Source organism: Salmo salar, chromosome ssa24 (genome assembly GCF_905237065.1).
Source record: "Salmo salar chromosome ssa24, Ssal_v3.1, whole genome shotgun sequence".
NCBI lineage: Eukaryota > Metazoa > Chordata > Actinopteri > Salmoniformes > Salmonidae > Salmo > Salmo salar.
In genome coordinates this window covers 1312518-1384606 of record NC_059465.1, presented here as the reverse complement: position 1 = coordinate 1384606, position 72089 = coordinate 1312518, and the positions used below count along the sequence as shown (strand labels likewise).

General features: G+C 42.2%; 2 protein-coding genes and 1 pseudogene across 2 annotated transcripts in view; 1 reads left to right on the top strand and 2 right to left on the bottom strand.

The window, feature by feature from the left end:
* Positions 1–817: 817 nt before the first annotated feature.
* LOC106584878 (nuclear factor 7, brain-like) lies at positions 818–3753 on the bottom strand (annotated as a pseudogene).
* A 26043-nt stretch (positions 3754–29796) lies between these two features.
* On the top strand, positions 29797–52112 carry hs3st1l2 (heparan sulfate (glucosamine) 3-O-sulfotransferase 1-like 2). Its single transcript, XM_014170527.2, has 5 exons — positions 29797–30115; positions 47047–47447; positions 47667–47931; positions 48211–48385; positions 50515–52112. The coding sequence occupies exons 2-5, from the start codon at positions 47211–47213 to the stop codon at positions 50741–50743; spliced, it is 906 nt and encodes a 301-aa protein (XP_014026002.1). The 5' UTR covers positions 29797–30115; positions 47047–47210; the 3' UTR covers positions 50744–52112.
* Positions 52113–68683: 16571 nt separating this feature from the next.
* The window catches only part of LOC106584895 (histone H2A.V), a 15204-nt gene continuing 11798 nt past the window's right edge, over positions 68684–72089 (bottom strand). Inside the window, exons 3-5 of the mRNA XM_014170525.2 lie at positions 70597–70710; positions 70291–70420; positions 68684–70113 (exon numbers count right to left, since the gene is read on the bottom strand). Of these exons, the coding sequence (XP_014026000.1) occupies positions 70052–70113; positions 70291–70420; positions 70597–70710 (306 nt within the window). The 3' untranslated portion in view covers positions 68684–70051. The remainder of the gene's footprint in view (positions 70114–70290; positions 70421–70596; positions 70711–72089) is intronic.

The following is a 72089-nucleotide window of genomic DNA, read 5'->3' as shown; positions in this document are numbered from 1 at the left end:
TAGGAAAGGGTTATTTAAAGAACCATAAAGCTTCCATTTAGAACATTATGAACATTTCTTTATAGAACCATGAAAAAAAGCTTCTTTCTATATAGCACCGAAAAGGGATCTGCTATGGTTACAAGGCAAATAACTCTTATTTGGCACTATATACTGTAGAAGATAATGTTTTTTTTGGTGTGTGTGTCGGCCTACATGTGTTTCTCTAACTTAAGGAAATATGGTTAGGTGTTATCAATAAAATTTGAATTTAAATAAAAATAGATTTATTGATCAAAGACATGCTTCCTGTGTTTTTATTGACTAGAAGAAATGTTTTATTCAAATCAGAACAGTTCACATCTGTTATAGAGATTAGTAAATAATATATTACCATTTAATATTTACACTTTTTTTAAATGTCACAAGTATAACAACTTTTACTTTATAATTGTACATAGATGATTCATGTCGAAAAATGTCAGAAATATTATTCAAATAAGATTTGATACAGAGTGATTAGCAAAGCATATACAGATAAGGCATAAGACTACCCATTTATTGATTCAATATTTTAAAAAAAATCTTAACATTAACAGTTTGTGCAGTAGGATCATAGTTTGAGAGCATCATTTTAAAAAAATGCCTTCAACATGAAGGTAATGGGAGAAAATCCTATTCACAGATCAGACCTGTGTAGAGAGAGCTTGTATAAACAAAGTACTATTTCAGCTCCTCTCTCAGATATTACATCATCTGTTGAAGAAATGTTTCTCTCTCTCTCTCTCTCACTCTCACTCTCACACTCTCACACTCTCACACTCTCACCTTATCGGGACTACATCACTGTCAGAGAGACCTCTGATTGGCGGATATGTATATCAGGATGGTCAGCATCACCAAACTTCCATTAGAAAAGTATGGGTACATTCTCTCAGTAAACACTGTATTTGTAGATGTGTGTCATGTCTTTCAGGTCATAGAAAGACACCTCCCTCTTGTCATAGTCCAGCTGCACTTTGGTCCTCTGGGGTCTCCTCTTCAGCGTGAGACTATTATCTCCTGCACTATATTTACCTCTCCTCAAATTTATGGCCCACTATCTATACACTGCAGTTGCAAATATTTCCTTCTTCCTGTTGATTTACTCCTTGGCCACACCTATATACCAGTGAGAGTGGTCCCCTACCTCCACCTCCCAGCTGTCTTTTCCTGAGCTGAACCCTTCAGAGCCCAGAACAATGGCGTAAATTTTGTTCCTCTCTGGGTTGTCAGGGAGCTGCTGCCTTTTCTCTAAATGTCTCACAGTGGTCAGATCATCAGACGGAGAGAGCCTACATTCAGCAGTATTGGGGTCCAGAATCACAGGAGTGTACTTGACAATCCCTTGTATCTTCTTCCAGACTCTGAACTGCAGATTTCCCAGGTGTTTGACCACATCTACCAGTGCTCCTGAGACCAGCTGTGGTTCTGGCAGTGTGAACTGGGCTCTGGAGCTTGTCTGGGTGTGTTTGTAGCTCTTGAGAAATGACACATTCTGTTTCTGCAGGTTCTGTTTCACAGCAGGGATGATTTCTGTAAGAGAGGTGATCTGGTCCTGGATGTTCTTTCTCTCTGGCGATCATCTTACCCTTCTCCTTCTCTTCCTCCCTCCGTGCAGTCAGTCTGGCCTCCTCTTCCTCTCTCAGCAACTGGTGAAGCTTCTCAAGCTCCCCCCTGATCTGCCTCTCTGTCGCTCCCAGCTGCTTCCTGGAGCATTGCATGTCTCCTCTAAGTCTTCACATTTGGTCTACTTGTCCTGCAGTGACTAAAACAGATGTTCGTTTTTCCTTCATGTCTTGCACTGCCTGCTGTAAGGGTATGAATGTGTGTCCATGGTCATCAGGAGATTCACATTTGTGACCCACAGCTCTCTGCTTCACCTTACATAACCACGTTGGTTCATATGTATGTTTACTACAAATGATCTCTCTGTCATCCTTTGGATAACTATCATTCCTCCCTTCCCTGGACCCTCCTGCTTTCAATATCCCTGCATATTTGTCAGCCAGCTCCTTTAATGAAAAATGAATTGCAGCATCCTTAGAAGATTTCCTCTTGTGTAACTCTACATTGTTGTTGTTGCACTGCTTTGCTTTATCTTGGCCAGGTCGCAGTTGTAAATGAGAACTTGTTCTCAACTGGCCTACCTGGTTAAATAAAGGTGAAATAAAATAAAATAAATATGACCAAAATAAAGTAAGAAAATAAGTATGTGTCCGTGGTCAGACGCCTCACAAGTCCTCAACTGGCAGCTTCATTAACTTCTTTGGAATAGGGGGCAGTATTTTCACGTCCGGATGAAAAGTGTGCCCAAATTAAACTGCCTGTTTCTCAGGCCCAGAAGCTAGGATATTCATATAATTGGTAGATTTGGATAGAAAACACTCTGATGTTTCTATAACTGTTTGAATGATGTCTGTGAGTATAACAGAACTTATTTGGCAGGCGAAACCCCGAGGACAAACCAACCAGGATTTTATTTTGAGGTCACTCTCTTTTCAATGGGGTTTCTTTGGGAACCTAGATTTCTAAGGCAGTTGCTTGCCGTTCCTATCGCTTCCACTGGATGTCAACAGTCTTTAGAAATTGGTTGATGTTTTTCCTTTGTGTAATGAAGAAGTAAGGCTGTTCAGAACGAGGCTCGAGGGAAGTGTACTGTTTGATAGAGGCACGTGACCAGAAAGCACGCTCCACATTGTTTTCCTCCGGTATTGAACGCTGTTTATCCCATCTTAAATTTTATCGATTATTTACGTTAAAAAATACCTAAAGTTGTTTTAGGAAAGTAGTTTGAAATGTTTGGACAAAGATTACAGGTAATTTATGAGATATTTTGTAGTCATGTGGCGCGAGTTGGAACTGGTGTTTTTTTGGATCAAACGCGCCAAATAAATTGACATTTTGGATATATAACGATGGAATTAATCGAACAAAAGGACCATTTGTGATGGTTATGGGACATATTGGAGTGCCAACAGAAGAAGATCTTCAAAGGATGCTAGCGTCCCACATATCCCAGAGAAGTTAAATAGTACCCACAAAACACCAGTCTCAATGTCAAAAGTGAAGAGGTGACTCCAGGATGCTGGCATTCTAGAAAGAGTTGCAAAGAAAAAGACATATCTCAGACTGGCCAATAAAAATAAAAGATTAACATGGGCAAAAGAACACAGACACTGGACAGAGGAACTCTGCCTAGAAGGCCAGCATCTCGGAGTCACCTCTTCACTGTTGACGTTGAGACTGGTGTTTTGCATGTGCTATTTAATGAAGCTGCCAGTTCAAGACTTGTGAGGCGTCTGTTTTTCAAACTAGACTTTCTAATGTATTTGTCCTCTTACTCAGTTGTGCACTGGGGCCTCCCACTCATCCTTCTATTCTGGTTAGAGCTAGTTTTCTCTGTTCTGTGAAGGGAGTAGTACACAGCGTTGTACGAGATCTTCAGTTTCTTGGCAATTTCTCACATGGAATAGCCTTCATTTCTCAGAACAAGAATAGACTGATGAGTTTCAGAAGAAAGTCTGTTTCTGGCCATTTTGAGCCTGTAATCGAACCCAGAATTGCTGATGCTCCAGATACTCAAAAGGCAGTTGATAGCTTCTGTATGCTGGCTTTGACTCAGGTCTCACGGTAGAATTGGTTAAGGACCATAATGAACACAATTTTCACAATTTTCAGCCAGTTAGAGGGGGTGTTGAAGTTCACACTGTTCTCTGCCGAATTATCTTCCATGCATCTAGACACCATCTGTGGTCACCTTCGCCATAACCTGGAGGACAGACCAGAACAAAAGTTTAGTTTAGGGCATTTTCTAATTCAAGAAATCCAGACTTCTAAGACAAATGTCTTAGAGAATAACAACACACTGTTGAATTTTCTTTTGTTATTATTTTAAAAATGTAATTGGCTTATACTCCCCTATCATCTTGGCAATCTCACAGCAGAGTTACATGCCAGGGAGTCAGAGGGCTAATCCTTAGGAATAAATCCTGACCATCCAGCAGACCCAATCTGGTGAGATTTGTTATTAAAGCAAGACAAAAACAATGAAAACAAAACAACAACGGCAATACACATATCACTGGAGGTGGGGAAAACCTCAAATCATTTGGAGTAACTGTCAACCATTACCAACATCTCTTTTTTCCTTTTACAGGCAGGCATGTGAATAAAACAATTTGCATATTTATCAAAGGGCCCCAGGGGATCAGTAATTCCCCTTTTGGACACATGACTCACATTGTGATTCATACGTCCGACAATAACAACAACACTGCTTGCTAAATAAAAAATAAACTAATCAGAAGAAAAAAATGAATTCTCTCTTGATAACCGTAAGGAAATAATAATGATAGCCGTAAGGAAATAATTGTATCCCATAAGGTAATGGTCAAATAGACTAGAGACAGCTCTCTCTCTCTCTCTGTCCTTCTTGTGGTCCAAATTACACATAGGACTATTGATAAATTATAAACTTCCTAATTTTTTGTTTTTGCACAGCCCATAAAAAACAAAACAATGTCTGCTGTCTTTCTAGTGAGGGTGATCAGGCCTCACCAGGAAGTCAGAACAGAAGCCAGAGGTCAGTCAGCCCTATTAAGTGAGTGTTTGTTTTCCTGTACCCCAGACATTATTTAAAGATATTTCAAACATTTTGTGTATCAGGTTTACATTGGGTTTTTCAGTACATTTCTTCTAATCAAGAGAATTTACATGTGTGCAACCATAACTCTGATAATAGAAACTTTAATTTGTGTACAGCATCCTTTCTAACCTGTGAAGAACCCACTAAAACAAAATAAAAGACCCCACACTTCTAAATCAAACAGAATATTAACCACTAACAAATATTAATTAATAGGTGGGTTGTGTGTGGGTGCTGATGTGTGTGTAGCAAAAATCGTAGGGTAAACACAAACAGAATGGCAAGGCCTTGCTTAATTTGGGAGTTTCCTTAACTGCTGAACTCCGGGCACTTTTAACTGCTCTCCTAAGCCACCTGCCTCAGGAAGCCTTTCAAAGGGAGAGATATAGAATAATTGATAAACATTTTAAAAAACTTGGTAGCAGACATTCCATCAGCCCTGGAAGAAAGAAAATAAACATGTACTTACTTTTCACTACGCTACATTTTAATCAGTCCTACAAATTCTTAATCATTAATCACGTTTACTGCATCTTGGGCAGGAAGTCTCAATCCCATGCATATACAGAATTATACTTCAGACACATTTATACTTCAGACACATCAGATCATAGAGTGTCCCATAAAGCTGAATTGGGCACCTTTTAAGGTAAACAACTTTGTTGTAATCATAATCTTTTTTACCTGTTGCATTGACATGTAATTCTGTACAAACTGCCCCTAATTTCTCCACTGTGTCGGTCACAGCCTGTTTGAGTTCAGTGTGAACTGGCGACTATCTATTGTTCCACAGGAAGGTTATCTCTTACCCAAACAACAGATGACTTAACTTGTTATGGATAGGGGGCTGGATTTTCACGGCCGGATAAAAAACGTAGCCGATTTAATATTTGTATTACTCCTGCCCAGAAACTAGAATATATAATTATTAGCTTTGGATAGAAAACACTCAAAAGTTTCTAAAACTGTTTGAATGGTGTCTGTGAGTATAACAGAACTCAAATGGCAGGCCAAAACCTGAGAAGATTCTGTACAGGAAGTACCCTGTCTGACCATTTCTTGGCCTTCTTTGCCATCTCTATCCAAAACAGGGGATCTCTGCTGTAACGTGACATTTTCTACGCTCCCATAGGCTCTCAGAAGGCACCAGAACGTTGAATGATGACTTTGCAGGCCATGGCTGAAAAACAGTAGCGCATTTGGTAAGTGGTCAATCTGAGAACAATGAGACTGGTGCGCACGTGCACGAGACGACTCCATGTTTACATTTTCAGTCTTTGAACGAAAACAACGACTCCCGGACGGAATATTATCGCTTTTTTACGAGAAAAATCTCATAAAAAATGATTTTAAACAGCGTTTGACATGCTTCGAAGTACGGTAATGGAATATTTTTAATTTTTTTGTCACGATACGCACCGGGCGCGTCACCCTTCGTTACCCTTCGGATAGTGTCTTGAACGCACGAACAAAACGCCGCTATTTGGATATAACTATGGATTATTTTGAACCAAAACAACATTGGGTGATGAAGTAGAAGTCCTGGGAGTGCATTCTGATGAAGAACAGCAAAGGTAATCCAATTTTTCTTATAGTAAATCTGAGTTTGGTGAGAACCAAACTTGGTGGGTGTCAAAATAGCTACCCATGATGGCCGGGCTATCTACTCAGAATATTGCAAAATGTGCTTTCACCAAAAAGCTATTTTAAAATCGGACATCGCGATTACATAAAGGAGTTCTGTATCTATAATTCTTAAAATAATTGTTATGTTTTTTGTGAACGTTTATCGTGAGTAATTTAGTAAATTCACCGGAAGTGTTCAGTCGGAATGCTAGTTCTGAACGTCACATGCTAATGTAAAAAGCTGGTTTTTGATATAAATATGAACTTGATTGAACAAAACATGCATGTATTGTATAACATAATGTCCTAGGAGTGTCATCTGATGAAGATCATCAAAGGTTAGTGCTGCATTTAGCTGTGGTTTTGTTTTTTGTGACATTATATGCTTGCTTTGAAAAATGGGTGTCTGATTATTTCTGGCTGGGTACTCTGCTGACATAATCTAATGTTTTGCTTTCGCTGTAAAGCCTTTTTGAAATCGGACAGTGTGGTTAGATTAACGAGAGTCTTATCTTTAAATGGCTGTAAAATAGTCATATGTTTGAGAAATTGAAGTAATAGGATTTTTAAGGTTTTGAAAATCGCGCCACAGAATAGCAGTGGCTGTTACGTAGGTGGGACGAATTCGTCCCGCCTAGCCTAGAGAGGTTAGTAAATTGTTAGCAAATTCCCCGGAAGTTTGCGGGGGGTATGCTAGTTCTGAACATCACATGCTAATGTAAAAAGCTGTTTTTTTATATAAATATGAACTTGATTGAACAAAACATGCATGTATTGTATAACATAATGTCCTAGGTGTGTCATCTGATGAAGATCATCAGGTTAGTGCTGCATTTAGCTGTCTTCTGGGTTTTGTGACATTATATGCTAGCTTGAAAAATGGGTGTCTGATTATTTCTGGCTTGGTACTCTGCTGACAATCTAATGTTTTGCTTTCGCTGTAAAGCCTTTTTGAAATCGGACAGTGTGGTTAGATAAAGGAGAGTCTTGTCTTTAAAATACTGTGAAATGGTCATATGTTTGAAAAATTGAAGTTTTTGTATTTTTGAGGAATTTGTAATTCGCGCCACGCCTATCATTGGATATTGGAGCAGGTGTTCCGCTAGCGGAACGTCTAGATGTAAGAGGTTAATTAACTTGTTGGGGATAGGGGGCAGTATTTTCACGGCCGGATAAAAAACGTACCTGATTTAAACTGGTTACCTCTCTTACCCAGAAATGAGAATATGCATATAATTAGTAGATTTGGATAGAAAACACTCTGAAGATTCTAAAACTGTTTGAATGGTGTCTGTGAGTATAACAGAACTCATATGGCAGTCAAAACCCTGAGACAAATCCTAACAGGAAGTGGAAATCTGATTCGTGGAATCACTTTCAACCCTTTCTTTGCCTATGAAACACACCGTGAGTTAGGATTAATTTAACACTTCCTAAGGCTTCCACTAGATGTCAACAGTCTTTACAAAGTGGTTTGAGTCTTCTCCGGTAAAAACTAACCGAACGAGAGGCCTGGAAAGTTTGTCATAGAGGGAGGGCCATTACTACTATGATGCGCTTGCCCGTGGGTACTCTTTCATTCCGAAACGTTTAGTAAGACAATGCAATCGTCCGCCTTGAATACTATTGAAATTCTGATTGAAAAAGGCCCTAAAGATTTATGTTATACAACGTTTGACATGTTTGAATGAACGTAAATACATTTTTTTTGCACATTCGAGAGGACAAGTCCCGCATTATGAGTAGCCTTCGGAACGCACTAACAAGAAGGAGCTTTTGGGACATAAATTATTAACTTTTTCGAACAAAACTACATTTGTTGTGGACCTGGGATACCTGGAAGTGCCTTCTGGTGAAGATAATCAGAGGTAAGTGAATATTTACAATAGTATATTTGATTTTAGATGAGTCCAAGATGGCGCTAACATGTATTGCCTAGCCTATTTTTCTGAGCATAGCACCTCGTTTATTGCAAAGTGTAATTTCCCAGTAAAGTTATTTTTAAATCTGGCAATGCGGTTGCATTCATGAGATGTTAATCTATAATTCTTTGAACGACAATATTATATTTTACCAATGTTTTCGAATAGTAATTTTGTAAATTGTAGCGCTGATTCACCGGAAGCATTTGAGGGAAAATATTTTCTGAACGTCACGCGCCGATGTAAAATGCTGTTTTTATATATAAATATGAACTTTATCGAACAAAAAATGCATGTATTGTGTAACATGATGTCCTAGGGGTGTCATCTGATGAATATTGTGAAAGGTTAGTGCTGCATTTAGCTGTGTTTTGGGTATTTGTGATGCATGCTAGTTGTTTGAAAATGGCAGTGTGATTAATTGTGGCAAGGTACTCTCCTGACATAATCTAATGTTTTGCTTTTGCTGTAAAGCCTTTTTGAAATCGGACAACGTGGTTCTATTCAGGAGAGGTGTATCTATAAAATGGTGTAAAATAGTCATATGTTTGAGAAATTGAAGTTATAGCATTTATCCTCTTACATCTAGATGTTCCGCTAGCGGAACACCTGCTCCAATATCCAATGATAGGCGTGGCGTGAATTACAAATTCCTCAAAAATACAAAAACTTCCATTTTTCAAACATATGACTATTTTACAGCATTTTAAAGACAAGACTCTGCTTTATCTAACCACACTGTCCGATTTCAAAAAGGCTTTACAGGGAAAGCAAAACATTAGATTATGTCAGCAGAGTACCCAACCAGAAATAATCAGACACCCATTTTTCAAGCTAGCATATAATGTCACAAAAAACAAAACCACAGCTAAATGCAGCACTAACCTTTGATGATCTTCATCAGATGACACACCTAGGACATTATGTTATACAATACATGCATGTTTAATCAAGTTCATATTTATATCAAAAACCAGCTTTTTACATTAGCATGTGACTTCAGAACTAGCATACCCCCCGCAAACCTCCGGTGAATTTACTAAATTACTCATGATAAACGTTCACAAAAAACATAACAATTATTTTAAGAATTATAGATACAGAACTCCTTTGTGCAATCGAGGTGTCCAATTTTAAAATAGCTTTTCGGTGAAAGCACATTTTGCAATATTCTGAGTAGATAGCCCAGCCATCACGGCTAGCTATTTAGACACCCACCAAGTTTAGCCCTGACCAAACTCCGATTTACTATTAGAAAAGTTTGATTACCTTTGGTGTTCTTCGTCAGAATGCACTCCCAGGACTGCTACTTCAATAACAAATCTTGGTTTGGTTCAAAATAATCCATTGTTATATCCAAATAGCGGCATTTTGTTCGTGCGTTCAAGACACTATCCGAAGTGTAAATAAGGGTCACGAGCACGGCGCATTTCGTGACAAAAGATTTCTAAATATTCCATTACCGTACTTCGAAGCATGTCAACCGCTGTTTAAAATCAATTTTTATGCAATTTTTCTCGTAAAAAAGCGATAATATTCCGACCGGGAAAGCGTGTATACGTACAAAGAGAGAGAAAATAAAAGCATGGGATCCCCTTGTGCACGAGCCTGAGTTTCATAGTACTGTGACCAGCCACTATCCAAACGCGCTACTTTTTTTCAGCCAGAGCCTGCAAAGCCACGATTCAGCTTTTTGCCGCCTTCTGAGAGCCCATGGGAGCCGTAGGAAGTGTCACGTAACAGCAGAGATCCCCTGTATTGGATAGAGATAATCAAGAAGGGCAAGAAATTGTCAGACAGGGCACTTCCTGCATGGAATCTTCTCAGGTTTTGGCCTGCCAAATGAGTTCTGTTATACTCACAGACACCATTCAAACAGTTTTAGAAACTTTGGAGTGTTTTCTATCCAAAGCTAATAATTATATGCATATTCTAGTTTCTGGGCAGGAGTAATAATCAGATTAAATCGGGTACGTTTTTTATCCGGCCGTGAAAATACTGCCCCCTAGCCATAACAGGTTAAGAGGTATTTGTATTTCGCGTGACGCGATTCCACTGGCTGTTGAGTAGGGTGGGACGCAAACGTCCCACGTTTCCCAGGCAGGTAAATGTTTTTACAGTTTTGTCACACAATACAATGCAGCAGATGTCTCATGTTGAGGGAGTGTGCAATTGGATGTTAATCTCTCTACCATAAGCCGCCTCCAACGTCCTTTTAGAGAATTTGGCAGTACGTCCAACCAGCCTCACAACTGCAGACAATGTGTATGGCATTGTGCGGATGAGAGGTTTGATGATGTCAACCTTGTGAACAGAGTGCCCCATGATGGCGGTGGGGTTATGGTAATAGCAGTCATAAGCTACGGACAATTGCATTTTATTGATGGCAATTTGAATGTACAGAGATACCGTGATGAGAACCTGAGGCCCATTGTTGTGCCATTCATCTGCTGCCATCACCTCATGTTTCAGCATGATAATGCACGGCCCCATGTCGCAAGGATCTGTACACAATTCATTTAAGCTGAAAATGTCCCAGTTCTTCCATGGCCTGCATAATCACCAGACATGTCCCCCATTGAGCAAGTTTGGGATGCTCTGGATTGACATGTACGACAGCGTGTTCCAGTTCCTTCCAATATCCAGAAACTTTGCACAGCCATTGAAGAGGAGTGGGACAACATTCCACAGGCCACAATCAGTAGCTCTATGCGAAGGAGATGTGTCGCGCTGCATGAGGCAAATCATGGTCACACCAGATACTGACTGGTTTCCTGGTCCACACCCCTAGCTTATTTTTAAAGATAGCTGTGACCAACAGATGCCTGTCTATATTCTCAGTTGTGAAATCCATAGATTACGGCCTAATTTATTTATTTCAATTGACTGATTTCCTTATATGAACTAACTCAGTAAAATCTTTGAAATTGTTGCCTGTTGCATTTATATTTTTGTTCAGTATAGTTAGTTGTTGAACCTCAACCTCTTATTATTATGAACGTCTTCTTCATCACTAGCTAGGTTTCTATGATCATGCTTTTTTATATGTTCTATTTATATCTGTAAATCAACCAATGAAATCAAGCCACACCCAGCCATGATTACGGACACCTGTGTGTCCTTTCAAACAATTTAAATTAGTCACCCGAAGTAATGTCATTATACCCTGATGAAGACAGCTTGTCTGTCGAAACGTTGGTTATAAAATTATTGCGTTTGAGCTCCTAGAGTGTGAGGATCTCCTTTTCTTTTTCAAGTGTTCTGCTCCGCTAGCTAGCACCTCGCCTAAACAGGTGTGCGTTTCTTTCGCATCCAGACTTTCCATCCAATTGGTGACATATTTTCAAGCGAATATTCTAAAATCAGCATAAATAAATACTAGTGAAGATGCACTCCCACTAACACTAATGTATTACCGCATGGAAGCTAAGAGAACAAAGCATCTAACACCTCATGAAATGCTTACGGGTCGACCCATGCTTGTACCTGTGCTGAGGGGACCAAATGACGGACCCACATTAGAACAGCTAGAACTGGAGTTCAGAGAATACATCCAGCAATTAACCATTGTAAACTCAGCAAAAAAAGAAACGTCCTCTCACTGTCAACTGCGTTTATTTTCAGCAAACTTAACATGTGTAAATATTTGTATGAACATAAGATTCAACAACTGAGACATAAACTGAACAAGTTCCACAGACATGTGACTAACAGAAATGGAATAATGTGTCCCTGAACAAAGGGGTGATGGTCGGTAGGTATCTGGTGTGGCCACCAGCTGCATTAAGTACTGCAGTGCATCTCCTCCTCATGGACTGCACCAGATTTGCCAGTACTTGCTGTGAGATGTTACCCCACTCTTCCACCAAGGCACCTGCAACTTCCCGGACAGTTCTGGGGGCGAATGGCCTTGGCCCTAACTCTCACCCTCCGATCCAACAGGTCCCAGACGTGCTCAATGGGATTGAGATCCGGGCTCGTCGCTGGCCATGGCAGAACAATGACATTCCTGTCTTGCAGGTAATCACACACAGAACGAGCATTATGGCTGGTGGCATTGTCATGCTGAAGGGTCATGTCAGGATGAGCCTGCAGGAAGGGTACCACATGAGAAAGGAGGATGTCTTCCCTGTAACGCACAGTGTTGAGATTGCATGCAATGACAACAAGCTCAGTCCGATGATGCTGTGACACACTGCCCCAGACCATGACGGACCCTCCACCTCCAAATCGATCCCGCTCCAGAGTACAGGCCTCGGTGTAACGCTCATTCCTTCGACGATAAACACAAATCCGACCATCACCCCTGGTGTGAGAGAACCGTGACTCGTCAGTGAAGAGTACTTTTTGCCAGTCCTGTCTGGTCCAGCGATGGTGGGTTTGTGCCCATAGGCGACGTTGCTGCCGGTGATGTCTGGTGAGGACCTGCCTTACAACAGGCCTACAAGCCCTCAGTCCAGCCTCTCTCAGCCTATTGCGGACAGTCTGAGCACTGTTTGAGGGATTGTGTGTTCCTGGTGTAACTCGGGCAGTTGCTGTTGCCATCCTGTACCTGTCCCGCAGGTGTGATGTTCGAATGTACCGATCCTGTGCAGGTGTTGTTACATGTGGTCTGCCACTGCGAGGACGATCAGCTGACCATCCTGTCTCCCTGTAGCGCTGTCTTAGGCGTCTCACAGTACGGACATTGCAATTTATTGCCCTGGCCACATCTGCAGTCCACATGCCTCCTTGTAGCATGCCTAAGGCATGTTCATGCAGATGAGCAGGGACCCTGGGCATCTTTTTTTTTGTGTTTTTCAGAGTCAGTAGAAAGGCCTCTGTAGTGTCCTAAGTTTTCATAACTGTGACCTTAATTGCCTACCGTCTGTAAGCTGTTAGTGTCTTAATGACTCTTCCACAGGTGCATGTTCATTAATTGATTATGGTTCATTAAAATCTGACACCGCGATTGCATAAAGGAGTTCTGTATCTATAATTCTTAAAGTAATTGTTATGTATTTTGTGAACGTTAATCATGAGTAATTAAGTAAATTCACCGGAAGTTTGCGGTGTGTATGCTAGTTGCTAGTTCTGAACATCACATGCTAATGTAAAAAGCTGGTTTTTGATATAAATATGAACTTGATTGAACAAAACATGCATGTATTGTATAACATAATGTCCTAGGAGTGTCATCTGATGAAGATCATCAAAGGTTAGTGCTGCATTTAGCTGTGTTTTTGGTTTTTGTAACATATATGCTAGCTTGAAAAATGGCTGTGTGGTTATTTCTGACTATGTACTCTCCTAACATAATCTAATGTTTTGCTTTCGCTGTAAAGCCGTTTTGAAATCGGACAGTGTGGTTAGATTAACGAGAGTCTTATCTTTCAAATGGTGTAAAATAGTCCTATGTTTCAGAACTTTGAATTATGACATTTTGTGGTTTTAAATTTGGCACTCTGATGTGTCACTGGCTGTTGAATAGTACCTAGCCGTGTCCTCAGAGCATGCGCAGACCAGCTGGCTGGTGTGCTCACGGTCATATTCAATCTCTCCCTATCCCAGTCTGCTGTCCCCACATGCTTCAAGATGGCCAACATCTTGGTAATGGAAGTAAATGACTATCGCCCCGTAGCACTCACTTCTGTCATCATGAAGTGATTTGAGAGACTAGTCAAGGATCATATCGTCTCCACCTTACCTGTCACCCTAGACCCACTTCAATTTGCTTACCGCCCCAATGGGTCCACAAACAATGCAATCGCCATCACACTGCACACTGCCCTATCCCATCTGTGTGTGTAAGAATGATGCTCATTGATTATAGCTCAGCATTCAACACCATAGTACCCTCCAAGCTCATCATTAAGCTCGAGGCCCTGGGTTTGAACCCCGCCCTCTGCAATTGGGTCCTGGACTTTCTGACGGGCCGCCCCCAGGTGGTGAAGGTCGGAAACAACACCTCCAGTTTGCTGATCCTCAACACTGGGGCCCCACAAGGGTGCATGCTCAGCCCCCTCCTGTACTCCCTGTTCACCTATGACTGCGTGGCCAAGCACGCCTACAACTCAATCATCAAGGTTGCAGACGACACAACAGTAGTAGGCTTGATTACCAACAACGATGAGACAGCCTACAGGGAGGAAGTGAGGGCTCTGGGAGTGTGGTGCCAGGAAAATAACCTCTCACTCAATGTCAACAAAACAAAGGAGATGATTGTGGACTTCAGGAGACAGCAGAGGGAGAACTCCCCTATCCACGTCGACTGGACAGCAGTGGAGAAAGTGGAACGTTTTAAGTTCCTCGGCGTACACGTCACTAACAAACTGAAATGGTCCACCCACACAGATAGTGTGGTGAAGAAGGCGCAACAGCGCCTCATCAACCTCAGGCGGCTGAAGAAATGTGGCTTGTCACCTAAAACTCTCACAAACCTTTACAGATGCGCAATTGAGAGCATCCTGTCCGGCTGTTTCACCGCCTTGTATGGCAACTGCACCACCCACAACCGCAGGGCTCTCCAGAGGGTGGTACGGTCTGCACAATGCATCACCGGGGGCAAACTACCTGCCCTCCAGGACACCTACAGCACCTGATGTCACAGGAAGGCCAAAAAGATCATCAAGGACAGCTGCCTGTTCACCCCGCTATCATTCAGAAGGCGAGGTCAGTACAAGTACATCAAAGCTGGGACCGAGAGACTGAAAGACAGCTTCTATCTCATGGCCATCAGACTGTTAAATAGCCATCACTAGCACAGAGAGGATGCTGCCTATATACACATATGAAATCATTGGCCACTTTAATAATGTCATTGTAATAATGTTTACATATCTTGCATTATTCATCTCATATGTATATACTGTATTCTATACTATTCTACTGTATCTTAGTCTATACTGCTCTGACATTGCTCATCCATATATTTATATATTCTTAATTCCATTCCTTAGATGTGTGTATGTTGTGAAATTGTTAGATATTACTTGATAGATTTTGCTGCACTGTCAGAACTAGAAGCACAAGCAATAACATTTGCTAAACATGTGTATGTGTCCAATAAAATTTGATTTGTATGTTGCATACATTTTATAAATGTTGTAGATGCAAATGTGAATGGCCTGGCAACACCACTACTAATTGCATCACAAGAGGGGCATGAGTGCTATGTGGTGGTACCCCTGAGGCATGGTGTCAACCCAAACCTGCCCTGTGACATCAGCTGGCCACAGCTTTCTATCCACGCATTCTATCCGGCCATAGCAGGTATACACACAACACAAGTTCGAATGCTTTCCACATTGAAATATATCATAGAAGGACCATAATCCAGAGGTTAAATGTACAATGTAAGGCTTAGAAATATGTGTATCTGTCTGTAGTGTCCTGGCTAGGCTGATTGCTGTGACGGACCATGTGTGTGACCGTGGAGATATGGGGTGAGTCCGCTGTACTCAGCTGTAGAGAGTGATAGCCAGTATGTGGAGCTGCTGTTGATAGAGGGCTTTAGGCCAGATGCCCAGGACTGCAGCTCCATCTTTAAACAATGGGACCCCACATCATCGCTCACCTACACCCTCTAAATCGGGACCCCCTAATCTTGAGGTAGCCTGCATACTCACATACACACACACACACACACACACAAACAAACAACTATGCATTGCCCCTAACCCTTAGTCAGCCCTGCACATACTCACACACACTCACCGTTATGCATTGCCACACAGCCTGGCCTAATTTCTTCTCTCAGTGATTCAGCCCGGTTGTTGGTAGTTGCACGGCAACTTTTATGGAGGGGATATGGTCCTATATTCTGGCCAACTGTGCAATAGAGGTGCTGAAGTACATCCTCCAACACAGGGGCATACCTTGACTAGAGCAGCCGAACAGGAGCATCTCCAGCCCAGAGCAGCCGAATAAGAGCACACTAACTCGAGAGGAGTTGCGTGAACTGTTGTGTGAGGCACTCAGTAGGGTGATCTGCGCCTCCTACTGGCTACCCCCACTACTCCAGGCAGGACTGGAGCCCTCCCTACTTCTGCATCCCACATCTAACATGTAAGACACACACAGACAGACTCTCATTAAGGTGCTGCTGTTTTTTGATAATGCTTAAATACATGTATTGTGTATGAATAGCATTTAGGCACTCACCTGCAGGACCACTCAATATTGTTTATGCTCCAGGCTGGTGGAGGCAAACAGTCTGCTAATACTGATTGTTCTGTTGTGTGTGTGACTGTTCCGTTCTGTGTTACGTTGTGTGTGTGGTTGGTACGTTCTGTATTCTGTAGTGTGTGATTGGTCCGTTCTGTGTTCTGTTCTGTTGTGTGTGGGTGTGTGTGATACGTTCTGTTGTGTGTGATTGGTTCCAGGCTGGCTAACGTAGACAGCCATGTGCTGAATTACTTGGAGTTTGTGAATTGGTTGACTCCGTCCCGCCCTCATAAGAACGTACTAGAACAGCGAAAGAAGCAGAATTATTTGAGACCACACGTACACCTTGGTAAGAGTTAGACACACACTGTGACAAACACACACGCAATCACACATTTTTTCCATTTATTATTCATGTCACGTGTGCTCCCTCTCCGGCCTCTAGGTCACCAGGCTGCTCGTTATGACGCACACCTGTCACCATCGTTACGCGCACCTGCGTGTCATCAGACTCACCTGGACTCCATCACTTCCCTGATTACCTCCCCTATATATGTCACTCCCTTTGGTTCCTTCCCCAGGCGTTATTGTTTCTGTTTCAGTTTCCTGTTTGTGTGTTGTTCGTGTTTCTTGGTTTGTTTATTCAATTATGCACTCCCTGAACTTGCTTCCCAACTCCCAGCGCACTCGTTACAGTTCATAACGAAAAAGACATTACAGACAAAAGACTTTACAATTTACATACCTTTGAAAACAGGTTTGCTGTTCACTTGCGTTATATAAGATGGAAGGGAGTTCCATGCACTCATGGCTCTATATAATACTGTACTTTTCCTTGAATTTGTTCTCGAACCGGGGACTGTGAAAAGACCCCTGGTGGCATGTCTGGTGGGGTAAGTGTATGTCAGTGCTGTGTGTAAGTTGACACATTGTTTCTTATAAAAGCAAGAAGTGACTCAGTCTTTCCTCAACTCTTAGGCAAGAGAGACTGGTATGCATAGTATTAATATTAGCCCTCTGATTACAATGAAGAGAAAGATGTGCCGCTCTGTTCTGGGCCAGCTGTTCTAGGTTTTTCTTTGCAGCATTTGACCATTTGACTGGACAATAATCAAGATAGGATAAAACTAGATCTGCAGGACTTACTTTACATTTCATTCAGCAGATGCTGTTGTTCAGAGTGACCTACAATAAGTGTATTCTAAGTAATAAATCAATGTATACCGCTAAGTAAAAAGACGTAGCGGTATTGAAGGACCAAAAATTGGACAGAATCTTAATGTGGCCGTGGCCTAATGCTCTTTTGTTGATATTATGTGAATAATTTGGCTCTGTTTAGTACAGTCAGATGTCACTGAAAATACATATACTTTTTTGTATAATTGCTGTTTTGTTTGCATTTGATGCTTGTAAAAGTTCCAGTGCAGCCGTTTTTATCGCAATATCAAATAATTTCTGGGTAACAATTAAATACATTACTGTGATAATTGTTTACAATTTTAAATTAAAACAAACAAAAATAGCTTCGTAGCAAAGGGCAATATCTCAAGCATGAATTTTGCTAGGACTTTCTGTGAGTGGTCTGAGTGGGGAGGGGAAAACAGAAAATTAGATTTGGAACTCTTAACTAATTTACCGCATGGAGATGTCGACATGGAAGGCCAAAACTCCATCCCACCAAAACAGGCTGACATTTCAGGCAGACTTTCCTAACAGCTCTTACATTTAAAAGGGCATTATAATTTTCACAGTATTATTCCAACCTCATAGTGTGGACATATGTGTGTATATATATATATATATATATATATATATATATATCACGTAAAAATCATATTTTTGACTGCACTGGGCCTTTATTTTATTTCCTCCTGAATGACAACACACTTTCTATCTGAACATTCTGTAACGTTGCAAGCCTTCTGAACAGACCCCATATTACAGCTTCAGTGACTTTTGACGGGTCAGCATCGGTCAAGGTTTATGGGATGAGCAGGGAATGACCAGCTGCTGTTGACCCCAACATTGTTTTATATTATAGGATAGTTGACACACATGGCATTTGATACTGGAGTGCCAGTTTGAAGCCAATGTTTGGGCGTCAAACTGGTGGCAGTTGTGAAAAAAGTCAACCAACTATTGCAGAGTTAATTCAAAATAAGGCCATTGTTGATTAGATGCTTTCTTTCCTTATTAGGCTATTTTCTATTTAACTATGGTCTATCTACTAGAAACTCATGGACAATAAGGTCAGAGATATAATAAATGAATACTATATATGAATAAAAAAATAGACAGTTATTAAAGTATTAATTATCAAAGTTATGATAGATTGCTATAGATTTTCTGTTAATTACCAAAATTACTGAAGATTCTGGTAACTTTGGTAAATTACCGGTAGCTTTGCAACCCTATATATACATATAGCTCTGATACTGTATATCCAAGGACATACATGAAACATAATAAACACAATAAGTTGTCTCACTCTCTCCCTCCTTCAGTTCTTTTGAATGACTTTCTCTCCTGGAAGAGAGATGAAGAGAACATGCAGGGAAGAGGAGGGAGCGAGAGAGTGGTTGGATAGAGAGAGAAGGAGAGAGGTGGATAGGTGGAAAGCAGTGGAGACTCCTCCTCAGAGGAGGAAGAGGAGGACCATCATCCTCAGTGAATTTCATAACATTTTTAATTGTAAAACATTTAAAAAATGTGTCATTTTTAGATAAAATTATACTGAATTTCATCACGTCACCAAATAATTGATTAAAACACTTTTTTGCAAAAAAGGTCTACAGTAGCCTCAACAGCACCATGGTAGGGTAGCACCATGGTGTAGCTGGAGGACAGCTAGCTTCTGTCCTCCTCTGGGTACATTGACTTTAATACAAAACCTAGGAGGCTCATGGTTCTCACCCCCTTCCATAGACTTATACAGTAATTATGACAACTTCCAGAGGACGTCCTCCAGCCTATCAGTCCACCCAATCAAAGGATCGGAGAATTAATCTAGTACTGAAAGCATAAACTACAGCTAGCTAGCACTACAGTGTATAAAATGTGGTGAGTAATTGACTCAGAGAAAGACAATAGTTGAACAGTTTTGAACAAATTAATTTCTTCCAAAATGAAGGAGAAGTAAGAGAGAAAGAGAGAGAGAGAAAGATTGTCATTTTTTTTTTGTTCCACTTACGTAGCTAGGAAATGCAGCTAGCTAGTTTAGCCTACAGAAACACCTTGCTCAAACAGAGGGTTGCTATGTTAACTAGCTGGTTATGACTTTTCTACACAACACTGGAATTCTTCCTGGTCAAGGTAAGCTTTTGGTATTACTAATTTATTGCCACCCGGGCCAGCATGGGTTTGACTGCTTGCTGACAGTACACTGTAACATTACCGCATGATTGTAGCGAGTTTACTAGCCTGTTAGTTCTATTAGCTATGCTGACTATGACATTACTTTAGCTAACAATGACAACGATGTAGGCTGTGTGTAGCGGTGTGGCTCGGAAAGGATTTTCGCCTGGTCACATACAGCTGATGTGTTGTGAATTGAAGTCCACAAGCGAAGGGAAGATGTGAGAGGAGGAGAGCACATAGATGTGACAAGGAATACAATGTGGCTGCTATGAAAGTGATCTGTGTTTACACGTGATCAGGGGTGTATTCATTTAGCCAATTCTGTTGAAAAACGTTTCTTACACGGAAACAAAAGGGGATAAACATACCTGAATTTGTCCAATAGAAACTCTCGTTTGCAACTGTTGGACTAATGATTACACCCTATATCAGCTAGGCAAGAGTGTGCAAAGCGGTATTGAATGTCATTGTCTGTCCATGTGTCACTGCCTGTTACCTCAAATTTGTCTCTCGACCTGTGTGCACCTACGTTGTAAACTTTTATTCATAGGCTAGGTTGTAGCAACCTCATGATGGGTATAGGGAAAATTTCAGTATCATGTAGTAGCCTAAACCTATACCTGTTACATTGATCTGGTTGAATGGAATATGAATGAGAGTCATCCAATATGCTGTAAGAGAAATAACGGCATGGTCATGAAAAACAAATCGTCCTCCCTCATCTTAAACGGCACTGACCGCCATTGGTGGAGAGGCATTTTGAGTCAGTTCCCGGAGGGGGGCCAGTGAAAGCCAGGTCATGTTCATGGAAGATTATGGCTCTTTTTAAACATGGCTGAATTATGCCCTGGCTGTTACTGGAGACGCATTTTAAAGGAGCATTGGGAGGCTTAAACCAAGGCCAACGACAATAAAAAAAGGTTAAATAAAAAAATAAGGGCTCTATGGTTTTGAGGTAACTCCACACACACACACACACACACACACACAGATATACACATCGAGATACAAAAGCCTACACCCATAGACACAGTCTGAATGTTGTTTTGCCTCTTGTTGACCGTAGTAGAATAAATAACATTTATTAATAACATTTTTCTAAACCACACGAAACCAACATAATCATTTCAGAAAACTTCAGTCATAAATGCAACAACAACAAAAATCTGAAAACTGAGCAAGAGTTATTGGAATGTTAATAGAATGCCATAGAAAAAGGCTTTAACTACAACCATGCATGTTTGGGTGGTGGAGTCATTGCTATCCAGACAGCAGGCATAGCGTGTGGTTTGTGGTACAGTATGCTCTGTTACTGTAGGCTATGGCAGATGCCTGAATCAAACAACAATCTCCTCCGGCCACAGGGGAATAAAAAATCACTGGAAAGAGGAGAGGAGGGACCTACCTGGCAACGCTCTGATCCGGAAAACACACCTTGTGCCTACACACACACACACACACACACACACACACACACACACACACACACACACACACACACACACACACACGCACACTTGCACAAACACACTCCCACACACACACACAAGACACGCACACTTGCACAAACACACTCCCACACACACTCTATAGGGGTCCCTCAAGGAAAAAGCTAATTTGTTCGCCATGGCGACAGAGGAAGTGGAAAAGGACATTTGACCTGTATGTATAAGACAATACACACACATACACACAGGTGTAATTTTCTCTGAAACATTGTGTCCCCCGTATACGTTGTGACCTCATCTGTACCTAAACTGATACTGTTAGTGAAACACCCAGTCCTCTTCACATATCAACTTCTTTAAAATCTGTGTTTATGAAGAATAAGCTTGTAAATAAATTGGAAAAAGCTACAATTATTGGGAAATTGGTATGTCCAGACTCCCCACTGAGTTCAGTGCTTGACAACAACTCTGGACACACACACACACACACACACCCTAGAGGACAGTCGGTAATGGGGCGCGATCTTAACATCATCCTTTCATCATCATTACTGCCGAAAGAGACCAAGAGAAGATCTGCAGTCCCAGCTGACTCCTCACACACACACTCATGCACGCATACACACTTTCTCCCTCTCTCCATCTCTCTTTTCTTTCTCACCCTCTCCATCTCTCTTTTCTTTCTCACTCTCTTTCAGGGAGTCTGTCTGGGATGGATCAGTACCAGTCTTGTGACCAGCTGTCTATTATCATTATCAGGCCAAGCTTCAACCTCATACTCAGCTGTCGGCCAGTCTGGCTGGCTGATTGGACTGTGGATCATTAGGTGCCATTTCATCTTGGCCCATTGGTTAGTTAATGATTCCAGAACCATCCTCAGGGAAATACAAGCCACTTGGTTGGGTGTCTGTCAGCAACTCTGTCTGTGTACACACATGGATAGTGACATCAGCAACTACTGTGTACACACTGTGGATTTAGCTCATTTTAATTAATGAACATAAAACTTAAAGCCTCACTCTGCGATAGGCTACTTACAGCCGTTTTCAAACCAAGCGGTAGGACTGTCGTTTTGTTGTTTTTCGAATCCTGAATTGTCTCTTTAAAGGGATATTTTACCCAGATTTTGAATGTCGCCAGTCGTTAATCTGACTACTTAGCTTGGATGTGGTCTGTACAGCAGGACACTGATCACTTCCTTCAGGAAGGTGGAGTAGAGGGGATGATAGCCATTACTGCATTAAGAGAAGAATTAAGTCTGAGCTGCTAACCTCAATATACTAATAATGAATGTGGAAGAGGGAGGATATCCATGTCATTTACTCAAGCCTCTTACTGCTGCTGAGGTAAACGACAACAAAAGCTGCATCCTGTGTTTGAACTCAAATCTGCAACCATCAGAGTAGGTTTAAAGATCGGAAACACACACACACACACACACACGCAGTCTCACACTCATACTCGCACAGTGTCACACACACACACACACACAGTTTTTCCTTACCAGCAAAGGTTTGCATTTTAAAGACACGCTTTTATCTTGAAAAGGACACTGGATGGAAAAGTGGCCTCAACCCCAGTGGCACATCATAAATGCTTTCCAGCTTAAGTAAGGCTGTGTAAGGTAACGTAAAATATAAAAACAACCACAAGGAACAAATCGGTAGTTGACCCCTTTGTTGTTCAAGATTTTTCATTAAGTGTATGCTATTATTCTAGGTGACTTGTTGTGTTGTTCTACAACAGAATACAATTAATGTGAGATCTCTCCTTTTCTCCACCTTGCTCTACTGGCTCTTATGAGCATCACAGTGGTGCTCTCACAGGCCTGGGGCTCCAGCCACAACACACCAGATAGACCGAGAGAGAGAGAGAGAGAGAGAGAGAGAGAGAGAGAGAGAGAGAGAGAGAGAAAGGGAGTGTGTGTGTGTGTGTGTGTGTGTGTGTGTGTGTGTGTGTGTGTGTGTGTGTGTGTGTGTGTGTGTGTGTGTGTGTACGGTACATTGAGACCTCGGGTTCTGTCTGTGTGATTGTGCATGTGTAATTGTTACCCACCCTGACAAACTCAGACCTTGTGAAAATACTTTTCCTGCCAACAATTGCTTTTCCTCTCCTGAGTCACATGGCAGGTAATTAGTTTGACTCCCAATCCACACAGACATCCGCAAACACATACACACACCTTCTTACATCACCTGGCTGGCCACATGCAGTACACACACACCAGAGGAGGCTGGTGGGAGGAGCTATGGGAGTACAGGTTCATTGTAATGGCTGGAATGGAATCAATGGAACGGAGTCAAAAGTGGTTTCCATATGTTTGATGTGCTTGATATTGTTCCATGTACAGTGGGAAGAAAAGGTATGTGAACCCTTTAGAATTACCTGGATTTCTGCATAAATTGGTCATAAAATGTTATCTGTCACAACAATAGACAAACACACTCTGCTTAAACTAATAACACACAACAATTATACGTTTTCATGTCTTTATTGTACACACCGTGTAAACTTTCACAGTGCAGGCTGGGAAAAGTATGTGAACCCTTGGATTTAATAACTGGTTGACCCTCCTTTGGCAGCAATAATCTCAACCAAACGTTTTCTGTAGTTGCGGATCAGGCCTGCACAATGGTCAGGAGGAATTTTGGACCATTCCTCTTTACAAAACTGTTTCAGTTCAGCAATATCCTTGGGATGTTTGGTGTGAACTGCTAACTTGAGGTCATACCACAGCATCTCAATCGGGTTGAGGTCAGGACTCTGACTGGGCCATTTTCTTCTGTTGAAGCCATTCTGTTGTTGATTTACTTCTGTGTTTTGGGTCGTTGTCCTGTTGCATCACCCAACTTCTGTTGAGCTTCAATTGGCGGACAGATAGCCTTACATTCTCCTGCAAAATATCTTGATAAACTTGGGAATTCATTCTTCCGTTGATGATAGCAAGCTGTCCAGGCCCCGAGGCAGCAAAGCAGCTCCAAACCATGATGCTCCATTCACCATACTTTACAGTTGGGATGAGGTTTTGATGTTGGTGTGCTGTGCCTTTTTTCTCCACACAGTGTTGTGTGTTCCTTCCAAACAACTCATCTTCAGTTTCATTTGTCCACATAATATTTTGCCAGTAGCGCTGTGGAACATCCAGATGCTCTTTTGCAAACTTCAGATGTGCAGAAGTGTTTTTTTTGGACAGCAGTGGCTCCTTCCGTGGTGTCCTCTAAACAATTCTTGTTTAGTGTTTTACGTATCGTAGACTCGTCAACAGAGATGTTAGCATGTTCCAGAGATTTCTGTAAGTCTTTAGCTGACACTCTAGGATTCTTCTTAACCTAATTGAGCATTCTGCTCTGTGCTCTTGCAGTCATCTTTGCAGAACGGCCACGCCTAGTGAGAGTAGCAACAGGTTACAGGTGAATAAAAATTGTAATTGTTGTATACCCCAACTCTGGCTGGATTCCAATAGGAATTACACATCACTTTGCAAGCCATCATAATGTGACTTGCAGGCCTGAAAACCTTGTACTAGAGTAGAACTAGGGCTTTAAAATAATTGTTGTATTCTGTTAAATAATTACAATTTAATTATATATTAGCTTAGGATCTTACTTGGTGAAGGCCACAGGAATGAAAATGGATGAATGCAACATTCATATCTCTGACACTGTAACACTGAAAAATGCTATAGACACTGGACCAGTGTCCAATTTAACACTGTCAGTAGCTAGGTTTCCATCCAATATGCAACAGATTTTCATGCAAATATTCTAAAATATGCATAGAACAATATGCACATTTTCCCACCAAAGATGTTTCCATCAAACTGACTTTTTACGAATAAAATATTGTGCGTGATGACGTAGTGCACAGAAAAATAACTTTTGCCGTTAAATTCCCATGTAACAAATGCAAAATACAAGTTAAATGGGTTTCCATCTCATTTTCAACTCTACTGATGGTTTTGTCACAAAAACAGTTGCATTATATAGCAAATGTGCCCACTCTGGCAAATGTGCTTTAGCCAACAGGTCGCAGATACAGTGCGGGTAGGTTACCTACACTATGACATTATTATGGATAAGAGCGATATTATTTGCATTTGTCAAACAGCAGCCAAGCATCAAATCATCATTTCACCAGAATAAGACCCTTGATATTTATTGGAAAGGAGCATCAAGCTCCTTGCACATTTACCACCCTGTGAGGTTCATCATAATTTATTTAATCTGTAGCCTAATAAACTGTATGGTTTCCAAAGTCGTAGTGGGAGGACCACACAACATATCATCGCGTGACTCCAAGTTTACTTCGATATGATGGTTATTATATCAATATTTGTGCATAAAGGGGTTTTCACTGACATTTCTTGCGTAACTCATTTTAAAGACATAAAAAGAAAACACCATGTCGAATGAAGAAATTGTCTGTCGACATTTATAAAATTGTACCGGCATTCCATGTTTCCATCAGCCTGGTCGTGACTTCTTTCATGTGTCAGGTAATTCATCCACATGAAATGGTTGGATGGGAACGTGGTTAGTGTTGAGTTAACACTGGAGAATTTGCTGTGCACCACCAACCCTTTTTTCCAGCAACCCTTCACATATGGTTTCCTCCCAGCTCATTACCTCCATTGGAACATACTCAAAGACAAAGGTCCAAACAAGTGCTTTGGCTTGAAGTTCAAACAACTAACTTGATGCAATCACACAGGCCTTAGCCCCATAGGAACCCATCTCCATGGTGACAGGTGGGTCCTCACTTACTTCCTGGGCACATTCACAAACAGGGAGACACAAAAACACCACGGCCTGTGTTCATAAAGCGGCTCAGAGGAGTAGGAGTGCTGATCTAGGATCAGGTCCTCCATGACCATATCATCTTATTCATTATTATCTGAAAGGCAAAACTGATCCTAGATCAACCCTCCTACTCTGAGATGCTTTATGAACACAGGCCATTGAGGGAAAGCAGGAGTTCACCCACCCCATCTGGCAGTGGTTACCTAATTACACAGAAATATATTTACTAGAACAGACATTCCCATTTAAGTCAATGTTCTGTAATTCTGTTTCTATGCCTAATTAGGGACTCTTTTTTAGTTTGGCTCAGCGGCCGCGACTACACAACGCATCAATAGCTAATGAACTTACTTTGGTCACCTTTGAATTCTAAAAAGAACCATAGATGATTCTAAAGAGAACCATATGCCATAGAACTAAGAGACTCCCAACTAGGAGCGGTGCTGCTGTAAGACTGGGCCAAACTCTCTTTGACCAAATGTTCCCAGAGTGGGTTTTGTCTTGTGTTTTTGACTGTTGAATGATCTCATTTCTGATTGAAGAAGAGAAAAAGATCATTAGTGCATTCATACTCTGAGGAGAGAAAATGCTAAGAGTGTAAAGAGAGAAAAAGAGTCCAGGGGCCGTATTCATAAAGGGTCTCAGAGTAGGAGTGCTGATCTAGGTTCAGGCACTGAATGAAACAATGAGTGCTTTTAAAATTACTTCTAAATAGTTGCTGAATGGTTGCTTTTCCCTCTCTCCACATCTACTTATTTCTTGTCTACTCTAGTCGTAAAACATACCAGCCAAAGTCAACAAAACAATCTTCATAATTTGCACATCCAACTTCTCATCATTGGTTAACAGCAGCTGGGTGCTGCTACATGGATGGTGGACGAGGTAAATGGCAATGTAAAGCACTTTGGGACCCAGTGAAAAGGCGCTATATAAATTCACGCCATAACAGCCAAATGCAGCCCATAATTAAATTAGGTCTACATTTCATAGTTATGAAGGTTATTTTTATTGGAGGAGGCAATAGAGAAACCGAGTGAAGCGAGACTTCAGGGTGGAGAAGCAACTTAACAACTATAGCACCTATTCTACTGTCTGACAGTGTGCCATCACTACAGATGTTTTTATAGCACGCACACACACGCACAGACGCATGTACGCACACACACACACCTACACACAAACAGCAGGTTGTAAATTAGAGCGCTTCTTGTAGTGGTTGTGTGTCGTGCTTTGTTGTTGTTGAGGGGTTTGCTTCCTGTCTTGCATTATTCATTCCTGATGTTCACAGTTGACTTGTCTTTCACATTATTTTGGTAGACCATCTTTAGATGCTCTACAGGCTATCAGTAACATTTCAACTAACTATCTAACCCTAACCTTAACCTTTATTCTAACCCTAAACTTAACCCTAACCTTAACCCTTATTCTAAACCTTACCCTAAACGTAGCCTTAGCAAGCAGTTGCATATCAACAGACAGTTTGTTGATAGTATGACCATCTGTAGAGCATCTACAGATGGAAAATCCAGGCTATCCAAATAAAGTGTTACCAAAAATAAAGAGGTGTGCATGTGAAAAAGTGTTTATCATGAAGAAGATAAAAAAAGAAGGGAGGAGGAGGGGGGAGGAGGAGAGGGAGGGCCGCGGGGAGAGAGGAAGGAGATAAGCTAAGAAGTGTCTGGGAAGAGAGAGGTAGACTTCAGACCCAGATACAGTCTGATAAGGAGACAAAGAGGAAGAGAAAAGTTGGGGGCCTTCGTGGAAACTGGGCTCAGAGCTCTAGGTAGCTGGAGCATCGGAAGGAGATGAAGAGAGGCGGATGAGATGATGAACTAACAAGGAAAGAAGGGAGGGAGGAGTGGGTGATGAGACAAATGAGGGAGAGAGGGAAAGGGGAAGAGAACGAGGGGTGAGAGGGAGGAGTAGAGGGGTGGGGAGTGAATCCCAGGGGTCTAGAAGAAGAGAAGGAGCAGGGTTGCTCGGTGAAGTGCACCCCCCAAGGAGAACCTCGACAGTAGTGCAGCTTCTCATTTTTGAAAAAAAATCCAGCATAAAATCCCTCCCTCTACATACCCGCCCACCCCACCAAAAAAACACAGCAGAGAGAGAGAGCGCAGAGACACAAATAGAGATTAATATAACTGTTGAAAAGGGCATATGCAGCAAATAAAGGGTGTGTGTGTATGTGGGGGTTGGGGGAGGTGTGTGTGGGGGGAGATTTTCTGAGATCTCTTTTGTTCGAGGCATGGTTCACATTAGGCAATGCTTCTTGTGAGTAGCAAACTAATTTTGTGAGTGTTTTTTATAGGACAAGGCAGCTCTAACCAACATCTCCAATCTCGTCTCATTGATTGGACTCCAGGTTAGCTGAGTCCAGTCATTAGCCTAGGGGTTCACATACTTTTTCCAACCTACACTGTGAATGTTTAAATGATGTATTCAATATAGACAAAAAAACTATAATTTGTGTGTTATTAGTTTAAGCACACTATGTGTTTGTCTATTGTTGTGACGTAGATGAAGATCAGATCAAATTTGATGACCAATTTATGCAGAAATCCAGGTAATTCCAAAGGGTTCACATACTTTTTCTTGCCACTGTATTAGAAGAACAGATTATGGGGCTAAAGCTGAAGAGTGTAATCGGTCCAATGGAATGAGATCAAGAGATCCCTCCAATACACCTGTCTGGGAGTCTTATCCCAAAGGTCACTTGAGGATCTTAGTCTTATTCAATCGTCTTTCAGCCATGCATGTACTTTTAGATATTACTATGGTAATTTAACAAAGGCTTTCAGGCTTACAGTCAACATACAGTTTGTACAGTTTGTATGTTACCCAAATCAAACCCACAATTCTGTTGATAAAAGCACCATGCTCTAACCTGCAACCAAATCTGAACAATATTAGCGATGTTCACCTAGATTGTATGAATCCAATAAACTCATTCAGAACACTCATTCCTGACTAAAAGTTATAATCGATGCATTGATTGTCTGTGGAACTTTGAGCATTTTGAGAAGTACATTGGTGATGATGTCTCGATCATTGGAAACTATTCTACAATAATTACTACTGCTAATACATTCCTTACAAAATCAAGGAAATTACACAAAGGCTAAGATGTGCTTGCCTTTCCCAAAGCCTTTATGATCTTGATTGAGGAAAGAAAAAACCTTCAGAGCTTATTCATAAGTGCTACTAATTCCACTTTATGTCAAGTGATACGCACAGTCTCTCAGCAATAAACTGAAAAGGTCAAAGATTTTTACTCAAAGTCTCATTCTCAAATAACTGTCTATATTGAATGGTATGAGAAATGTGAAGGTTGAAAAACCCACTAACATTTGTTTTCAAGTAAAATCAAACGCTGTTATATACTCAGCCTTCACCTTCAGATGTCTGGATACATCTTGAATGAGACACAAAGTTGAGGCTTTAAAGACACGTCATCAATTCCCAAGACATATCTTCACAGTAAGATGTCTCAAGATGTCTTCACAAATATGTCTAAGGACGTCTTAAGGCATGGTCATGGCTGGAAAGAAATCATCAAAATATGCATAGTGACAAAAAGGAGGGAAAGATTCAAATGTTAAGTCTTATGCCCATTCAAAGTGTTGGGGTGAAAGATTGACAGAGAAAGTATGTGAAAGATAAATAAATCAGAGAGAAGAATGGGAGAGAGGGGTTGATGGAGAGAGAGAGCAGGGGGCAGGTGGAAGAGGGAGGCGGGAGTAGGGATTTCCCTAAGGGGTCGATGTGTTTGCTCGCTTTGCTCTCTCTCCCTCTCTCTCTCTCTCTCTCTCTCTCTCTCTCTCTCTCTCTGTCAGTCGCTCTGACAATCAGCGGAATCACACTCAACACCACACTCTCACTCACTCACTCTTTTTGAAACAGAGGCAGAGACACACACACATCTCCTCAGTGTAACGCGGGGCAAGCACACCACAAACAGCAGAGAATAGGAAAGAGGAAGAAAAGGAAGGAAATAAAGGAGGAGAAAGGGAAAACATTGAATGGAGTTATCTAACACTTAGATTTTCTCAGAGGCTTTGAAAGGAGAACAGACACAGAGGAGTTGAGAGAAAAGGAAAAGAGGAGGAAGACAGAGGCAACCCTAGACACAGGTCCAGTGTCACAGTGACTCAGGTAAGACCTCTCTCTCTCTCTTATTTACACTCTGAATTTTTCACACACTTTTAATATTAAGATCCTTTGAAGTATAAAATAAGATATATACAATACCGTTCAAATGTTTGGGGTCACTTAGAAATGTACTTGTTTTTGAAAGAAAAGCAAATTTTTTGTCCATTAAAATAACATCAAATTGATCAGAAATAATGTTGTAATTGACTATTGTAGCTGGAAATGGCAGATTTTTTTTATGGAATATCTACATAGGCGTACAGAGGCCCATTATCAGCAACCATCACTCCTGTGTTCCAATGGCACATTGTGTTAGCTAATCCAAGTTTATAATTTTAAAAGGCTAATTGATAATTAAAAAAACCTTTTGCAATTATGTTAGCACAGCTGAAAACTGTTGTCCTGATTAAAGAAGCAATAAAACTGGCATTCTTTAGACTAGTGGAATATCTGGAGCATCAGCATTTGTGGGTTCAATTACAGGCTCAAAATTGCCAGAAACAAAGCACTTTTTTCTGAAACTCGTCAGTCTATTCTTGTTCTGAGAAATTAAGGCTATTCCATGCGAGAAATTGGCAAGAAACTGAAGATCTCGTACAACGCTGTGTACTACTCCCTTCACAGAACAGCACAAACTGGCTCTAATCAGAATAGAAGGAGTAGTGGGAGGCCCCGGTGCACAACTGAGCAAGAGGACAAGTACATTAGAGTATCTAGTTTGAGAAGCAGACGCCTCACAAGTCCTCAACTGGCAGCTTCATTAAAATAGTACCCGCAAAACACCAGTCTCAACGTCAACAGTGAAGAGGCGACTCCAGGATGCTGGCCTTCTAGGCAAACTTGAATTAGCTAACACAACGTGCCATTGGAACACAGGAGGGATGGTTGCTGATAATGGGCCTCTGTACGCCTATGTAGATATTCCATAAAAAATCTGCCGTTTCTAGCTACAATAGTCATTTACAACATTAACAATGTCTACACTTTATTTCTGATCAATTTGATGTTATTTTAATGGACAAAAAATGTGGTTCTCTTTCAAATAACAAGGACATTTCTAAGTGACCTCAAACTTTTGAAAGGTAATGTATATACATATTTGATGTTTAATTTGGCCTTAATTGGCTATTCGTTTTATTTGGACTTATTTGGCTATTAGTCCATACAAACGCATTGAATAACAGATTCACTACATGGAACCATAGATAGTCCCCAAAAAGTTTGTTCTGAAGTGTCTGTTTAATACCAAAAATAAGTGGTTAAATACATGTAAAAAAAAAAAAAAAAAAAATATATATATATATATATATAAAAAATGTTTGCTGATCTTTATTATATCTCTCAGATATAGGAAAGATCAGGAAACATTTACAAATTATACATGTATTTAACCCCTTATTTTTGGCACTAAACAGTTTCCATGTAGTTTATAGTTCCATAAAATGTTTCAACTGGCATGTACGTGTTTGTGAGAGTCTCACCTTTCCACAGAGGGGTCATTTTAGTGTGTAGCCCAAACTGTTCGGACGCTACAGACAGAAGTTGGCAGATTGGCTGTATTGTCTTAAGACGAGTCCCAAGACGCTTGTGGCGGTCGTAGAGCAAAACGGAGAACACCATCGTGTTCGTGAGAGTCTCATCTTTTCATAGAAGGGTCATTAACCTTTTGGACGCTACATACGATTTTGTGAGAAAACCGGTTTCTGGGATGTCTCATGGTCTGACAAACACCGCTTTAGCTCTGTCACCACAGATGCATAAGTGCGACATCGGCGGATGCGGTGGATTGAGATGCATCCAATACAAAAAACCTGATATCAGTAGCTAAAACGGACAGATTGTTAGGTGGATTTTTTTATTATGCTAATTACATTACTGAAGGGGTCCGGACATCGACTCTAGGGGTTAGCCTAAATTCAATGACATGGTGACATTAATTGAAGTCGGTGGCCAGTGGGAGTGGTCTGTGAATGTCACTTTGGTGTGTGTGTGTGTGTGTGTGTGTGCGTGTGTGTGTGTGTGCGCGCGCGCGTGTGTGTGTGAGTGTGTGCGAGATATAGATGCTGGTAGAGAGAGGAAGAGGAAGAGAGAGAGAGAGTGAGAGAGGGGGGACAGATAGATGCTCACAGAGAGACAGAGATTTATGATATGGTCTTTTAAGAAACAGCTAGTGGAGGACTTGTGGTATATGGATAAACAGGTAGTGGTGGACACACAGCATGTGTTGTGGGCTGCATATATTACACACCCATAGTGAATCACAACTCCAGCGTAGTATAAACCACAACTGCCTCGGACTCTGAACATCATATTCATGATAGTCATATCCGTCATGTTGTAAGCCAACCTCTCTAACTAATCTGGCATGTGTGACAGTCACTGTACTAGTGGTAGTTCACAACTCCAGGGTAGTGAAAACCAACCACAACAGTCTGATTCAGTATGTGAATATTATGTTCTTGATCCTGTCATATCAATCATGTTGTGAGTAAGCCGACCAACCTCTCGAACTCATTCAAGATTCATTGTAAACCAATTGCCAAAGTAGGGGGTTTTGTCATTCTCTTTTATGCTAATTTCAAATGAGCTCACAAAATGTATATTTTCAGAATTCCCCTTCCCATTTCCAGCAAGCTTGAGGAAACCACCAGCCACAGGAGTAAAAGTAAAACTAACCAAATAATGTTTGACCTTTGTAATGTTTGGAAAGTGTAGATGTGGTCAGAGAGATATGGAGGGAGCGATAAAGGGGGGGAGCAACGGGGAGGGGGAGTGATAGGGAGGGGGCGAGATAGAGAGGGTGAGAGACACGGTGAGAGACAGTGAATAGAGCCTCTGTCTGAATCAGTCACTAACCGGGACAACAGCACCATGTGATGTGAGGAGTTGTGGCTTTATCTTTATCAAGACATCCTGGCTCATCAAAACGAAATCCTCATATGGCCAGGTCAAGAGTGCATTAGGACCGATTCAGGGTTAAACTTTTTACTATGCCATTACTTTGTTTTAGCTGTCTTAGAAAGTCATGTAAAAAAAAGCACTGTACTTTGAAAATAGTTATTTTTGTCATACAGAATGTTCCCTGGTGTACTGTACATTAAAACCTCTCTTCATTCAGACTGCACTCACCTCCTAAGCAGAGTCACAAAGGCACTGTTACATATTGATGAGGTTTACTCTGTCGTAATACCGTACTCTGGCTTTGTCACACTGTGTCCTCAAGCTAACTGAGTCAATGCTCAGTCAGAAACTATGATGCATGTGTGGGAAAATTGATTGAACCCATATTGATAAAGCTGCCGTTGACATAGAGATATGGAAGCTATAGAGAGGGCGTCAGGTAGCCTAGCGTTTAAGATCATTGAAGAATCCCCTAATTGATCCTGTAAATCGCTCTGGATAAGAGCATCTGCTAAATGACAAAAATGTTTGAGAGGGACAATGAAGAGATAGGTGATGAGGGGGAGAGGTATAGAGATAAAGAAACAGAGAGAGAGTGAGAGAGATAAACATAAACAAGAGAGAGAGAGAGAGAGAGAGAGAGAGAGATCATACTTACAGTATGCTTCAGTGGTTATAATTACATACATGACAGAGTCACCCAGCCTCCCTGTGCACTGGCCTGCGCTGTATAAGGGGTCTCTGTCCGTCACTGTGTCACCTGGCACTGTGAGTGTGTGAGTGCAGGCCAGGGCCAGGCTGTGTGGAAACTGTGTGTTTGGGCACATTAGGAGGCATTAGCAGGGGGAGCTTGCGAAGCAGCTGTGAATAATACATGGACATTATTTATGAGCAGAGAGCATGTCCTCTGGAGGGCAATGAGGCGCATGCTACAGCTACACACTCCAAAAGTTACAGTGGGAGGGGGGACAGGAAGTGTTTGTTTACTTTACATTCTAAATCGATAGAATCGACAATACCTTTCCCAGTCTATTTTCTCACCAGAAATAGCCAACTGTTGATAATGTTGAGGTCATCGAGCGGAGTGTTATTTAACTAAGTGAGTGTGTATTTAGCTGAGTGCTAACAGTGTGTGGGAAAGTTCATTATCTGGCAGTCATCCACCATGTCAGTCAGAGTTGGGGCAAAGATCCTCTCTCCTTACAGTACAGGTGGCACAAGTGCACAATGACCTCAGCTCATCATAGAAACGCACGCACGCACGCACACACACACACACACACACATCTTTGTGGAGACAGAGTCGGTGTTTGCTTGACCATCACACTCCAGTTGGTTTAAGGAGAGGTGACAGGACCACCCACTGACCACCAGATGGAGGGAGCAGGAGAGGTCCCACATTACACAGACACCAACAGACAGACGGACGGATGCACACACAGACTGTGTTTCTGGGGTTGGGCTAGGTCTGGCTCTTTGGGTCTGGGGTTAGCTCTTTGGGGTTGCTGGGCAGTGGTTAAGATCAAGTGGGATAAAGTGGGGCAGTCAGGACCTCAGGGAGCTCTGGGTTGGCTGTTTGGGTGGGCCTAGTCTGTGTGGTCATGAAGCCCCTGGGTAGGATTAGGGTCAGGGGAGTAGGGTAGTAGGGTGGAAGGGTGGAGGGTAAAGGGCATCGGAGAGGAAATGCCAATACAGGACTGGACTCTAAAGATCAAGTCCTTTAACACACCCACTGACTGAAAGAGCTTCCATGCTTTTGTGTCAATCAATCAAATCCAATCAATCCAATTTGTATCCTATTTATCAGTTTGTACAACTGTAAACTGTCTGTCCCCAAAAAACAAACCAAGGACACCAGACATTGACATTGGCAAATCTCTGTTGGGAAATACCGTACTACTGTAAATGGCATTGGTTTGACCTTGATGGTGAAAACACCACAGGAGGGGTTTAAGCTGAAAGCCCAAGGTGGGAGTGAGGGATGAGGAGGGGGTGAGGGGGGGTTATCCATCGCTGTCTACACTCATTAATTTCCAGTCACAAAGAGAGCCTGAGGACTTGGGGTATGGGGAGAGGAAGGGCGGAGAGGTAGGGTGAGAGGGTGGTGAGCAAGAGGGTGAGGAGGGCGATGAAGTCATTTAATAGTCTTAAGTGCTTGGTCAATCAAAACCCCCCTGCTAAAACCCTGATGTTCTAATGTTTCCACCTCCGCCCCCCTCGTCTCAGTGTGTGTGTGTGTGTGTGTGTGTGTGTGTGTGTGTGTGTGTGTGTGTGTGTGTGTGTGTGTGTGTGTGTGTGTGTGTGTGTGTGTGTGTGTGTGTGTGTGTGTGTCAGTCAGTCTGGAGAAGCACGGAGGCACACAGGCTATTAGATATGTCACAGAGAACCACTATGAGAATATGAGGGACAGAGAGAGAAGGACAGTGAGAGAGAAGGGCAGAGAGAGAGAGAGAGAGAGAGAGAGAGAGAGAGAGAACGAAAGAAAGAGCCACCTTCTTCCGTTTCGTCTCACCTGCTGAATCAACTAGCCCTGAAAATGTATGGCGCTGGAGCGTTGGGCCCATACCCGGCCGGGTATATTACTTCTACCAATCCTCTTTCTTTGTCTTTATCGGTTCTTCTCTCTCCCCCTCTCTTTCTTTCTCTCCATTTTAGTCTCATGGCCCCAGGTGAGAGGGTTACAAAGAATGATTTTAGGTCTCTCCTCATTCCTCTCCTTTTGCTCTCCAACCTACAGTACATTTTTTTACTTTATTTAACCAGGCAAGTCAGTAAGAACAAATTCCTATTTACAATAACAGCCTACAGGGGAACAGTGGGTTAACTGCCTCGTTCAAAGGCAGAACGACAGATTTTTACTTTGTCAGCTCAAGGATTTGATCCAGCAACCTTTCGATAACTGGCCCAACGTTCTAACCACTAGGCTACCTGCCGCCCTATCATCTTCTTTACTCTTTCTTTTTCTTTATTTCTCTCCCTCTCTCCTCCTGTCTTCATCTCTTCCGTATCCTCTTCTCATATTAAATTTAGATAGGCAGAGTTCAGGACCCACATTGGTGGAAAAAGTACCCAATTGTCATACTTGAGTAAAAGTAAAGATACCTTAATAGAAAGTGAAAGTCACCCAGTAAAATACTACTTGAGTAAAAGTATTTGGTTTAAATATACTTAAGTATCAAAAGTAAATGTTATTGATAAAATATACTTAAGTATCAAAAGGACAAATTAAAGTATAAATAATTTCACATTCCTTATATTATGCAAACCATTTTTTTTTTATTTACAGATAGCCAGGGGCACACTCCAACACTCATAATTTACAAGTGAAGCCTTTGTGTTTAGTGGGTCGGCCAGATCAGCGGCAGTAGTGGTGACCAGAGATGTTCTCTTGATAAGTGTGTGAATTGGAGCATTTTCCTGTCCTGCTAAGCATTCGAAATGTAACGAGTACTTCTTTTGGAATGTAGTGAAGTAAAAGTAAAAGTTGCAAAAACTATAAATAGTAAAGTAAAGTACAGATACCCCAAAAAACTACTTAAGTAGTACCTCCCACACATGTCAACGTGCCCCCATTCCAAACACCCATATGCACATCCTCCAAACCACATACACACACCCTTGCTCATATAAAGTACAGTACACGCATACACACACACCCTGCCCACACACACAGATCCTAATTGACTCTGTCACAGACTCTCGGTGGACACAGACTCTCGGTGGACCCACACACACACACACACAGACAGACAGACAGACAGACAGACAGACAGACAGACAGACAGACAGACAGACAGACAGACAGACAGACAGACAGACAGACAGACAGACAGACAGACAGACAGACAGACAGACAGACAGACAGATCAGAATTGACTTTCTCTTGACAACAAACAGCCATTGAAATGAGTGACTGTATTTTGGTACCAGGAGCTACACAAGCACGCAAGATCCATCACGGCTTAATGAGAAAGAGGAGTAAAAGAGGAAGTGAGACAAATAGAGAAATAGAGAAGAGAGTAGCCCCCGTGTCCTGCTTTCACTCCATCAGTGATCCACGTGTCAAACCTGGTTGTTTATATCCACTGTGATGTAATGTGCCAGATAGTGACAGCAGGCTGTCAGAGCTACAGTACGTTACTGTGTGAAAACCAACATATGTGCTACATTGGACTGTGAGCATGTAAACAAGGGTGTGTGTGTGAGGGGAGGTTGTGTGTTTGAGTGTGTGCTCGCACACATGTGTGTGTATTGGTTGGCTGATATGTGAGTGAAGGGAGGTGCCTGTATGCATCTGTGTGCTCTACCTCTGTGCATTTGTTTCAAGCCTGCATCTGTGCATGTAACTGTGTGTATGATTCAGCATCAGGAGTTAGCGCTCCACACTACACTAGACTGTACCCAGGGACCTTCTGGTCCAGCTAAACAGACTGACAACCAGCCTGTTCTCTTTCTCTTTCTGACTGTTTTAACCTCTCCAAATTTAAATGGCACAGGCTGCCATGTTAACACACACGCACACACACATGCACACACACACGCATGCACTACCCTGTGCCAGACTGCCATGAACAGTAAACTCACACTCCAGACATTAGCATGGGGTGTATGCCAACGCCTGCGCCCAGACACACTTGCATGCCAAAGGCATCTTTAATTAGATCCCAAACACACACACAAACACGCACACACTTTCCCGCTCTCTTTTACAAACACATACACACTCCCCTGAAACACCCTGTTTTTAACCCAGACACCCCCTGCTCATCTCTCTGACACACACACACACACACACACACACACACACACACACACACACACACACACACACACATCACCATCCATTATCAATGCGCCATACACACACAGACTATAGAGAGCTCTTTTGAGTGTTTGATACGATTGACCCAGATCTTAAAGCGCGGATGGCTGGGGAGGGGGAGAAAATGGTGTCTGGGGTGGCGTGTGTGTGTGTGAGGGGGGAGAGTGTTGGGCGGCTGGTGTGGAGTTTTTGTAAAGAGTCTCATTTGAAACCCAGTCGGGGGTCAGTGGGCAGATTTCTGCAGTCAGTGTCTTTGCTGGAGAGAAGGAGAGAGAGACAGAAAGAGCAAGAGGGAGCGAGGAAGAGAGGGGGTCAGGAAATAGAGACTTTTTGGACCCCGATAACAGGGGTTATCTCCAGAACTTCTCTCTCCCTTTCCCCGTCCCTCTCTTTTCTACCCTCATTCTTCTGAAGAAAGAGATCTGATGTTCAAACTTAAGCCTGTTCATGTAAAGGAGGACTACACTCCGAGGGGCTTCTTAAGGCTTTAGGAGTGCCTCTTTGGCACACAAACACACACAGATACTTTAACAAATTCAGATGCTGCATGGGCTAAAGAAGACATTAGTCTTACTCCTTCAAGGTTGTGACCAGTCTGTCAATGAAACAAACATTGTCATTTCGGCACATTTCCCGCCGCGTTCTGAAAAGTCGCACACACAGTTCTTTCCCAGAAAGGGTAGCTTGCCTGTGACAGGAGTTGTTCCTGACCATGTGAAGTGAACAGGAAAAACGAATGTTTAATTAGTCAGGTCATACAATTAGAAAGTATTCCAGATCCTACATTTGACTACAGCTTAAAATGTTCTGTCTTTGTTGCGAAAGCTAGCTTTGTTGTGGTAGCTAGTTTATCGAATAGCAAGAAAATGTTTGAAGTAGTCCCAAACTCATGCAATGAGTATGACAGATTTGTCTCTCTCATGTCCTTGTTGAATTTGTTTATAGATCCCCCTTGGATGATTTTTGTCTATCCACACATGGAATGAAAATATAATGAGACTATATGAAGCCTTCATTAGATTTTCTTTGTCATTTGTGTGTGCAAATACATTATATTGAATGATATGGTTTTGGTTTGTTGCGACAGTTGTCTGAAAGAATGATAACACATTCACAGTAGTAATGTGAATATATGCCATTTGGCTGACGGTTTTATCCGAAGCGACTTGCATGCATTTTTCATAAGGTTGGCCCCAGCGGGAATTGAACCCGCGACCCTGGTGTTGCAAACGCCACTCTCTGAGAGAGAAAGGAGGAGACCGAGAGAGAGGAAGGAGGAGACCGGGAGAGAGAAAGGAGGAGACAGAGAGAGCAACAGAGAAACAAATGGAAAGAAGGAGACAGTAACAAATAGAGAGAAAGAAACATACATAAACAGAGAAAAACATAGAGAGACTTTATCTACCGTCCAACAGCCTTGGTGATATGGCTAGGCTGGCAATCTACTGGATTTCACCATGCCACCCCCTACTAGGGCCAATCTCTCTGCCTGTGTTACACACACACTCCCGCTGAGAACACACACACACACACACACACACACACACACACACACACACACACACACACACACACACACACACACACACACACACACACACACACACACACACACACACACACACAGACTACATCTGTCCCCTCCATCCCGACCCACCTACCCTCCATCCCTCCCTCTGTCCCTCTGTGCAGGATAATCCCCGACACTCCCAACCACAAATACCAGCACCCACCAAAAGAGAGTTCTAAGGCACAGGACGGCAAACAGAGACGTGTGTTCATACACACACACACACACACACACACACACACACACACACACACACACACACACACACACAAAGAGTGCAAACACATTCAGATTTAGATACAAAGTAAGAAGCATCTCACCAAACCATGCAATACTCAAACTAACAAAATCCACACACCCATAAACTAGCCAAGAAAGAGCAAGAGGAGAAAGAGAAAACAGAATAAGCACTGCTATATTATATAGTATATTATCAGGTTTCAGGTATGACCCAGATGCAGACAGTGTCAAAGAAACAAAAGTATATTTATAGTACAGGGGCAGGCAAACGACGGGTCAAAGGCAGGCAGAGGTCAGTAATCCAGAGAGGGTGCAAAAGGTCCGGAACGGCAGGCAGTCTCAGGGTAGGCAGGGGTTAATAATCCAGTGAGGTGGGGTAAGGTACAGAACGGCAGGCAGGCTCAGGGTCAGGGCAGGCAGAAAGGTCAAAACCGGGAAGGACTAGAAAACAGGAGCAAGGGAACAAATGCTGGTAGGTTTCACGAAACAGAACGAACTGGCAACAGACAAACAGAGAACAAATGTATAAATAAACAGGGGATAATGGGGAAGTTGGGCGACACCTGGAGGAGGGTGGAGACAAGCACAAAGACAGGTGAAACAGATCAGGGTGTGACAGTTTATTATATCTATATTTCAAAAATAATTAGATTAATTCAAGTTTCCTCTCTCAGCCTAGCAATACTGTTAGTCCATATGGAGCTCTCACAGCCCCACACACCATGGACAATCCAAGCCTTGTTGTTGTGGTTTTTGCATGGTGCCAAATTGGAGTCACAAGGAGTAGCCTGCTGTCTGCTAGAGGGAGAGAAGCTCTCCTATTGAACAGAGCTGAACTAAAAGCTAGCTAGAGCAACAAGACCTCACAAAATTGTGAAATTGACTTCAGAATTCAACGTTTGTCCACGGGAGGTTAAACATTGGTTTTTGAAGGTTAAGTTGAGGCAGTCATTCTGGTTAAGGGTTAAGGTTTGGGATAAACAAATAAAAAAACATGTGCCTAGCACTGGGATCTGCCTGGGCTAGAGGCCCTCCTCTCACTCTATAATGAAACACCAATCCCTTCCCATTCACTCATTACTGTAAGGTCCACTATTAATATGATAGGTGTCCTTTTTTCATGACTTTACCCTTCCTACCAAGTATCTAAAAGTAACTGGATGTGCATACACATACTACTTCTGAACTCCTTTCATATCAGCCGTCTCTGTCAGTGTTGTGCTAAGACAACATTCATGATGTACTGTATTTCTGACTGCTTCCAAAGCAGGTTTCTGCCACTCTATTCTTACCGAAATAGTTTTGAAAAAGTTGTGAGATTAGAACATTTCAGGGAACTGAGTGTGATGCAATGTGGGATTGTAGAATGATGAATTGATGAGTAGATAAGAGGTTTCTGCGTTACCATAGGCTTTAGGGTAATTCCTCAGCTATCATATATTATATTCATGTCTGTATCTTCATGTGAGAGATATATAGGGATATAGGACAAAAAGGAGAGAGGAGAGAGAAAATGTTGAAAGAGAAGAGGAAAATATAGAGAAATGGGGAACGAGAACAATAATAATTTATAAAATGGCTTTTGTAAAGAGAGAGCGAGAGAGAGGGTTCATTCAATGATCCAAGGCCAGCTCAGTTAATCCCTACCATTGTGACAATGAGTCATCATAATGCTGCATCAAATGTACATGATCCTAGGGGCATTGGCAAACACAATGTAAGTAACTTTATTTATGTGCCCCTAATTGCACCGAATACTTATGTTTATCCTACAGCTAGTGTATGCAGTAATCATGAGCCTATGAACCAGAGTTACACTGTTAGCACTGAGGCGGTGTGCCCTAGTAGGAAGACCACTTTGTGCAGCACACCCTGCACTATTAGCTCCAATATAAATAACATGAGTAAGTCTATTTCTGATAAGCTCCCAGTAAAGCATTAAAAACAATCAAGCATCCCAGAAAAGTGATAAATAGCCCATATATGCAGCCTGAAAAACAAGGTCCATGAAGTCAATAACTTGCTTGTAACAGATGACATCTCTGAAACTCTCTGAATATCTTTGATGATACAGTGGTAGCAATACATGGTTATAACATCTACCGAAAATACAGAAATGCCAACGGGGGCAGTGTTCCGGTCTATATTCAGAACCACATTCCTGTAAAGCTTAGAGACTGTTGAAGTAATATGGCTACAGGTTAATCTGTCTCACCTAAAGCCCATTCTTGTGGGAAGCTGCTATAGACCACCAGGTGCTAACAGTCAGTATCTGGATAATATGTGTGAAATGCTTGATAATGTATGTAATATCAACAGATAAGTATATTTTCTGGGTGATTTAAATATTGACTTGCTATGATCAAGCTGCCCAAACAAGAAAAAACTTCAAACTGTAACCAGTGCCTGCAACCTGGTTCAGGTTGTCAGTCAACCTACCAGGGTAGTTACAAACAGCACAGGAATTAAATCATCAACATGTATTGATCACATCTTTACTAATGCTGCAGAAATTTGCTTTAAAGCAGTATCCAAATCCATATGATGTAGCGATCACAATATTATAGCCATATCTAGGAAAACCAAAGTTCCATAGTGTATACGAGGTCAAACAATACATTTTGTTGTGATTCATATGTTGATGATGCACAGAATATTTGCTGGTCTATGGTGTGTAATGAGGAGCAACCAGACGCTGCACTTGACACATTTATGAAATTGCTTATTCCAGTTACTAATAAGCATGCACCCATTAAGAAAATGACTGTAAAAACGGTTAAATCCCCTTGGATTGATGAGGAATTGAAAAATTGTATGGTTAAGAGGGATGAGGAAAAATGTATGGAAAAAACGTCTGGTGTAACGGGTGTCGTAATGATTGGACCAAGGTGCAGCGGGAACGTGTATACTCATCTTCTTTAATTGGTGAAAAGAAGGAAAAACCAAACAAAACACGTATACAAACACAACGAACGACACTGTGCTAGACACTAAACAAGGAGACAACTACCCACAAATCCCATGACAAAAACACCCCTCTTAAATAAGACCCTCAATTAGAAGCATTGAAGAGCAGCTGCTTCCAATTGAAGGTCAACCCCATCAACTAAACATAGAAATAGAAAGACTAGAACATAGAAATATACTCACATAGAACATTAACCAAAACCCCGGAACACTCTAAACAAACACCCCTCTACATAAACACATAGCCCAACAAACCCCGAACCACATAAAACAAACACCCCCTGCCACGTCCTGACCAAACTACAATAACAAATAACCCCTTTACTGGTCTGGACGTGACATCTGGCAGCCCAACTGATTGGCAAACGTACTGCAAATTAAGAAATCATGTGACTAAACTAAATAAAAATAAACTATACTATGAAACAAAGATAAATTATATAAAGAATGATAGTAAAAAGCTTTGGGGCACCTTAAATTACATTTTGGGGGAAAAAAGCCCTCTCGGCTCCATCATTCATTGAATCAGATGGCTCATTCATCACAAAGCCCACTGATATTTCCAACTCCTTTAATTACTTTTTCATTGGCAAGATAAGCAAACTTAGAGATAACATGCCAGCAACAAACGCTGACACTACACATCCAAGTATATCTGACCAAATTATGAAAAACAATAATTGTCAGTGTGTCAGTGTGGAAGAGTCAGTGTGGAAGAGGTGAAACAATTATTGTTGTCTATCAACAATGACAAGCCACCGGTGTCTGACAATCTGGATGGAAAAAAACGGAGGATAATAGCAGACGATATTGCCACTCCTATTTTCCACATCTTCAATAGCCTACTAGAAAGTGTGTGCCCTCAGAACTGGAAGGAAGCTAAAGTAATTCCGCTACCAAAGAATAGTAAAGCCCCCTTTACTGGCTCAAATAGCCGACCAATCAGCCTGTTACCAACCCGTAGTAAACTTCTGGAAGAAATTGTGTTTGACCAGATACAATGCTATTTGACAGGAAATAAATTAACAACAGACTTCAGCATGCTTATAAGGAAGGGCACTCAACAAGCACAGCACTTACGCAAATGACAGGCTAGGAGAAATTGATGATAAAATGATTGTGGGTGCTGTCTTGTTAGACATCAGTGCAGCTTTTGACATTATCGATCATAGTCTGCTGCTGGAAAAACGTATGTGTTTCGGCTTTACACCCCCTGCTATAATGTGGATAAAGAGTTACTTGTCTAACAGAATACAGAGGGTGTTCTTTAATGGAAGCCTCTCAAACATAATCCAGGTACAATCAGGAATTCCCCAGGGTAGCTGTTTAGGCCCCTTGCTTTTTTCAATTTTTACCAACGACCTGACACTGACTTTGAGTAAAGCCAGAGTGCCTATGTATGCGGTTGACTCAACACTATACACGTCAGCTACTACAGCAACTGAAATGACTGCAACACTTAACAAAGAGTTGCAGTTAGTTTCAGAGTGGGTGGCAAGGAATAAGTTTGCCCTAAATATTTCTAAAACTAAAAGCATTGTACTTGGGACAAAACATTCACTAAACCCTAATCCTCAACTAAATGTTGTAATAAATAACGTGGAAATTGAGCAAGTTAAGATGACTAAACTGCTTGGAGTAACACTACATTGTAAACTGTCATGATCAAAACATATTGATACAATAGTAGCAAAGATTGGGAGAAGTATGTCCATAATAAAGAACTGCTCTGCCTTCTTAACAACACTGTCAACAAGGCAGGTCCTACAGGTCCTAGTTTTGTCGCACCTTGACTACTGTTCAGTCGTGTGGTCAGGTGCCACAAAAAAGGCAGCACGGCTGGCCCTTGGATGTACACAGAGAGCTAATATTAAAAATATGCATGTCAATGTCTCCTGGCTCAAAGTGGAGGAGAGATTGACTTCATCACTACTTTATGAGACATATTGACATGTTGAATGCACCGAGCTGTCTGTCTAAACTACTGGCACACAGCTCTGACACCCATGCATACCCCACAAGACATGTCACTCTTCACAATGGTTGAATCAATGTTATTTCCACATCATTTCAATATATACTGAACAAAAATATAAAAGCAACATGCACAAGATCGCTGAAATAAAAAGATCCCCGAAATGTACAGCATTCTAGATGATTCTGTGCTTCCAACTTTGTGGCAACATTGTACAAGATGGCCTTTTTACATGATTTGTCAACTCTGCTTGAAATTGATCAGCTTACAGTGTATCAATGAAATGTAGATCATGAGTGGAATATATTGTTATATACAACCCAGGTAGCCCATTTCAGCAGTGCATTGTACACTACACTATAATTTCTAATGGTAGCACATACTGATTCTTCCCACTTTGTCCTATTGAAGCACACTGGCTGATGGAGAATCATGTAGTATTTACAGCTTTATCCATATATGATTTCCAACATATATTGATGTCAAATTGCTACATTTATGAGGTAAACAATATTACAGTGTTCAGCAGTTATCAAACTATAGGGGTAACTAGGCACTACATGCTTTTGGTTTAGTAGTTATCAGTTTTGAGCAGTTTGTTTAAGTAATAGTTAATTATATTGTTAACAAATGACAAGAAAATAATATCAAAAGTGAATATTGTGTTTTGGAAAGCAGATACTTAGATTGAATATGTATCCAAATCCAAAGAGTGATTTGATGCAGTGAAAAAATGACTTTGTGAATGTGTTCGTTTTGAAACGTGAGCTATTTTGATTATCTGTTTTGATTTGCGCTTATAGTTGTGAAAATGTACCACATACTTGTGAAATTTCACCAACGTGATTGAAAAAAACTGTAATATCATACATTATAGAAAAATACTAGCCAGTAGCCACCACTTTCAGAGTAAATTCTTCAAAGACAAACTAAACGAAACACCAGGACAAACCCTTCAGCCTTGATAGCTGACTTGATGAAGGTAATGATGACAAAAGAGACACCGAGCAGGGAGACTAGACGAACTCTCGGGGCGGCTGGAGCAACAACATTCCCCTAAGGTGCAATTAAAAAGGAACACAGGAACCGAACACTGACGAGGTTCTTCTCCAGGACCACACAACACCCACACACACACACGACAAGTGAATAAATAACTGGCCTGAACACAATAACAACAATAGAAACAGAGAGACAATGTCAGAGGAAGGATCATGTTACATGTACTGACACCGCTGTGCAGTGATGTTAAGGCCTGGTGAACACAGACACAGCAACAACATGTCAACATGGTGCCTTGACTTTGCAATCGCTCTCTACAAGTCCTCCTTCTGTGACTGGTTGCCTGTCTGTTGAGGACAAGTGACAGACAGAACCACCCACGCCAGGACTGAGAGATACCCTACTTATTCCACCTAATTAATAAGATGGAGAATTATCATCTAAATTGTGTGGAACTGTTCATTCTCTAATGTTAGTCCATATCCACATAGTTCAGTGTCCATCACTTCCATGTGGTTATTAAAAGAGAAATTGAACTTGAACATTAGCCTACTTTTACCATTTGACATTGCACCAAATACTTTGTTTTTTTCTTTCAATTAATGATTTAATTAACAATATTGCTCCCCAGAGGGGAAACTGAGTTTGACACATGCAGGGACAATACGCACTAGGGTTGGTATCTTTCAAGGATTTTAGTGGCCCTTTTGGGTACTTCAGATTATCACAGGTGTCTGTAATCATCTCTGGCCCTCTGTGTGGCCTTATCACATCGGCTGATGTAAAAAGGGCTTTATAAATACATTTGATTGATTGACTGATCACATGTCAAATATATGAAATAATTAAAGAAAATCATTTTTAAATAAAAAATAGAATTACAAAACTGCAAAACATTATCCTAAACATAAACCATCAACTAAGTGAATCCCATTGGTGTTTAATATGAGGGTTTCAGCATTAAATATCCTTTACATATTTTTTTACTATGTCAATATGTATTGGTTGTCGATGTTTTGACGTCACACTCCTGGCAGTTGTGAACAGTCAATAGCTGGAAGAGTTTCAGGGTTAATTCGAAATAATGCCATTGTTGACTAGAATCGTTTTACATGAATTGGGCTATTTTGTATTTAAAAATATGATCTATATACTAGAAACTAATGGACAACATGGACACAGATATAATACATTTATAATATATGAATACAGTTATTAAAATATAAAGGATCAAAGTTACGATAGATTGACATAGATTTTCTGTTAATTGACAAAATTACTGAAAATTCCAGTGACTTTCTAAATTACTGGTAGCTTTGAAACCCTAATACAGACAAGAAGTTCCAGTCTTCATGAGTTCTCTACCCTAAATGTAGCTAATTTATATGACCTAAAATGACCTAAACTCAGATATTTAAAACTGCTTTTGACAGTGGAAAATAACTCTTCATTTGCAGGCTCTTCACTGAAGACCCCTGGATCCTGAACCCATTTCACCTAGGAGCCCCTACCCCCACCCTCCTCCTCGCCCGAGCCCCACAGCCTGTGGGTATCTTTCTGTACCTGTGTGTATGTACCTCCCCCCTCCTCATCCTCCCAACTCCAGAGCCCATAGTCCACCATGCTGTGGACTGTTCTCCTAGCCCTGCTGGTTCTCCTCCTACTGCAGACCCAGCTATGTGTCTGTCTACGGGTGCTCAGAGTTGCCGGCTATTCCTCCCCCTCATCCTCCCCCTCTCGTAATGCCACCAAGCAGCGACTACCTGGAGCCATCATCATTGGCGTGCGTAAAGGTGGCACCAGGGCCCTCCTGGAGATGCTCAACCTCCATCCGGACGTAGAGGTGGCCAAGGCAGAGGTAATGAGAAATAGAAACATCATCATGACCATCTTAACTTAAATTGTAAAGCACTTTCACACAATAGACTACTCTCAAAGCTTTAACACAATGGCATGAAAATAGTCATGCAGCATAACAGAATGAAAGAACAAGATAAAATCCTAGAATACAGACTTTACAGAAGTACATTTTTGGGGGGGATAAGGTATTAAACAACACTACATACTTTCTTTTTAGGTGCACTACTTCAACGTGGAAGAGCACTACCAGCGGGGGCTGGCGTGGTATCGTTCCCAGATGCCCTTCACCCTGCCTGGGCAAGTGACGGTGGAGAAAACCCCTGGCTACTTTGCCTCTCCCCAGGTCCCTCAGCGGGTCTGGGAGATGAACCCTGCTGTCCGACTCCTGCTGATCGTCCGGGACCCCGCTGAGCGCCTCGTCTCCGACTACACCCAGGTCCTCCATAATAGGGTGACCCGTCACAAGCCCTACAAGTCTCTAGGTAATTGGCACCGAGGTTAGAGTGGTGACCCAGTAACTGAAAGGTTGCTAGTTCAAGTCCCAGGCGATAGATAATTGGGGGCTGCTTTTGTCAGATCATTACTACCACCGTTGTTCACTTGAGAAATGCAGTTAACAACAAAAGTGTAAATCCATCCAGTGCTCCATACCTCAGATCCTGTTCCTCCTAACCTATATGTGTGCCAAGAGTTGGGATATATACATTTCTGCTCTAAAATAAAATATTATATTCTACTCTATTTTATGTATTCTATTGTAGAAGAGCTGCTGCTCCGCCAGGGCCACATTGTCCCGGCCTACAAAGCCCTGCAGAGGAGTCTGTACCACCAACACCTGGACCGCTGGCTGGATGTCTTCCCCAGGGAGCAGGTCCATGTGGTGGACGGAGAGGCCCTCATCAGAGACCCCTTCCCAGAGCTCCAGAGGGCGGAGAGGTAATGTTATACCTAATGTAATTTTTGGGTGTGTTCCTAAAACACACCCTCTGGTCAAAAGTAGACATTATAAGATTCTGAACTTACGATCACTGTAAGTATATCTTCCCTGTAAGGTCGGAACGGCAGGCTGCCCAGGAAACCATGGAGCCGGCATGAGATATAGCTCAGAAAACATACCTCAATCCAGGGATGGAGATGCTAGGTAGCCAAAGCCACAGCAGACATTTTCGAAGGATAGTCAGTCAATCAGCTCCTTTGTTGTTCAACATGACATTCCATAATGGGATGGCTAGTCAAAAATAGTACACTATATAGGAAAAGGGTACAATTTGGGACACAGAATTATACTTCAATAAAATGGCCTAAATTACACTTTATCACCATGCACATAGCCTACATATTTAACCAACCTTGCTTTTTGAACACATTTAACCTAATGTCTATTGTTGGTCAAATTCACAGAAATGAGCACCCCAAACACAACAAACTGGAAGTTCATTGAAAGGACCCGGAAATAGCAGTCTTCTTCTTATTCATCTTATATGTTATTATGGCGGTCCACGAACACATGTTAGAGGTGCATGCCGCCACCTACTGTACAGGTGGTAAACTATAGAAAAAATATCCATTGTATTAAAGGGGGATAAAAACGACATCATGCAAACAAACAAAAATGGACACAAAAAAAAAATAGCATCACATCCCTACACAGGATCAGGGGCACGTGAGGACGGAGCATCCCTTGACAAGATTTCTTGCAATGCCTCGGCTGTAAACTCACTGATTCTCAAAAAGCGTACTGCTGCACAATAACTCAAATTTTCTCTGATTTCTTCTTTGTTTGTGCTGTGCAGTTTATGACCATTGTAATAAATGCTGCAAAGTCCATCTTTTTTACATGTTATATATCAGGATCCCTTGATTGCCGAGAAACATTCACTGGTGCAGTCTCAATTACCATTGCGTCTTCAACGCCACTCGCTCCTTCTACTATTTTCTCCGCCACCAGATAGGAGACAAGCTGGACAGCCCTTATTCTCCCCACCTCTGTCTCCTTCACCCTAACAGCGCAATCCAGAGACTAGGCCATATGTTCGCCACCACCAGTGGAGGCTCCTGAGGGGAGGACGGCTCATAATAATGGCTGGAACTGAGCAAATGGAATGGCATCAAACCATGTGTTTGATGTATTTGATACCATCCCACTTATTCCTCTCCAGCCATTACCACGAGCCCGTCCTCCCCAAATAAGGTGCCAGCAAACTCCTATGGCCACCACAGTTGCAGCATATAACCTCAGCTGGCATATCATTCTTTCCCCCCATCGGCATACACTTGAGACATGCCCAAATCTTTTGCATTTATTACACTGGAGGAGCTTAAGCACAACAGCTCTTAAAGGATATTTCATATAGCCTAGCTTTACATGAGAAGGGAGAGACTTTAAAATATGAACGAAGTGGGTTTCCTTACTCCATTCACCACACAGGTCAGTCAACATGCACCAATCACTTCATCTACTTCCTCAGGTATATCATCTGCATTCACTTCATGAGCAACCCCAGAGACAGGCGCCCTGCTTCGTAAATCCATACACAAAACTGCATTCAAAAATCTTTTTGAGGCGCAAAGTATGTTCTGCGGACACACAAAAAATCGAAATAAAACCAGAATTTGTGGCTGCCACCAATGCCACCTCACCCAATGCACCCATTATATTTCTTAGCTTCCATCACAACTTTACTTATTTTGTTTCCTTTCTTTTTCATGACTGTAGCCCACTCATTCTCACTCTCATCTTTATCCGACCCGCCATCAGTTTCGAACAGAACATCCATTTCCGCCATCTTCCCTCTCCTAACAGTCTTTTGGATTGCCTGATTAAATAGGGGCCTGAATAAAAAATGACCTCCAAGAGAGGATCCTTTCATGGCCCACCTATTACTTTTGTCTGTATGTAACTTATATTGTGTAAGATGCTATTCAATTGCCTTATTGAGGAGATGAACATTTTTTTATCTAATCTCATCTAACGTAGTCCGTCATTGTAGTAGGCCATCATTGTAAATAAGAATTTGTTCTTAACTGACTTGCCTAGTTAAATAAAATAAATAAATAATCTATAGGTTCCTGGACCTGCTGCCCCGCATCACTCCCTCCAACTTCTACTTCAACACAACTAAAGGTTTCTACTGCCTCCTCTCTGCCGGGGGCCATGACAAGTGTCTGGATGAGTCCAAGGGCAGGCCCCACGCTCCTCTCAGCTCCCGGGCCTTCAGGAAGCTCTGCCGATACTTCAAAGAACCCAACCGCCTGTTCTTTGAAATGGTGGGACGTTTCTTCTCCTGGTGCTGACTGTGCATCAAGAAACAAAAGGCCCTTTATTGCTCTGATACCACCTTTAATGGGACAGAGAGAGGGGACAGACAGGGCCAACTGGAGATATTGGCCATAATAGCAAAGATTTGGGATGCCTTTGAAATGGTTACCTGTTCCCTATGTAGTGCACTACTTTTGGGCAGAGTGGGTACCATTTAGAATGTAATCTTAGAGATGCTTAGAGACACTAAGAGCAGGTCAACAGTGAAAGGACATGGGCCTGTGTGAAGTTACTGTTGATTGATTGGACGGATAGATAGATTGGTGTGTTGACTGTCAGGTAGGTGGGTGGATGGGATGAATGGACGAATAGATTGGTGTGCAGACTGTTGAGTGTGCGGATGGATTAATTGATATGTTAATTGAAGGGTGTGGGTGGATGAATTGACTGAGAGATGAAAGGATAAAAGCACGGATGCACACAGACGATTTTAAAGATCTTTAGAGGTGTTACGTTTTGAATGTTCTCAATTCTCTTACTGTCAATGAGCTGAACCAAGCCAGGCCTGGGAGTGAAAAGCACAACAAGGATAGACTGTATAAGATAACTCTCACTGAGGGACACTATTTCTAACTACCCATAGAAATAGATGATGGGTACATTCAATATGGCAGCCGGTCCACCCATCATGGAACATTGACTTGAATGGGAATGTCCATTCTAATGATTTGTTTTTTTTTATGGTACTACCTGCTGGAGAACATGAACTGAAGTGCCCATTCTCTAATACTGTATGCCTGGTGGTCCTAATACCACCTGATCATGACTCTTGCTGGTGCCTGTCATCGTTGGCCTTGGTTGCACAAACTGGAATGTAATCGAGTGTAAGAAAATAACTACAATAAACTGTACCATACAATTGTATCGTGAACAATCAAGTTAAAAACAAATCTTGTCATTTTGATGGTCATTAAAATGAGTTTCAGAGCAGATACCATTGGAGGAAATGTATAAGTGTACAGAAAATAGAGGGTAGAAGAATGTTTTGAAATTAGATGGGGCTTATTGTTGCACTATAACTGAATGCTTAATTGCATAAAAGGTAAGTCCATCTGTAGATCTACTGTACCAATATGAAGCTATTTCAAACCGAGTCTGATGATTTAGACTGCTTACCATTTTCACAAAATTGATTACCAATATAAAAAGTATGCCTGTGAGCTAAAATAATGTCCTCATTTAGATAATCATGTGTACTTATCTTGTTATTATTCTTTCAAATGTTCAATAGAAATGTATATTTTTGGGATTGTTGAATTTAGATTTTAAGGTGTTTGAGCTGTAATGCATTGTAAATATGTTTTCTAAAATCTTCTTCAATAAATATGTACTGGTGTACTTTAACCCAGAGAAAATAACATTATTTAATAGAACATAGCGATGGGGGGTAGGGGTGAGAGAGAGGGGGAGAGAGAAGAATAATGTAGGGTACCAACCAAAATACATTACTTGACCTAGACAGAGCGTATTGTAAAGATCATATTGTAACATCTGCTTCCAACCCACACCATCAAACACGTAGATCCCCTGAGCGCAGCTCACTTTCCAGCTCACACTCTCAAAAACCTAGATCCCCTGAACGCAGCTCACTCTCCAGATCCCAATCACCTGAATTCTAATCACCTGTTCACACACCTGTATGTCATTATCACACACTATTTTGTTCAGTTCTTTGCCCCCATCACTGTAAGGTATTATTTGTTTTGTGACACACGTCTTTCGGAGCAGTTTTTCCCGTGATTTACTCCTCCCTTGTATGATAGTGAGTCAGGCAAAAACTATCAGATTTCCTGTTATCTACCCATTTCCTGATCTCCCGGACTACGTTACTAGCCTTTTCCCTGTCTGTACTGTTGCCCTTTTGGACCCCTGTGTATGACCTTCTGCCTGCCCCTGGACCCAGCTACCTGCCTCCTCCTGTGGTTCTTTGCAATAAACACCTGCTGCACCCTGCGCTTAAAACTAGCTCTCTGTCTCCCATCGTGTTCATTACACATAAGTCCTATCTCAGCAGGTCAAATACATAACACATAGGGCTTTAAATACACATACAGTGTGTTGACTTTTAACAGTAAGTCTAATACATGTATTAGTTCTACACTTACAACAGTTACAGGTCAGCACCCTGTATGTGCTATTCTAAAATATAGTCAAACCACAATCTCTATTATTATGTACAATCAGGTCCATAATTATTGGTACCCTTGAAAAAGATTAGCAAAAAAGTATATAATTTTTTTTAAGTGAAATTATATTATTTTACACCAGGGTTGCACAACTGGAGGCCTGCAGGTGTTTTTATTTGGCCACCCAAGTTGATGATGCTTAACAAGGGCCCCAGGACCAGAGAAAGCAAAATAGCCCCATAACAAAGATGCACCACCATATTTCAAGGGAAAGGGGATACCTAGTCAGTTGCACAACTGAATGCATTCAACCGAAATGTGTCCTCTGCATTTAACCCAACCCCTCTGAATCAGAGAGGTGTGGGGGGCTGCCTTAATTGACATCCACATCAGTGCCTGTGGAGCAGTTGTTATTCAGGGTTAACTGCCTTGCTCAATGGAAGAACATCAGATTTTTTCTACCTTGCCAGCTCAGGGATTCAAACCAGCGACCTTTCAGTTACTGGCCCAACACTCTTAGCCACTAGGCTACCCCAGGTATGAGGTACTTTCATTGATATGCTTCCATTTTTCAAAGCCAAATCCACCACTGGTGTGCGTGATCAAATAGCTCTATTTTCATGTCATCTGGCCATAGCACCGCCTGGAGTTTGATAAATGGCACTGGCACTTGGATTGGAACCGTGCTTTGGTAAGATGACATGAAAATAGAGCTATTTGTTGTGCTGTGTTTGGTGTTGAAAAAACAGAAGCATATGCAGAAAAGTACCTCATACATACAGTAAAATATGGTGGTGGATCTTTGATATTATGGGGCTATTTTCTTTTTAGAAAGCAGTGTGATGTCTAACACCAGCAAGACAATAACCCAGAGCACTAATCAAAATCCACAAAAAAATGGTTAATTGACCACAAAAATCAACATTTGGCAATGGCCATCTCAGTCTCCGGACTTGAACCCCATTGAAAAGCTGTTTGAATTGAAGAGGGCAGTCCATAAAAGCAGACGAAGGATATCAAGGATCTCGGAAGATTCTGTATGTAGGAATGGTCTAAGATCCCTACCAACGTGTTCTCCAATCTCATAAAACATTTAAGAAAAAGGCTTATTATCCTCGCAAATGTAAGGGTCCTGTGTGTAGCTGGTGTACAGAATCAGGCACAGGACAGCAGATATGAGTAATCAACGTACTTTACTCAAAAAGACAAATTTATAAAGTATCATCACGAGCTCACAAAGACGGACCGAAATTACAATAAACAATCACAACATGGGGAACAGAGGGTTAAATAATAAACAAGTAATTGGTTGAGTGAAGCCAGGTGTGTAAGACAAAGACAGAACAAATGGAAAATGAAAAGTGGATCGGCGGTGGTTAGAAAGCCGGTGACGTCGACGGCCAAATGCCGCCTGAACAGTCGACTTATAAAAAACGATCCACAATGACCAGGATCGAGATGTTGCCCTGTGAGGGAGGAAGATCCGTCAGGAAGTCCACCGACAGGTGCAACCACGGCCGTTGTGGAACGGGTAGGGGTTGTAATTTCCCTCTGGGCAGGTGCCTGGGAGCCTTGCACTGGGCGCACACCAAACAGGAGGAAACATAAACCCTCACGTCCTTGGCCAAGGTGGACCACCAGTACTTCCCACTAAGGCAACGCACCGTCTGACCGATGCCAGGATGACCAGAGGAGGGTGACGTATGGGCCCAATAGATCAAACGGTCGCGGACAGCAGATGGAACGTACAGGCGCCCAGCTGGACACTGGGGGGGGCGGAGGGGGGAGTGGGCTCTGTGCGTAACGCCCGCTCGATGTCCGCGTCCAGCTCCCACACCATCGGTACCACCATGCAAGAGGCCGGCAGTATGGGAGTGTGATCCATGGACCGCTCCTCTGTGTCATGCATCCGGGACAGTGCGTCTGCCTTAGTGTTCTGGGAACCTGGTCTGTAGGATAGAGTGAAAACAAAACGAGTAAAGAACATAGCCCACCTTGCCTGGCGAGGGTTCAGTCTCCTCGCCTCCCAGATGTACTCCAGATTGCGGTGGTCAGTCCAGATGAGAAAAGGGTGTTTAGCCCACACAAGCCAATGTCTCCACGGCCTCAGAGCCTTGACAACAGCCAACAGCTCCTGGTCCCCCACATCATAGTTTCGCTCCGCAGGGCTGAGCTTCTTCGAAAAGAAAGCACAGGGCGGAGCTTTGGTGGCGTGCCCGAGCGCTGAGAGAGCACGGCTCCTATCCCAGCCTCGGACGCGTCCACCTCCACTATGAACGCCAAAGAGGGATCCGGATGAGCCAGCACGGGAGCCGAGGTAAACAGAGCCTTCAGGTGACCAAAAGCCCTGTCCGCCTCAGCCGACCACTGCAGCCGCACTGGTCACACCTTCAGCAGTGAGGTAATGGGAGCTGCTAACTGACCAAAACCCCGGATAAACCTCCGGTAGTAGCTGGCAAACCCTAGAAACCGCTGCACTTCCTTTACCGTGGTGGGAGTCGGCCAATTACACACAGCTGAAATGCGGTCACTCTCCATCTCCACCCTGACGTGGAAATGCGGTACCCTAGGAAGGAGACGGACTGTTGGAAGAACAGACATTTCTTAGCCTTGACGTACAGGTCATGTTCCAACAGTCGACCAAGCAACCTGCGCACCAGGGACACATGCTCGGCACGTGTAGCGGAGTATATCAGATTGTTGTCGATATACACCACTACACCCTGCCCGTGCAGGTCCCGGAAAATCTCATCAACAAAGGCCTGGAAGACTGATGGAGCATTCATACACCTGTACGGCATGACGAGGTACTCAGAGTGCCCTGAGGTGGTACTAAATGCCGTCTTCCACTCGTCCCCCTCCCGGATAAGCACCAGGTTGTAAGCACTCCCGAGATCCAATTTTGTGAAGAAGCGCGCCCTGTGCATTGACTCGATCGCACTGGCGATGAGAGGCAGCGGGTAGCTGTACCTCAGTGATCTGATTGATACCTCAATAGTCAATAAACGGGCGCAGACCCCCGTCCTTCTTCACAAAAAAGAAACTCAAGGAGGAAGGTGAAGTGGAGGGCCGAATGTATCCCTGCCGCAGAGATTCGGAGACATATGTTTCCATAGCCACCGTCTCCTCCTGTGACAGAGGATACACGTGACTCCTGGGAAGTGCTGCGTCTACCAGGAGATTTATCGCACAATCCCCCTGTTGATGAGGTGGTCATTTAGTCGCCCTCTTCTTACAGAAGGCGAGAGCCAAATCGGCATATTCTGCGGGGATGCGCACGGTGGAGACCTGGTCTGGACTTTCCACCGTAGTCGCACCGATGGAAACCCCCACACACCTCCCTGAGCACTCTCGTGACCACCCCTTGCCACGAAATAGTGGGGTCATGACAGGCCAACCAGGGTAGGCCCAGCACCACGGGAAACGCAGGAGAATCAATAAGGAAGAGACTGATTATGATCCTCCTGCGTAACCATGTCTAGTGGAGCGGTGGCCTCCCTAATCAGCCCTGACCCTAATGGTCAACTATCTAGGGCGTGCACAGGGAAGGGCATATCCACAGGAACAGGGGGGATCCCTAAGCTATGGGCAAATGAACGGTCAATAAAATTTCCAGCTGCACCTGAATGTACTAGTGCCTTATGCTGGGAATGCGGGGAAAACTCAGGAAATTAAATAAACACATACATGTGAGCAACAGGGGGCTCTGGGTGAGCCTGGTGCCGACTCACCTGGGTTGACACGATAGTGCCTTGCCTGCTGCCTCGACTCCCTGAGGAACCCCCCCCCAGCACCGACCAGCAGTGTGCCCTCTACGGCCACAGATGGTGCAGGGAATGGCCCCTCCTCCGGTCGCCCTAAGTGCAGCACCTCCCAGCTCCATGGGCATCGGAGTGGAGGTGCTGGAGGATGGAACTGACAGCCCCCGAGCCGGACGTCTGCGGGCAGTCAGCAGGTTGTCCAGCCGGATGGACAGGTCCACCAGCTGGTCCAATTTGAGGGTGGTGTCTCGGCAGGCCAACTCCCGACGGACGTCCTCGCGCAGACTGCACCGGTAGTGATCGATCAGGGCCCTGTCGTTCCATCCCGCGCTGGCGGCCAGGTTCCGGCAGTCCAAGGCGAAATCCTGCGCGCTCCTCGTCCCCTGCCTCAGGTGGAACAGACGTTCACTCTGCGTAATGATCCAACGCCGCGTCTCCCTCACTCCATACGGCGTTGGCCCACTCCAGGGCTTTGCCTGAGAGGCAGGAGACGAGGGCGGACATGCTCTCACGCCCCGAAGGAGCTGGGTGGACAGTCGCCAGGTAGAGGTCCAGCTGGAGTAGCAACCCCTGGCATCCGGCAGCCGTCCCATCATACTCCCTCGGGAGCGCGAGTCGAATCCTGCTGGGACCGGGTGAAGGAGGGGTGGACAGTGGGACCGGCTGTAGTGTGGCTGGTGGAGGTACTGGAAAACCTCCTCCTCTCTCCCAACGATCCATCGTCAGCAGTACGCGATCCATGGCGGTGCCCAGATGTTGCAACATGGTCGCATGCTGCTGAACGCGCTCCTCCACTGCAACAGGGAGGGCGTCTGCTCCTGCTGACTCCATTCTTCGGGTGAGTGATTCTGTAAGGGTCCTGTGTGTAGCTGGTGTAGAGAGTCAGGCGCAGGACAGCATATGAGTAATCAACCTACTTTACTCAAAAGACAAATTTACAAAGTAACATCCCGAGCCCACAAAGACGGACCGAAATTACAATAAACAATCACTCACAAACACAACATGGGGAACAGAGGGTTAAATAATAAACAAGTAATTGGTTGAGTGAAGCCAGGTGTGCAAGACAAAGACAGAACAAATGGAAAATGAAAAGTGGATCGGCGGTGGCTTGAAAGCCGTTGACGTCGACCGCCGAACGAACAAGGAGAGGGACCGACTTCGGTGGAAGTCGTGACAGCCAAGGGATATTGAAAATGGGTGCCAATAAGTTTTACCCTTATCCTTTTGAGATTTACTTGTTGAACAAAATCTCTTTCTATGAGGAATAATATTTACATAAAATAATATAATTTACCAATTGTTTTAAGCATACAATATAGCTCAGTATTTGTAGAATTCTTTTAAAGTCTTTTTTGCACATCTTAATCAAGGGTGCCAATAATTATGAGCCTGACTGTAGTTGTTCAAGTGCTTTGATATCTATCTTTGGTGTGACAGTCTAACACTGGATAAACATGTAGACTGTAAATGCAGGTTGACAGCAGAAAGTTAATCTCTGGGTCAGACTCAACAGCGAGGAGGCAGTGGTGTAGTGGAGGCTAAACGCAAGTAAACACTTTTTGCTGTACAGTTTACTCACCTTTTGCAGAAAAATGTATTGAAAGTGTAGGAAGTTTACCCACCTATTTTTTTTACCACTACCTCACTTTGAGTAGGGTAAAGGTCACAAGTGACGACAAAGAAACAGACCTTGCCTAGGTTTGTGTAGAGAGAGAGAGAGAGAGAGAAAGACATCAATATCACAAGTAGGGTTGCACATTTTGGGGAATATTCAGAGGTGGAAACTTTACGTGGGAATTAACGGTAATATGGGAATTAACAGAAATATATGCAAATGAATATTAATACCATTTAAATGTAGATGTTTTTTTGCATTGAATATATTTACCATATAATATGGAGACAGAAACCTTTTACCTTATCATAAGAAGACATAATTGCAAATGATTAAATCCTTCCAATAGAAATAAAAAAAACAATCTAGTTACAAATTGAACTTTAATTAAAAGAGCTGACTCTTCACATGGGATGATTTCACTGAACAACAAAAGAAAGGGAATATTGAATGATCCCCAATCATTTTACATTTAAGTCATTTAGCAGACGCTCTTATCCAGAGCGAGTTACAGTAGTGAATGCATACATTTCATTTAAAAAAATGTTCTCCCGTACTGGTCCCCCGTGGGAATCGAACCCACAACCCTGGCGTTGCAAACACCATGCTCTACCAACTGAGCCATCGCATCTCCCCAAAAAGTTTTCAACATACATCTGTAAAATGTGATGGGGTCAAATTGGGGTCATGATAGGGGCTGCACCAAATGTTTGATGTATTATAATAATTTATTATTCTTATGTTGTATTAATAGAAGGGGAGGTGCTATGGGACCCCTCCTCCTCTACATTTATAGGGTCCTAGACTACAGAATAACAATATATATATTCACTGTATCGTTTTAGAATTGTTCCAATCTTTTCTAAGTCTCTGCCTCTTATAAAGAAATGGGGTCTGTGAGAAAGCATTACAAATATAAACAAAGAGCCCTGCAGGGGAGTAGAAGAGATAAGAGGCTAGTCAGACATACCTCTATAAATCAACTTGGGGGAGTGGACATTTACTGCTGAGGCCTTAGAAAACACTGGAACTATTGTATCTCTTGCAAGTTAGTATAGCTGTGTATGCATGGGCTTGGTCTGAGGAGTAGCAGGTAATGATGTATGTAGTGACAGCACAGGGGGTTGACTACAAGCATGATAAAAGCAACTTGGACTTTTCCTATGGGGCAGAACTCATGAGAGACATCAGTTGTATGTGTGATGTTTGACTTCTGTGTACAGCTGTATTTTGATAAAAACTGTTATGGTTTATAAGTGCACATTTTGAGTGTTCCTTATTTGTTAAGTAAATAAAATGCAGCACAGAAAACGGAACCAACAAATGATAGTCTAAAAACTAAAGCTTTGGTTGTCTTCCTCTCAGGCTTCCATGTCTTCTCCCTGAACCTCCTCAATGTCCACCTCTTGCACATCAGACACTGAGGATCATCTTCACTGTCACTTTCCAACCTTGTTGAGGATGGTTCGTCGTCAAGGTCAAAAAGCCTAACATTTGCCTGGATGGCCACCAATTTTTTAACCCTTGTATTGGTCAGCCTGTTGCGTGCTTTGTGTGTTCCCAAACAAGGACCAGTTGCGCTCTGAGGTGGCTGATGTTGGTGGGATTTGGAGGATGATGGAGGCAACAGGGGAAAGAGCCTCAGATCCACAAAGTCCCTTCCACTAGGTGGCTGATGAGATATGTTGGCACGACTGCCATATAGCATCTCCATCCCAAAATCCTTGCTTGGAGGTGTACTTTGCCAGACTGCCAAGAACCTTACCCTCATCCAGGCCAAGGTGGCGAGACACGGTAATGACACCATAGGCCTTGTTGATCTCTGCACCAGACAGGATGCTCTTGCCAGCATACTTGGGCTCCAACATGTACGTTGCGGCGTGTATGGTCTTCAGGTAGAAGTCTTCACGCTTTCATGTATTTCAGAACTGCAGTTTCCTCTGCTTGGAGCAACAGTGAAGTGGGCAGGGCAGTACGGATTTCTTCTCTTACATCTGCAAGCAGAGTCTGAACATCAAACAGGATGGCATTGTCTCCCTCAATCCGTGCAATGGCTACTGCTATAGGTTTCAGGAGTTTCAGGCTGCTTGCCACTCTCCCAAAATACATCCAGGAGGATCCTCTTGATGGGGCTGTCTATATCAGCAGACTGTGATATGGCAATTTTTTGGAGACTCCTTCCCCTCCAGGAGACTGTCAAACATGATGACAACACCACCCCAATGGGTGTTGCTGGGCAGCTTCAATGTGGTGCTCTTTTTCTTCTTACTTTGCTTCGTGAGGTAGATTGCTGCTATAACTTGATGACCCTTCACATACCTAACCATTTACTTGGCTCTCTTGTAAAGCGTATCCATTGTTTTCAGTGCCATGATGTCCTTGAGGAGCAGATTCAATGCATGAGCAGCACAGCCAATGGGTGTGATGTGAGGGTAGGACTTTAGACCAAGCAGCCTTCACGTTCGTAGCATTGCCTGTCACCAGTGCAAATACCTTCTGTGGTCCAAGGTCATTAATAACTGTCTTCAGCTCATCTGCAATGTAGAGACAAGTGTGTATGTTGTCCCTTGTGTCTGTGCTCTTGTAGAATACTGGTTGAAGGGTGGAGATGATGTAGTTAATTATTCCTAGCCCACGAACATTCGACCACCCATCAGATGATTGCAATACAGTCTGCTTTCTCTATGATTTGCTTGAACTCTGTTGAACTCAGCATCCAGCAAATGAGTAGATAAAGCACGTCTGGTTGGAGGGGTGTATGCTATGCGAAGAACATTCAGAAATCTCTTCCAATACACGTTGCCTGTGAGCATCAGAGGTGAACCAGTGGCATACACAGCTCGAGCAAGACATTCTTCATAATTTCTCTGACTACGTTCCTCCATTGAGTCAAAAAAACTTTGGATTCCAGGTGGACCATGAGCTGTTGCTATTGATAAGGTGTCCGATTAATAATTTTGAGTAAATGAGTAAAAAAATAAAATACAATTCCATGTACAGATAAATAGTTAAGCAGTTAGATTAAACAACTCCTTTGTAAAATAAATGTTTTAAAATGAATCATGTATGGAAACAGGTGAATTAACACTCCTCAGTTAGCAGGCTCAAGCAAGCAAAAACCCACATGTAGCAAAAACTAACTAGCAGAAATTGTTAACAAGTTAGAAATGATTTAAACACACTTTGCTGTAAGCTACTGTTTACTAGTTAGCAAAAAATAATGTATGTCATGTAAAATATATTCACCCCACCCAGTATTGTAATCAGAACTTACCAGAAAGCATGTAGTCCTTGACTCAGACAGTGTAGTAGTGTGGGCTTAACCTCTATGGGCTAGGTGGGACGCTTGCGTCCCACCTACTCAACAGCCAGTGTAATCCCGTGGCGCGATATTCAAATACCTCAAAAATGCAAAAACGTAAATTTTTCAAACATATGACTATTTTACAGCTATTTAAAGACAAGACTCTCGTTAATCTAACCACACTGTCCGATTTCAAAAAGGCTTTACAACGAAAGCAAAACATTAGATTATGTCAGCAGAGTACCCAGCCAGAAATAATCAGACACCCATTTTTCAAGCTAGCATATAATGTCACATAAACCCAAACCACAGCTAAATGCAGAACTAACCTTTGATGATCTTCATCAGATGACAACCCTAGGACATTATGTTATACAATACATGCATGTTTTGTTCAATCAAGTTCATATTTATATCAAAAACCAGCTTTTTACATTAGCATGTGACTAGCATGTGACTAGCATTCCGACCGAACACTGCCGGTGAATTTACTAAATTACTCACGATAAACGTTCACAAAAAACATAACAATTATTTTAAGAATTATAGATACAGAACTCCTCTATGCACTCGATATGTCCGATTTTAAAATAGCTTTTCGGTGAAAGCACATTTTGCAATATTCTGAGTAGATAGCCCGGCCATCATGGCTAGCTATTTTGACACCAACCAAGTTTAGCACTCACCAAATTCAGATTTACTATAAGAAAAATTGGATTACCTTTGCTGTTCTTCATCAGAATGCACTCCCAGGACTTCTACTTCAACAACCAATGTTGTTTTGGTTCCAAATAATCCATAGTTATATCCAAATAGCTCCGTTTTGTTCGTGCGTTCAAGTCACTATCCGAAGGGTGACGCGCCGGCGCGTTTCGTGACAAAATATTTCAAAATATTCCATTACCGTACTTCGAAGCATGTCAAACGCTGTTTAAAATCAAGCGATTTTTCTCGTAAAATAGCGATAATATTCCAACCGGGAGACGTTGTATCCGTTCAAACACTGAAAGTAAAACATGGAGTCGTCATATGCACACGCGCACCAGTGCCATTGTTCTCAGAAGGACCACTCACCAAAACCCCTGCTGTTTTTCGCCCAGAGACTGCAGAGCTATCATTCAACGTTCTGGCGCCTTCCTAGAGCCAATGAAAGCCTTAGAAAATGTCACGTTACAGCAGAGATCCTGTATTTTCGATAAAGAGGCTATAGAAGGACAAGAAATGGTCAGACAGGGCACTTCCCATATAGAATCTTCTCAGGTTTTGGCCTGCCATATGAGTTCTGTTATACTCACAGACACTATTCAAACAGTTTTAGAAACTTTAGGGTGTTTTCTATCCAAATCTACTAATTATATGCATATTCTAGTTTCTGGGCAGGAGTAATAACCAGATTAAATCGGGTATGTTTTTTATCCGGCCGTGAAAATACTGCCCCCTATCCTTAAGGAACAGTTCTCTTACTGTGGGTCTAACCCCAAGAAGTTCTGGAAAATGGTTAAAGAACTGGTGAATAAACCCTCCTCCTCACAGCTGCCCATGTCCCTTAATGTTGATGATGTGGTGATTACTGACAATGAGCACATGGCTGAGCTCTTCAATCACCACTTCATTAAGTCAGGATTCCTATTTGACTCTGCCATGCCTCCTTGCACGTCCAACATTTCCTCATCTACTACCCCTTCTAATGCGACTATCCCCAATGCTCCTCAATATTTTTCCCCTGCCCGCTACAAAGTTTCTACCTACAAGCGGTCACTGAGTCCGAGGTGCGAAAGGAGCTCCTTAAACATGACCCCCAATAAACATCTGGGTCAGATGGTTTAGAGCCTTTCTTCTTTAAGGTTGCTGCCCCTATCATCGCCGAGCCTATCTCAGACCTTTTTAGCCTGTCTCTCTTCTCTGGTGAGGTTCACATTGCTTGGAAGGAAGCCACGGTGTCCTTTATTCAAAGGTGGAGATCAAGCTGATCCTAACTGTTATAGGCCAATTTCTATGTTGCCCTGTTTATCAAAAGTGTTGGAAAAACAAGAAAATAATCAACTGACTGGCTTTCTTGACGTCTATAGTATTATTTCGGGTATGCAATCTGGTTTCCGCTCAGGTTATGGATGCCTCACTACAACCTTAAAGGTCCTAAATGATGTCACCATTGCCCTTGATTCTAAACAATGTTGTGCGGCTATTTTTATTGACTTGGCCAAAGCTTTTGACGCGGTAGACCATTCCATTCCGGCAAAGCAGTATTGGTGTCTCTGAGGGGTCTTTGGCCTGATTTGCTAACCACCTCTCCCAAAGAATGCAGTGTATAGTCAGAATCTCTGCTGTCTCAGTCACTGCCTGTCACCAAGGGAGTACGCCAAGGCTCAATCCTAGGCCCCACACTCTTCTCAATTTACATCAACAACATAGCTCAAGCAGTAGGAAGTTCTCTCATCCATTTATATGCAGATGATACAGTCTTATACTCAGCTGGCTCCTCCCCGGATTTTGTGTTAAATGCTCTACAACAAGCTTTCTCTGCCCTTAACCTTGTTCTGAACACCTCCAAAACAAAAGGTCATGTGGTTTGGTAAGGAGAATGCCCATCTCCCCACCGGTGTGATTACTACCTCTGAGGGTTTAGAGCTTGAGGTAGTCACCTCATACAAGTACTTGGGAGTATGGCTAGACGGTACACTGTCCTTCTCTCAGCACATATCAAAGCTGCAGGCTAAGGTTAAATCTAGACTTGGTTTCCTCTATCGTAATACTCCTTTCACCACAGCTGCCAAACTAACCCTGATTCAAATGAGCATCCTACCCATGCTAGATTACGGAGATGTAATTTATAGATTGGCAGGTAGGGTACTCTCGAGTGGCTAGATTGTCTTTACCATTCGGCCATAAGATTTGCCACCAATGCTCCTTATTGGACACATCACTGCACTCTATACTACTCTGTAAACTGGTCATCTCTATATACCCATTGCAAGATCCACCGGTTGATGCTTATTTATAAAACTCTCTTAGGCCTCATTCCCCAATATCTGAGATACCTACTGCAGCCCTCATCCTCCACATACAACACCCGTTCTGCCAGTCACATTCTGTTAAAGGTCCCCAAAGCACACATATCCCTGGGTCGCTCCACTTTCCAGTTTGCTGCAGCTAGCGACCGTAACGAGCTGCAAAAAACACTCAAACTGAACGTTTTATCTCCATCTCTTCATTCAAAGACTCAATCATGGACACTTTTACTGACAGTTAAAAATAAAATACATTTTTATTGGTCACATAGACATGGTTAGCAGATGTTATTGGAGTGTAGTGAAATGCTTGTGCTTCTAGTTCCGACAGTGCAGCAATATCTAACAAGTAATCTAACAATTCCACAACAACTACCTAATACACACAAATCTAAGTAAAGTGATGGAACAAGAATATGTACATATAAATATATGGATGAGCAATGACCAAGCCGCATAGGCAAGATGCAATTCTGCAAAGCAGTTGTGGCTGCTTTGTATTGTTGTCTCTACCTTCTTGCCCTTTGTGCTGTTGTCTGTGCCCAATAATGTTTGTACCCTGTTTTGTGCTGCTACCATGTTGTGTTTCTACCATGCTGTATTGTCATGTGTTGCTGCCATGCTATGTTGTTGTCTTAGGGCTCTCTTTATGTAGTGCTGTGTTGTCTCTCTTGCCAAAAGGCCTTTTGCCTTTTGGTAGGCCGTCATTGTAAATAAGAATTTGTTCTTAACGGACTTGCCTACTTAAATAAAGGTTAAATAAATAAAATAAGCTACGATATGTCCTAAACTCAGCATGAAACTGCATCCTTGTAGCTGTGTGGGTTAATATAGCCAAAACATTTGCCTGAGTCAATGGCCACCAACCCCATACAAATTATGATTCATTAGATTTTGTCAGTTTTACACAGTATTTTTGCAATGTGTCATGAATATGAACTCAAGATAGCATTTTTATTGGTACAGAGCAGACATAATCATGCCCTGTGTTTACAAACGTAAAACAAGCAGGGGTCTAGCCCCCCCCTTGAAGTTCTTGAGAGAGCAGCCAAGGAAGTGAGAGAAGGGAATGAGTCCATTCAAGCAGCATCAAGGGATAAAAAAAAGACGGAATGACACTGATGAGGTACATTGACAAAAAAAGAGAACAAATGATCCTTTGTGGGTGGGATTTTAGAAGACAATGAGGTTTACTTGGAGTTAGTTGCAGCTGCAGTATGTTTAGCAGTGCATATACATGACCAACAGTATGAACATCTCATTCCAAAATCATGGGCATTAATATGGAGTTGGTCTCCCCTTTGCTGCTATAACAGCCTCCACTCTTCTTGGAAGGCGTTCCACTAGATTTTGGAACATTGCGTCGGGGACTTGCTTCCATTCAGCCACAAGAGCATTCGTGAGGTCGGGCACTGATGTTGGGCAATTAGGCCTGGCTCGCAGTCTGCGTTCCAATTCATCCCAAAGGTGTTGGATGGGGTTGAGGTCAGGGCTCTGTGCAGGCCAATCAAGTTCTTCCACACTGATCTCAACAAACAACTTCTGTATGGACCTTGCTTTGTGCATGGGGGAATTGTCATCCTGAAAAAGGAAAGGGACTTCCCCAAAGTTGGAAGCACAGAATCGTCTAGAATGTCTTTGTATGCTGTAGTGTTAAGATATACCCTATTAGCGCGCACCACCGCTAACTAACTAGCCATTTCACATCGGTTACATAGGCAAGTCAGTTAAGAACTAATTCTTATTTACAATGACAGCCTACCGGGGAACAGTGGGTTAACTGCCTTGTTCAGGGGCAGAACTACAGATTTTTACCTTGTCAGCTCGGGGATTTGAGCACGAACTAGCAAATCTGGTGCAGTCCATGAGGAGGAAATGCACTGCAGTAATTAATGCAGCTAGTGGCCACACCAGATACTGACTGTTACTTTTGATTTTGACCCCCCCTTTGTTCAGGGACACATTCCATTTATATTAGTCACGTCTGTGGAACTTGTTCAGTGTATGTCTCAGTTGAATCTTGTGTTCATACAAATATTTACACATGTTAAGTTTGCTGAAAATTAACGCAGTTAACAGTGAGAGGACGTTTCTTTTTTTTTTGCTGAGTTTAAATGGATGAGTGATGTCAGAGCGGCATGGACTAAGACACAGTAGAATACTACATATACACATGATTAATGCAAGATTTGTAAACATTAAAATGACTAAGATAGTAGAATAGTATCGATACCAGTACATACTTAAGTAATGCAAGATATGTAAACATTATCAAAGTGACTAGTGTTCCATTTCTTAAAGTGGCCAGGTATTTCTAGTCTGTCTCTAGGCAGCATCCTCTCTGTGTTAGTGAATGCTAATTAACAGTCTAACTGCCTTGAGATAGCAGTTTCAGTCTCTTGGTCCCAGCTTTGATGCACCAGTAATAACCTCACCTTCTGGATGATAGGGAAAGGGGGATACCTAGTCAGTTGTCCAACCAAATGAATTCAACTGAAATGTGTCTAACGCATTTAATCCAACCGCTCTGAATCAGAGGTGCAGGGGGCTGGCTACCTTAAATCGACATCGTCGGTGCCCGGGGAACAGTGGGTTAACAGCACAACGACTGATTTTTACCTTGTCAGCTCAGGGATTCGATGCAGCAACCTTCCTGTTACTGGAACAATGCTAACCAATAGATAGCGAGGTTAACAGGCAGGGGTTCGGGTGGTTTGGTATTTTAGGATCCCCATTAGCTGTTGCAAAAGCAGCAGCTACTCTTCCTGGGGTCCACACAAAACATCAATAGACAAGAACAGCTCAAAGACAGAACTAGAGACTTAAAAAAATAAAATAAAAGTTTAAGGCACACGTAGCCTACATACAAACTATCTAGGTCAAATAGGGGAGAGTCATTGCGCCGCGAGGTGTTGCTTTACCCGTTTTTTTTAAACCAGGTTTGCAGTTTATTTGAGCAATATAAGATGGAAGTTCCATGCAACTAAGGCTCTATATAATACAGTACGCTTTCTTGAATTTGGGGATTGAAAACATCCTTTACCTTTTTGGCCTTCCTGTGACGTCGGGTACTGTAGGTGTCCTGGAGGACGGGTAGTTTGCCCCTGGTAATGCGTTGAGCAGACCCACACCACCCTCTGGAGAGCCTTGCGGTTGAGGGTGTAGTTGCCGTACCAGGCGGTGATACAGACCGAAAGGGTGCTTTCAATTGTGCATCTAAACATTTTAGGGTTTAAGGTGACAAGCCAAATTCTTCAGCCTCCTGAGGTTGAAGAGGCTCTGTTGCACCTTTACCACACTGTCTGTGTGGGTGGTCAATTTCAGTTTGTCAGTGATGTGTACGCCAAGGAACTTGAAGCTTTCCACCTTCACTGTCATCTAAAACAATTCCAAATAGAGTAAATCCAGCTTGTAGTCCTAAAAAACCAGAAATTAGTCAACTCTGGTTCATTAATATGAAGCCTGTAGTGGCCAAAAAGCAATTTTAGCATGGGCAGGGCCATTGAGGGCTTCCACCATTTTAAATTAGTCAACCGGGTGGGGATTCCTGTGTTGTAGGCTCAATGGCTTTGCCCATGCTGTCAGACGCTATAATGGTAGAGTCCATCTTTTATGGTTTGGCTATTCCTATGGGGGCAAGGAATTGGGATAAATGCTGAAAAGTTTGCGTGGTTAACAGGCGCAGGAGATCATATGTTTCTCTATAAGATGATCAGTTAACATGACCTTCATGAATGATGAAGCCTTAACGTGCTCACTTGGATTACATAAAACGCTTCAAAATTCACAATAAGTGACTAGCTGATTCTTGTAGACTAAAACATAAGATCTCCTAAGCCTGCATTTACCAGACTATTTTTGTGGATATAGATAGATATATATCTATGTCTATAAAAACATTACTCAATTGGCCAATTCTTTATAAACCTTGAAAGTTTCCAGTAGTATACCCACTCTTAGCAACCCTAGCCTTGAGTCTTTGTTGGAAGTATTTGCAAATAAAGACAATACTTACCATAGCATAATGTGCCGAAGTTTCTTAACACTAGAGGATATTCTAATAATTTAGCCAAACAAATACAGAAAACCACAACCAGCTTCGTTTTTATAAAAATGAGTTTAATTCCATTTCAGTATAAAACATTTATGAAGCCCTGCCAATCAAATTCAACTTTCACAATCTGACAAAGGTATGATTATTTCCTCTGTCCTGCCCAACAACCTTAAAATGGCATACAAATTAGGGCTGAGCGATCTAATTAATTTGAGCGATATTCCAAATGCCTATATCGCAAGAATCAATGTTTGTATTTTCATTTTTATGAGTGTTATGTCTGCTTGTTCTCATGTCTTTTTGGTCTCAACTTAGTCGCTCCTTCCCACTAACACCAGAGAACTGTATATAATGACAAGATGAAAGTCTCCACCCTAAAAACAGGAGTTGTCCCAAAGGCAGGTGACAAGCTTAAATCTAAGCTCAAACCATTGAGCTCATTTTGGACAGATCGGACAAAAAGTCTCCATTTGCATTTAAGGTTTGGTCCATAAAATAAAAAAATCATATGGACACAAAGGTAAGGATACCCTTTGTCTGAACTACTGAAATTGCACACAGAGCAGACACGAACAAAATGTATGCTCAGTTTGTCACACGCAGCATTGCACTACCAAGTACAGCGAGCAGCATTTTATCAAAGACGTATACTAGCAGTCGAGTATTTTAAATCTGCAATAAGGATAAAATAATGATTGGAAATGTCTCGTTCTGATTAAGTAGGGCACTTCATTTCAAAATCTGAACAAAGTAGACAGGATAGCATGCTGTTTAAACAGTTGGAGACAGAAGGGTGTGTTCATAACTCCACTGTTCTGCCTTGTTAGCTAGCAAATAGATCCAAGTTAGCAAAACTTGAAATATAAAGATTAGCTGGCTACCTACTAGCATGTGGGCTTGTGCTTGAAACCGGTGTTAATTTTCTATAATGCTTGCTACAATAAGTTAATTAGTGAATGTATATTATGCATGCTCCTGGTTAAATTTGAAAGAAAAGGGAATTTTCATAAACTTGAAAGCTAGATCAGTGATTGCAAAAAAGCATGTTAAACTACTTTGATAAAATAATGAATTAGTGTGTTGTGGAAGGCTTATATTTAGCCTAAGTATAATTTCACAAGCCCCGAATTAGACTGTCATTACATTTAGGAACCACCCATAAGTTAGAAGAAAAAAAAGATCTGATTTTTAGACCATAATCGCCCAGCCCTAATACAAATGTGTTGGTCTTAGAGTTTCTCGTTATGGGAAATATTACAATAATGAAAAACCTTAATCACTCATCGTTAGCTATAATATTAATAATAAAATACCAATGTGAAGTTCTGGTCAGTCAAGTCAGTCTGAATACAAGTGTCTCCGAACACAGTCCAGTCAGAATACAAGCCTTCACAGTCAATAAGATGGTCTGTCTATGCAGTCTTCTGCTGGCCCTTCTTCCCGATCAAGGACTTGTGGATGTGAGGGATCACACCTAGAAAAAGCAGCAAACAAGAATGATTGAGTGCATGTTACAAAATTAATCTCTTGTTAACAATCTCCATGTGTACTACACAATAGAAATTGTCCAAAAACAGGTGCATATGCGGTGTTTGTTTGTATAACTGTGTGAGAGCAAGTGATCTAATAACAGTGTGCCTTCTCAACTCACCTCCTCCAGCAATGGTGGCCTTGATGAGGGAGTCCAACTCCTCGTCTCCACGGATAGCGAGCTGCAAGTGGCGAGGAGTGATGCGCTTCACCTTCAGATCTTTGGAAGCGTTGCCCGCCAACTCCAGCACCTGGAAACAAATCAGCAAACCTTAAACTTAAAAATATAACGATTCAGAGGTCTACTATTCAATAGCACTCTTAAAACATCTTTCCAATCCCACAAATGGATAAATGACATCGTTTACATGACAGCAATAGTCTAATCCAACAGAATGTATTGTGTCAGATGGTGTGTTAAACTCACCTCAGCGGTGAGGTATTCGAGGATGGCAGCACTGTACACGGCCGCTGTGGCTCCTACACGGCCATGGCTGGTAGTACGAGTCTTCAAGTGCCTGTGGATACGACCCACTGGGAACTGGTAGGAAGAAACCAGGGGACAAATGAGAGGCATATATATATATATATATATATATATATATATATATATATATATATATTTGGTGGGGAGACAAGCAAGTGGGAGAAACCTTGAGAAGGGTGGACATAGGGATTTAATCTAGTCTGTTGGACAGTTGCCAGGGAGTGTCGCCACTACACCACGGCTCTGCGTGGAATGAGTGGTTTCTAGTAATAGCCTTACATATGAGCACTGAAACATGAAGAGAAACAAAAAAATGTAAGCCAGTTGAACGGAAGAGTTATTTTGTAATACCAGGAACTAGAGGTCGACCGATTATGATTTTAACGCCGATACCGATTATTGGAGGCCCCAAAAAGCCGATTAAAAAATTAAAAAAAAATATTTTTTAGATTTATTTGTAATAATGACAATACTGAATGAACACTTATTTTAACTTAATATAATACATCAATAAAATAAATTTAGCCTCAAATAAATGAAATGTTCAATTTGGTTTAAATAATGCAAAAACAAAGTGTTGGAGAAGAAAGTAAAAGTGCAATATGTGCCACGTAAAAAAGCTAACGTTTAAGTTCCTTGCTCAGAACATATGAAAGCTGGTGGTTCCTTTTAACATGAGGCTTCAATATTTCCAGGTAAGATGTTTTAGGTTGTAGTTATTATAGGACTCTCTCTATACTTCATATACCTTTGACTATTGGATGTTCTTATAGGCACTTTAGTATTGCCAGTGTAACAGTATAGCTTCCGTCCCTCTCCTCGCTCCTCTGGGCTCGAATCAGGAACACAGACAGCCACCCTCGAAGCAGCGTTACCCATGTAGCGGAAGGGAAAAAAAACTACTCCCAAGTCTGAGCGAGTGACATTTGAAACGCTATTAGCGCGCACCCGTCTAACTAGCTAGCCATTTCAAATCGGTTACACCAGCCTAATCTCAGGAGTAGATAGGCTTGAAGTCATAAACAGAGCAACGCTTAAAGCATTGCGAAGGGCTGCTGGCAAATCACACGAAAGTGCTATTTTGAATGAATGCTTACAAGCCTGCTGCTGCCTACCATCGCTCAGTCAGACTGCTCTATCAAATCATAGACTTAATTATAACATAACACAGAAACACGAGCCTTAGGTCATTAATATGGTCGAATCCGGAAACTCTCGAAAACAATACGTTACATTGCACAACCTTCAGTGTTATGTCATAATTACGTAAAACGCTGACAAATTACCCAAAGTGTTGCATATACCCTGACTGCGTGCAATGAATGCAAAATGACACAATTTCACCTGGTTAATATTGACTGCTAACAAGAACTTCGTTTAGCTAAATTTGCAGGTTTAAAAACATACTTCTGTGTATTGATTTTAAAAAGGCA

What these genes read in the sequence shown, in the direction of transcription:
- hs3st1l2 (XM_014170527.2), top strand. Translation starts at nt 47,211, where the DNA reads ATGCTGTGGACTGTTCTCCTAGCCCTGCTGGTTCTCCTCCTACTGCAG. An exon ending in TAGAGGTGGCCAAGGCAGAG is followed by an intron (nt 47,448 to 47,666) that starts GTAATGAGAAAT and finishes CTTTCTTTTTAG; the next exon opens with GTGCACTACTTCAACGTGGA. An exon ending in GAGCTCCAGAGGGCGGAGAG is followed by an intron (nt 48,386 to 50,514) that starts GTAATGTTATAC and finishes AATAATCTATAG; the next exon opens with GTTCCTGGACCTGCTGCCCC.